The sequence below is a fragment of the Wolffia australiana genome, chromosome 12 (assembly GCF_029677425.1).
Source record: "Wolffia australiana isolate 7733 chromosome 12, ASM2967742v1".
Classification (NCBI taxonomy): Eukaryota; Viridiplantae; Streptophyta; class Magnoliopsida; order Alismatales; family Araceae; genus Wolffia; species Wolffia australiana.
Window position 1 is genome coordinate 12,374,963 of NC_135846.1, and position 70,212 is coordinate 12,445,174.

Here is a 70,212-nt window from a genome sequence, read left to right on the forward strand (position 1 = left end):
GTTTTCACTCTGACAGTTAAAAACTCCGCATTTCTTAATCGCTCGACAGTTAAAAACTCCGCATCAACCTTCGAGCGATTAAAATAAGAGGAGGCTATCGCTTGCTTCGAGCGATTAAGAAATGCGGAGTTTTTAACTGTCAGAGTGGAAACATTAATAATATTTTTAGAACGGTGTGTTGTAAAGGATATTCATTCATTAGAATAGGACTGAGAAAGGAGTTGATTGACTTGAAATTTCAGAGAAAGTGCATGACATTAAATCAAAATAGAAATAATTTTATAAGGGCTTATTCTAATATAAGGAAGTTTTCTACTAGTAATGATAATATCATCAATGAATTTTGGGATCAATTGTATAAGGATATAGTGGAAAATTTACCAGATTTTGTAGAAAAGAAATATTTAATACACAAGTTTATAGGAAATTGAATGAGTACAAGAATAAGAAAATAAATGATAAATGGAATGAGTCGGATTTAAGAAAATTACAAATGCAGATTGAAGATATAACTAGAAAATTCGATGAAAATACTATATTTACTGAAACTCCTAATTTAATCAAACGATTGATAGGAAAGAATATTATTAGCGCTAAATACTATTTGAAAAAATACATTACTAAAGAACTTTATGATAGCACTATTGTTCAATTTGGTGAATATACGATAGAAGCTGTTCTTATATATGCCCTAAGTGTGTCCTTTAACAGTATTCAAGAGAACTCGGTTGTGAGGGTATCTACATTTTTGGGACTAATAGATAGAATTGTTATGACACAGGCTAATATAATTAATAAGAATAAAATGAAAAATAGTCGAGTTGATAGTAGTAGCGAAGGTGATATCAGTCATAAAAAAGGTAAAGAATTTGAAATAGGTAGAAGATTGCTTGAGTTTATGATTGAAAGAAAATTGATATTTCTTGAATCCATTTCCGCGGATGATAATAAATCCGTAGTTAAAAAGAATGGACAGGCTTATATAGAAAAACATTTATTCGTTGTATGCAACTTTGATTTAAGTATTCTCCCGTTGAAACTCAATCTTCCAATGGTTTGCAAGCCCGTAGATTGGCAACATCCATCTGATGATGATGATTATATTGTATTTAAATTTCTTAATGAAGAAATAAAGAAGCCTTTTGTGTTATCAGACCTGAAAGGTGGTTATTTAAGCTGTCCTTCCTTAAATATACATTACAATCTTCTATCATCTCATAACCTAAATAATTTCAATATAGAATTAGATGATTCTAAGTATAAGGAAATGTGCTCCATATTGAATGGGCTTCAGAACCAAGGATTTCAGATAAATAAAAAGGTATTGGAGTTCATTAAGAAGAATCGTTCTACTTTAGAAAAAATAGGTCTTCTTATGCCTGGAATACTAGCCCGTGTGAATCTCAAAGAAGTCTTCGATCTTTTGAGGATATCTTTTTATCAGAATAAGGCTATAAAGGTAACTTATCGCCTTGATGCTCTTTTAAAAGAATTATCTATTAAGGTACAAAAAGCTAGGTATGAAGATTTTATAATCACGCTAGCTTCCGCATATGAGGATTTTGTCTTTTATCTGCCTGCATTTATGGACTTCCGTGGTAGAATTTACCGCTCAGGTATCTTGCATTTTCATGAACGTGATCTATCTAGAGCTTTAATAGTCTTTGCCAACAATCTTCAAGAAGTAGAAGGGTGAAAAGACTCGGTAAAGGACATAGTAACCTCTTCAGCTGCCTTTAAGTATAAGAAATTCTATCTTTATGATGATGCTCTTCAATGGTATAAGAAAATGCAGAGTTTAATCTATGCTTCTGATGAGAGTTTAATAAGCTTTGCTAAGGATGCTAGCGATCCATTTCAGTTCATAGCCAAAGTCCTATGTTACGATGTAGTTCAAGAATATAATAAAATACCAATAACGCAAGATGCCTCTGCTAGTGCCTATCAAATCATGAGTTACTTATTACTTAACGAAGAAATGGCTATGAGAACGAATCTTATTCCTCATCCTGATGGTAAAATACAAGACATATATACCTACTTGCTCCAGGATTTAAAAGAATTTATTAATCATCGAATAAATGATAAGGTAAAGATGGATATCATTGAATATAAGTTAGATAGAAAGCTCATTACGCTTATTTTTATGCCATTGATCTATGGAAAGACATTGATTAGTATAGAAAAAGATATTAGGAGTACATATGGGCAATTACTAAGTAGAAAAGATACATATAACCTCGCTAAACTTAGCGATGAATTCTGGAATCATAAATATCCAGACATAGTAAATTTAATGAAATTGATCAACATCGTTAGTTGGTTTTGTTCTGCAAAGGATAGAGCTATTTTCTATAGTATACCTTTTTTCACTACAAAACAGGATTATATGGCTTTCAAAAAAGAATGTATAAGTGTTTATGAATGGAGTACAAAAAAGAGACGAAAAGCTACTTTAAGTATACCAACCACGATACGGGATAAGCGAAAAACACTATCAGCAACATTCGCAAACTTCATTCATCAAAAGGATGCATACATAGCCATGAAAGTGGTACAATCATTATTGAATCAACAACTTGACATCTATACAGTACACGATAATTTTATCACAACTCCACCTTATGTAAAAGTAATACCTGATATATATATCAAGGTCTTTATTAATATGGGTCATCCACTTAAAATAATTAATCATTTTATTAATCAAAATCTCATTCTTCCAGAAAAAGGAAACAAAATAAGTAACGAGTCTATCCCATTAACATCTGATTATCTTGAAGATTTCTTTAATACCATTTCACCAGCTAAAGATAAAAAGAAATGGAATATAGTAGTATCACACTTTATTAAGTGTTACAAGAACTATGTTGATTATGTGTGCAGTTACCAAGTGATTGATTCTGATGAACATTATAATGCTGTGAAGTGGAATCAATTTAAGAAACTTATAGAAAACAGAATTAACAATTACAGCGTGCATTACGAAAATAAAAAGACGCTAGAGAGTTATAGATTTCTTTTTCTTGGATCTCGTTTTTCTTTGATTCATAAAATAAAAGATAGAAGGATATCCTTGTGGTCATGCCACCCCGGATGTAGTCTACTCTAATTAGTTTTTTAGTTGAAGATTTAGGCGAAGCGGGTTAACAAAAGTCACGATCGTTAGGTTGAAAAGCTAAATGCTGGTTCGAGTCCAGCTCGTGACAAGAACATGGCTATAGAGAAGGATAAACTCATCATACTGCAGTCTACTAGCCTTACATCACTTCCTTAATCACTCTTGAACTAAAGGAATGCGCTTCAAAAGAAGGTTTAGGTTAAAATTATGATTGGACTTCAAGGGATAGTATCTCCCTCAACGGGAGTCACTAACTCCACCAAAAGGAAGTCAGAGTCAATATGTGTCTTTTTCAATACTGTATTATAATAGGTGTGTTTGAGTGTGAAGTGTGAAGTGTGAAGTGTATTTTTTATTTAGATATAAATAAAAAATACCGACATTTATGGGTTCAGTTCAAAAATTTTTATTGATTAAATTATAGGAGATGAAAACCATGCAGCTTATACATTCTTCTACTCAATGATAGTGAGGGGAGAAATCAATAATAAAATGACTTAGAGTCCAATCATAAATCCATGTTTCCTTTTAGTTTAATATTAGCAGTTATATCCATTATTATTCATATGTGGCATTTAAATATGTGTGCAATGATAAGTAAATTATGATGAGACCACCCTAGGATGATACTTAGACCTTTATCCTAAATATTCATTTTCGCAAACTATTTAAGGAGGACATCAAAATATCTAGACAGGATATTATTATCAACTCTTGATAATATGATAAGAATGATTTAGAATGTAACCAGTTATATGGAGACACTACGGAGAGATAGTAAGTGTTCTTCAGAGAAAGAGTTCACTGAATTGATACATATGAATTCTTATATGGCTGTATTAGTGCTAATTATGAACCAATTTGGTTCATTCAAGGTTTTTATAAGTGGTCCTTATGCCTGAGAAACCAAGGACATCTGATGGATGAACTATTATAATTTGATTATAATTTTATCAAGTATTTAAGGACCAAATGACCTGTGAGAAAAAATACCCATGCAGTTTTCTCATCAGGCAACCCTCCTCCCTACTCATTGAGTTCTATCCCTTCTCATTGCAACTGAAATGGTCCGAAGACTACATGCACATGACTGAGAAGAAGACGAAGAATTCCAACCTTTCAAAGACTACATGCACATAAGCTAGAGGTCAGGCACTAATGTGGATTGAGGCGACTCATTCAAGGAAATAAATAATATTATATTTTTATCTCTGCGCAAAGTGATTAAATAATCCATTTTTTTTAAGTTTTAAGGTAAAAGATATTTGTATCTATTCCAATGAGTGAATTTTTCCTTGGATAGTAAATCATTTTCAAAGTCAACACCATCATTGTAGCATTCAATACTATTTAGATAGAGATGCGTTAAAGACTAAATAAGCATCTAACCTTCTCCACCAACATCTTTTTCATCCATCTCCACTATAATATTCCATTCCTAAAAGCCTGTCTAGTTTTGGCTTCAATAAATTGGCACAAAATTTCCTAGAAAATTCAGTAATGAATGTTAACATATAATGAGCTCTTTCATGAGAAGGAACACTGGAAAGTCTAAAAAAGTCAGAATGGATATAATTTTAAAAATGCCCTTTATTGTGAATCCAGCTCAAATGGCAATGTTTGCTTCCTAAACACATAATTCTCCAAAAATATAGCTTAGTATTGGATTGCCCACACAACAAGACTAAAAAATAGAACTCACCTACACCTTGTTGACCCTTATGGCTAAGTCTCATATGCAAATATCTTGGTCATAAGTTTAAATGATGGAGAGAATGATGATAATACAATCTCGCCAAAGACACAGCCCCCATCCATAACCTACAATTACTAATAAAATTAAGGCTCTAATCACCGTATTGTGTATACACCCTCGTCAAATGATAGTACAAGCTCACTAGAATTACGAGCTTGAATAATTTTAGCCTCATTTGTCTACTCTTATGTCTGGAGCTGATCTAATTTTGACACTTTATTATTTTTCTACAACTTATATTGCGCAGACTTAATGTGGCCCTTCTTGTAATAGCTTGACATCTTCTCACAATTCTTGGACTTCAATCTTCCCTGAGGTCTACTATTATTATTTGAAATATCTCCTACTCAAATAGTTAGACCCTCCGCTTGGGTTGACAGCCACCTACCATATGGTTCATAATCTCCAATAATGGTAATGAGTCATAAACCATTAAGAAAGTGAGATGCTTATGGCCATAAAATAAGGCACCTTATAATTCAGTGTAAGAAGCAGGAAAAAGCATCAATGATGGTATAAATCCTCCCAAATCTAAGCGTTTTGATATGTTTCCTCAATATCAGAAAGAGTTTATTTATACTTAAGAGATGAGATTTAAATTATATACCTCCAGTCATATAAAGGTCAAACATTTTATGTTTTACAATCATCCTTTGATTTATTTTTTTTCCAATCAAATTTCTTCCCATGTTTGCCATATCTTGTAACCGGAGGTTTATTCATGCAAACCTTATAAAGTTTGTCTTCAAATTTGTCAGTATTTCTTCAAGTAAAGCATATTCACAAGTTTCTGTGGCAAATCAAGAAGTGGTACACACTTCTTGACTTGCCACATTGAAAAATTGGTTTTCATATCCAAAAGTCCAATGTTTACTTTCAAAAAGATATGGACAATTAACCTTTGGCTCTAATACCAATCAGAACAAGCTTGCATGCAAGTGAACAAGAAAAACACCCAAATCGGTAATTTTTGATAGTGTCAATCAGTAAGGTTATTTAACAAACAAGTCAAGGGAGAAAAACCTTATTTGTGTCACAATATGATGATGTCACGGATAGGTGTGCTCGCAGACGTCATTAAAGAGTTGTAGAGATGGAAAGAGATATGCAACAAGGAAGGGGATGAGAACCATATGCTAAAAACCGAGGATTCCCCACCGATCTGCTGAGGTCTTACTATTATATGTCTTTACTGTGTGGAAGGAGGTGACCGTGGGCTCAAAGATAATGTCTACCTTTTGATTAAATAAGGGCTGTGCTCATAGACCGATACAGCCAAGAAAGTAGTAATGACTCAAACCTGAGATAATAGGCGGGAAACACCTAGTAGCTGAGTTAGAAACTGTTTTTTTCCATTTGTGAGCCCATCAGATAAGAATAATTAACAATCAAGTCCCTCATTTAATCAAAAGAAAACGTCGATGATAGAAACAATCACGCCAGATGACTTGAAATTTTTCTGTTGGATAATTAGGATATGCATGTTCGCACCATGCCTACAAACACTAAACCTTTACATATATAAAATCCCCCTAAGCGGCATATATGACATGGCTGTATCGATCTACGAGCACGACCCTTGGGTCGGTCAAATCCCCAGCACCGTATTTTTTGCCAATAGAAAAAAAAATCTAGTGGGCTTGGAAAAAGAAAATAAAATTTGGGCTGCTGACTGAAGATATTGGGCTAAATTAAGAACAATTTATTCATGCGGCCTTACAAGATATAGCCAGGGTTTATGCGTTCTTCTTCTTCTTCTTTTTCTTCTTCAGGAGACGGAGGAAGATGGTCAGCAAGAGGCGGAGATTAGCGAAGAAGCGTTTCAAGGAGGCGAATCCCCTTCTCTTCCCGAAGCCAGAAATTCAAACCCACGATCAGAGCTTCAAACAGGACGATGATGAGAAGAGGAAGAAGAAGGACCGCTTCAAAACCCAAGGGAGAGGTGTGGGAAGATCAAGGATTCCCCGCGAACGGGAACGATTCAGTTCTAGTAAGCACCCTTTGAGGGTTCCTGGCCAGAGGCCTGGCGAGAGTTGCTTTGTCTGCGGTGCTGGTGATCATATCGCCAAGATATGCCCTATGAAAACCGAGTGGGAGAAGAATAAGGTGATTTCTTGTTCTTCTGTTGCTGAAAAATCCCCTTTTCCTAAAAATTCTGCTATATTTTCATGTTTGCATTTTAGCTCCGCGTGTAGTTTCATTTCGCCGATGTGTTCTACTTCAAATGAAGAACAAACGATACTGATTGGGGACTTTCCTGTGATGAGCTCATTTAAAATCTTAATGGTTAATAGATTTTGCATAATGGTTTAGTTTTTTCTTGGAATTCAATTGGATTCTGCGGATGTTTACTGCATTGGTGTTGGGCATGAATAGAATTATAATAGAGAGTTTGATTGATGCTTTCTCTGTTTTTTCTCTGTATTTTGTTTCTCTTTTTTATCTCCAATGAAGAACGAACAGTTCTCAATGAAAATTTTGTCATTGTTATAAATAGAATTTACTGAATTTTGTCATTTATATAGCGGTCACTTGCATTAAATTAAAATACATTGTGCAGATATGCTTGCTCTGTCGTCGACGTGGGCACAGTCTTAAAAATTGCCCGGATAAGAACAATGAAAGTAAACAGAACTTGTGCTACAACTGTGGAGATACGGGTCACTCTCTCAGCAAGTGCCCTCAGCCCCTTCAAGATGGCAAGTAATATCTATCAATTTTTATTTTATAACATATTATTATATGGAATGAACTAAAATTCAAGTCTTTTCTAGCAACCCAAACTCTATTCTCTTCACTAATATTATTGTGAAATCAACAGGAGGTGCAAAATTTGCCACCTGCTTCGTGTGTAAGCAGCAGGGCCATCTAAGTAAGGATTGTCCCAAAAATGCGCATGGCATCTACCCTATGGTATATTGGCTCTTTGTTTCTGGTTCTCTGATTCTTATTTTTTACGTAGAAGATTTTCGGCCCACAATCATTAAGCATATGGTTCTAGAGAAATTCAAACTTCGGTGAAGCATGTCATTTGGGGCAGTTCTTCGGTTTCTTCCTAATTAAGCTTGTTATCTTGCCTGCATCACTGCTCAATGAGTTTGCGCTTTGTTTAGGGTCGCTTTTCTCCTCAATTTAGATTATGTTATCCTACTTTCAATGAGTTTTCTATTTGTTTAAGGTTGGCTATTGCAAGTTTCTGGTGGAATTAATGTACTAAGCCAATAATTGTATCTAATTGTCTATCTTATTTTCTTCTTTACCTCTATGTAAATTATATTTCCCTACTTTCTATGAGTTTCTATTTGTGTAGGGTTGGCTGCTGCAAGTTTGTGGTAAAATTAATGTACCTAGCCAATAATAAGTATCTCTACTTGTCTATTTCATTTTATTTTTTACCTCTATTAGGTTATGCTGTCCTACTTTCTATGAGTTTTTTATCTGTTAAAGAGTGTCTATTTCTAGTTTGTGGAAATATTAATGTACCTAGCCAATAAGTATCTATAATTTCCTATTTCATTTTATTTTTAACTCTATTAGTTTTCTATCTGGTTAAGATTGTCTACTTTTAATTTGCGGTAAAGATGGAAACGTAATAGACAATTAAGATTGCAAGTTTCTGGTGGAATTAATGTACTAAGCCAATAATTGTCCATCTTATTTTCTTCTTTACCTCTATTTAAATTATATTTCCCTACTTTCAATGAGTTTTCTATTTGCTTAAGGTTGGGTAGTGCAACTTTGTGATGGAGTTAACACAATAACTCAGGAATTCTCTCAAACTTTTGATTTCATTTTCCTTCCTACCTCTATTGAGATTCTCTTTCACTACTTTCAATGAATTTGCTCTTTGTGAGAGGTTGGTTATTGGAAGTTTGTGATGGAATTAATGCACTTTGCAAATAATTCTCTCTCATTTTTTATTTCATTTTCTTTTTTCACCTTTGTTTAGATTATTTTCTCCTATTTTCAATGAGATTGCGCTTTGTTTAGGGTGGCTGTTGCAAGATTTGTGGTGGAGTAACTCATCTCGCCAGGAACTGCCCCAAGAAAGGCAGCCAAGAATTCTCATTCTATCAATCAGAGGCCGACTGTAAGTTTTCTGTGCACCATACCCTATGAATTTCATAGAAAATTGATAATAGATTTTCGACATGTTTTATCTACCATATAATCTGATGGGTTTTTTTGTGATCCGATGGTTTTCAAATTCGGGTGTTTATTTTCGGCAGAAATTATAAACAATCGAATATTCAGAAAATCTCTATCAGAATTATAAATTCGGATGAAAAATCTATTTCTTGGGAATACGCTGGGTTCCATATACCTGTAATACTTGTTCAATTATGAAAATTCCTTAATATTTCAAAGGGATTCTCAGTAAATTTTCGTTCAAACTTTCTTATCTTTTTATGAGAAATTTTGTTTTCTGATCTCACCTGATTTGATAGATAATGCCGTTGGCGAATATCCGAAAACCTTCCAAGAGAAGCGCAATTTGATCCGCAGTGGGGACGATCTGGAGGACGACTTCGTCACGGATGAGGAGCCGTTGACGAGGAAGAAACCAAACCCTGAATCCGATCTGGGCTCCCCTAAAGTCAAATCCAAGGACAAAGATATCAAGAAGAAAAAAGGTCCAAAAGTGATTATTTTTCTTGGTTAATGACCTTAAAAGGAATCGGAGCTTTTCAGTATTTTGTCATTTTAATTCATATTTATATTTGTTAGGCCGACTGATGCTTCATTACAGTTTTTACAGTTGCCGAAACCCAAAAAAAGGAATGAGTCACATATCACCTGTAGTTTTGGTCATGATTATGAGATGATTTAATTTCGATTCATAACCATATATCAATACATCATTCCTACATTTGTCTATTCATCTACCATCCATTCATATTTCCATCCACCCACCATTCATATAAACTCCATCTACTACCCTTATATCCACCCATCTATCCCCCATCCGTCTATGAACGCCATCCATACATCCACATAACATCGATACATCCATCGTGTATAAAGTAAACAAATAAATTATATAGATTTATGAGATATGAACTCAAAAAATCAGACCATGTAAATGAACACAAAACTGGTTGTCAAATGTTTTAGGGCCGCAGACGGATATGGTTTCCGGGTATAACCTTCCTGCTTTGTAACATTTCGTTTTCTAATTGGATGAATTTGGTGAGAAGTAAAACCAACCTTCCACTGGAATATTTTAAATTAAAGAACTCATAATTTGGTCTTGTTTCAACTATTAAGATTACAAGGAGTCTGACACCATTATGGGCGAAAACAGTAGAAAGATGAAAGAAACAGACACTAAATGGCAGTTTGAATGTTCTACAGACGCAGCAAGAAGAAAAATGCTGAGCAAACTCCGAAGTTCAAGGGTTCGAAGAGAAGACGGTAATAGTTGGACAAAGAATGAAGAAGGCGAAAATGGGAATAAGCAAAGTGGAAAAGTACAATAAGAGAATTAAATTAAAAGAAAATCAAGAGATAAGAATCGTTGAAAGATATAAAAAACTAGAAGCAAACAATATAATGAAGGAGAGTAAAGAAAAAGAAAAATAGTTTAAACTGCCGCTGATATTCTAAAACAAAACGGGAGCGACAAGAGAGAAAGAGAACCATTCGTTACGACTTACGAGTATAATTACTTGCCATGAATTCTATTTATTAAAGAAGATAACATAAGAATAGTATGAAACATCAAATACACTAGAAAAGATACAAGGGAGGAGAATGAAGAAACAAAGAAAAAAGGGTTTCTTTGAGAATTAGATTTGGAATAAATGAATTTAAACGATAGACATAACGACAAGAGAGAAAGAGAGCAAAATCATAATATACATCATAACAATTAATTACGAGTCACTGTTCAACTCCGTTCGATTTTGATTTTTCAAATCGAATCAATCAAAAATCTGGACAACCGAAAACCTTGTTCCATCACATTTTGATCCATCGGAAACAAGTATTATAACGAATCGAACAAAATTCAATCGAACGAATCGATCCCTAATTTTAACGATGAGTATATTGTAACGTATAATAGAATATTACTTACCATGAACTGTGGTCCGATGGAAGGAATATCGTGAAGCCCACGGAAGCGCAGAAAGCAGCCGCCAAAGACTGCTGACCCGCGACGGGTCAGATCCGAATGCGGACCAGTCGTGGCCCGCCACGTGGCGGGGCGGCGGCCGGTCGGCTTGAGGGACCACGCAAGCCTTAAAGTGTGTCGAGGGTTACCAGCTCCGCGTCGGTTGGATTTGAAAAGCGGAGGCAAAAACAGACTCCATGAAGGGGACCGAGTAGCTCCATCTTTCTTCCTCGGAGCTTCAACAATGGCGCAGGTCTGTCTATGGCTCCTCCAGTTATTCCGCCAATCTCTAGTTCTTCTGATTCTTCTTCGTCTTTGATTGATTCTTAATGTTCTTCTGATTCTTCTTCGTCTTCGATTGATTCTTACTGTTCTTCTGATTCTTCTTCGTTTTTGATTGATTCTTAATGTTCTTCTGATTATCCTGATTCTTAATTCGCCTCTGACTCTTTTTTTTCTTCTGACCGTCCTCATTCTTCTTCGTTTCCTTCTTTCTTCTTCTGATTATCCAGATTCTTCTTCGTCTTCCTTTTTCCTATTCTTCGATTATCCAGATTCTTCTTCGTCTTCCTTTTTCCTCTTCTTCTGATTATCCAGATTCTTCTTCGTCTTCCTTTTTCCTCTTCTTCTGACTATCCAGATTCTTCGTCTCCTTCGTTTTTCTTCTCCTTCTCTTCGCCTTTCTTCTTCTCCTCCTTAGATTTTATTATTCTTCTTCTTCTTCTCCTTCATCTTCCTCTTTCCTCTTCATCTGATTATCCCGATTCTTCGTTTTTCTTCTTCTTCTCCTTCCTCTTCCTCTTTCCTCTTCTTCGTTTTTCTTCTTCTTCTTCTCCTTCATCTTCCTCTTTCCTCTTCTTCTGATTATCCCGATTCTTCGTTTTTCTTCTTCTTCTTCTCCTTCATCTTCCTCTTTCCTCTTCTTCTGATTATCCCGATTCTTCGTTTTTCTTCTTCTTCTTCTCCTTCATCTTCCTCTTTCCTCTTCGTGTGATTATCCCGATTCTTCGTCTCCTTCGTCTTTAATCTTCTTCTTCGTCGTCTTCTTTCGTCTGATCATCATGATTCTTTTTCTGATCATCCTGAATTTGCTTTATTCTTTCCGCAGAAGGTTGTAGTCGCCGTCACGGGAATGGTGGACGACAAGACAAAGCAGAAGGCCATGGAGCTCGTCGCCGACATCCAGGGTACGTCTTCCCTTGAACGGATATCCTCAGATAATGTCTCATCTCAACCGTTGATCTACTTTTCTACGGCAGGAGTGGATTCGATCGCCGCAGATCTGAAGAGCCACATCATGACCGTGGTGGGGGACATGGACGCGGTGGCCGTGGCCAAAAAACTGAAGAAGCTCGGCCGAGTTGACGTGCTCTCCGTCGGCCCTGCCAAGGAAGAGAAGAAAGAGGAGAAAAAAGAAGAGAAAAAAGAAGAAAAAAAAGAAGAGAAAAAGGAAGAAAAAAAGGAAGAGAAAAAGGAAGAAAAAAAGGAAGAGAAGAAGGAAGAGAAGAAGGAAGAGCACCACCACCACTGATCTCCCCTTCTCGCCGCCGGGAATTTTGTAATAATCTTCTTCTTTTGATACAAAATTTGAATGTTTCTTCCGTGCTTGCGTCTGATTCAGTCTCGGTTCGTCAAATCAATCGTTCAAACGTTCAAAGTTGGCGTTTTATGGAGAGATGTTTCATTTTGAAACAGAGAACATTTCCAAATGGATTGGTTTGGACGCCCAACCAGAGAAAAATGGAGCTTTCTTCAAAGCCAAGAGATTGGACTGGTAATCATAGGCCGTATCCTGCTAATCATACTTCATATTAGATCTTCAAAGAAAGGAAATGCTTTGAATAGATGAAGTTGGATGGTAAAAATAGGTTTTGAAAAGGTGTCGAGTTTCTGCTTGTAATTATTTATTTGCCCTGTATAAATATGTGGACAGAGAACACGAACTTGGGCATATAATTGCATATATCCCATCAAATAGCAATATTTGCAAATTAGATCCCTAAAAGCTACATTTTTTTAGAAACATTGTATTTGGGTGTGGGGACACGGTAGAAATACATCACAGAGTAAAGAGTTGGTTCTACATTTTTTTAAATCTGGCCCCACTTCCGAAACAGGAAATTGGAAATAAAAAATAATTAAGAGGTCAAATTGCATTAAATGATGGACGGTGAGAGAACATTTGAGTACTTTGCGGACTATGAATGACTTTTTAAAAAAATAACTCTGACGGACGAAAGAAGACGAGAAAATCAGGAAAAGATAAAATAATATACAAAGAAGCACCAAAAGAAAGAAAAAAAAAAGAGGTCACCTTCAAGACCCGATAGATGGCGGAGTCACTCGATTCTTCTTCAAGATGGTAGGTCTCCATAAAAAGCTCCAAAAGCCGCCTCCTTTTTCCGCAAAACAATCACCAAAAATGATATTTGATTATAAAACAGAATTTTATATCAAGTAAATAGAACCCACAATCCGTATATTATGGGATTAGTAATTCCGAAGAAAATGAGGACATGAACAAGGACCAGGTGAACTGGTCTTTCTTATTGATCAACCCAGGGCGACCGGTTTAAGACCGAGTTGACACAACTAAGTTGACTTGGCGAAGATGGGCTCACCAAGCCCATTAACCCCAGTAATTTTTTTCCTCTTTTCATGAAGCCCATTAACTAAAAATCGACCATGTGTTCTAAGGAGGTTCAAGCATTGACTTGGATCAGCCGATTCAAGAATAAGAGTAAATCCATTAAGGAGCTGATTCAAAGTTTGAATCTGATCCAATCACAATCGCGACAACCCCTACCTTAAACTTTAAATTAAACGATGATACATTATGGGCCTAAAGTAGGGGATGACTACATACTTGCACAACGAAGACATAGTGGACGGCAGCCCAGCTGCCTTTGAGGAGGTCCCCTGTTTCCTTCCAGTTGTTCCAAGGATCACCTCGTGAAGGCCAGATACGTTCCAGCAGATCGAGTATCTAGAATAAAACAGCACCCATTTTAATTAAACGCACTTAAATTAAAAATAAAATACTTACATGACAGTGATCCGATCCATTAGAACCAAATTTAAACTAATGAGAATCGGACTGCGATAAGAGCAGTCAAAGGACTGTGATTCCCAGAAGCAACCATTGTAATCATCAGATGACCCCCTGAGACCGATACGATCTCCCTCTGGAGAGATCGTTTTGGTTGCCGAGAGAGTAGAAGGGTGACGAGGATCTCTTCTTGAATTCAAGAACTTCTGATGATAGCAACGTTTCAAGAAAACATCAGACGACCAAAGAATTCGGAAAGATGGTAGTGTGGAACGAGGAGAGATTAGAGATGGTGAAGATGAGATTAGAGAGGGAGAGGGATTGGACAAGTCGGCGGAAGTTAAGCATCAGAGACTAATCTATAATCCCAGCTACCCATCAACCCAGTTTCTATCAATTGATAGAAACCTACTTATTTCTATCACTGTCATGTAGAATCTTGGGGAGAGAGAGAGAGGGTCACCAGGAAGGAATGTGTTGCCTGAGCTTCGCCCTGCGAGCAAGAGGTGGTCAGCTACGGCTTTCACTGAAAGAGTTGAGGGAAGACTACTCTAAGACAACTCTATACATAGTTCAGATTCACTTCTTAGTTGTCCTCCCAAAGCGAGGGCTGCTCTATTTCAAGAGAAAACAACCAATGTGAAAAATGGCCAAAATGACCTCACTAGACTAACAGGACCAATGGGGAAATAGGTTGGTATGGACCCCATGGCTGATGGGAAGATGCTTGAGAAGAAGGGAGAGAACGGGAGGGGGTAAAAGAGAGATCAATCCAGAGGTAAGCTGGCTGAAGATCTTCAATTCATTATCTGCCACCCTCCAAAGAGGAAGGCTGAAACTATTAGAAAGAAGCTGTCGTGAAGGTAAATCGCTAAAATACACCTCCCAAGTTGAAGTGACGAAGATAGCATTTTGCAGTTAGCAGCATATGAGGAAGGAGAGAAAAATTCCGGAGATAAAATAAAAAAATAGAGTGGGCAAGACAATAATTACCCGCATTTTAAAGTGGGCAAGTCGTTGATAGACGATTGAAACACCGTGGGTGGGATTGGAGCCTCAGAGAACATAACCTGCCATTTTTTAATAAAAAAATAATTAAGGTCTTCCAAGGAATTGAACCAAATTGCTTTTGATCATTTACCATGTTCACTCGGAATGGATCTGATAACTTGTCGGACAATGGATGGACGCGGTCAATGAGAACCCTCTTGAGAATTTCTTCAGATTGGCCTTCTTCAGATGAATTAAACATCCTACCGACAGTAATGGATGTCAGGTATACAGGTTGCATAATGTGGGACAACAAGGCTCCTGCGGTATTATCAGTAAGTTAGAAATTGATTAAAATTCAAAGAAAATTAATTTTTGAAGAACTCTATGTTCTATCCAAGGTATTGAACTCCAAGTCGGCAAAGACAAATTACAACTTTAATTAATGAGTGTCCACATCTATCAGATTTATAAACTAGTACCATGATGATTTCATTCCAAAAGGATTTCTTCTCGACTTCAAAAACATCCGAGGACAGACACATCTCAATATAAATCATTGTACGGGGGAACAATTGAAGAGATATGCCAATTATGTTGTGATTTCCAGTAATTTTTTGCAATTTAAGGAAAAATATTTTCATACTGCGGAAGATTAAACTTCATAGTCAGACACCAGAACCCACGTGAATAGTAAGATCAAATATACAATTTTCTTCAAAAAAAAAAGATCGTTTATACATTTCTGCGATAATAACACACCTAAGACCTTCAAAAATAAATATTAAAATTCGAAAGAAAAACATGTGAAGACATGCAATAGTATCTCCAGTGAAGGAACAAACCTTGAACGCCAACCACATTCCACCTTGTTATTTTGTCGGAGCAACTCATTGATAGGGTCGTCTCCCCCCTTCCAGGTTTCCTCTGAACTATCACAGGCCCACCTTGACATTCTTCCGCAGCAAAACCAACGGAGGATCCACCTACCTTGGGACGGGATTTCTGACAGTGAATCGACTATTCTCCGTCATTTTAAATACGATACTAATAAAAAACGAAAAAGGAAATAAGGAAAACTAAGGTCAGAGGATATCCTAACCAGAAGCAACAACCTGAAGAAAGCTAAATCCTTTGAAAACCTGTCTCCTTAATGAAACGTCTGATTTGGTTACCGCAATTCATTTTTTTGAAATAAATATATACCTTTAATTGTACTCCTTATAATTCAACGCGTCTAATTTTTTTTAACCTCACTTAATTTTTTAACATAATTATAAGACTTAGAGTTACTCATGACATTTTGCATTAGGTATTTAAGGAACATAAATATTTTAAACGCAAAACTATGAATTTAAGTTAAGAATTTATTACTTCGTTCACTGTTTGGTAACTGTAGCATGAAAAGTTTCTGAATTTTTGGGTATCATAAAAAAAGAGTATGTTTCAATAAAAGAAAAACAAAAAGAATATATATTTGGAATCTACAAGGAAAGTTCAGAAACTCGAGCATTGACCTCAGCGGAGGATCTTAATGGTGACGTCGTTTGTGTGGCTGAAAGGATTCCACCTGCAAAGCAAAGCCATGTAACCGGTTCAGTCATCAAGGCCAATCCTGAAATGGATGAAGTGAGCAAATAAGATGGGGGGTGAACGTAAGCTGACGACTGACATGGAAGTTGGCTGATGTATAGATGAAGCTTCCAACCAGATCTCATGATATACTTTTCCCGGCCTTCGGAATCGGCAACAGAGTCCAAACAGAAGAGCAAGTCTTGATCTTCACTCGTTTCCTTATGAGAGATATTTTCCCGTCCAAGTTCTGCATAAAAGAAACGTAGAAGAGCTCTACGCGCAATAATCTCAGCATGGGAATCGTTAACAACATCTCCATCTATGCCAAGACGTGAGCCACCGATACACTTAGTTCCTGTCCCAAGCGCAACCACCTGCAAATCTTAGCAAATAGAAACACTCAGTAACAATTTCATGTTCAGTAATTCAATCACTGCCACTAGATTGTCATTAATTCTATGCGGAATCTGGAAAATCAATGAGACTAAGGAGCCTAAACAGTTCTCATAAGAATAGATCCGAGATGCCGGATTCTCATTACTTGGATGTGAAAGCCAGAAAATAAACAGGATTAATGAGCCTAAAGACATCTTAGAGATCAGTGCACTAGGTCATCGTCCACATTGCAATCACACGCAGATCTCAGCACGCAGCCACGATCAGTGACAATTTCTGTCGCAATAATTCAATCACTACCGCCAGATTCTCATTATTTGGATGCAAAATCCAAAAAATAAACAGGATTAATGACAATTATTTGGATGCGAAATCATTATTTGGATCTCATTATTTGGATTTCACACGCAGATCTCATTATTTGGATGCCTAAACGGATCTTAGAGATTACTGCACTGGGTCACCCTATGCATTGCACCCACAGACAAATCTCAGCAAGCAGCAACGCTCAGTGACAATTATTATCGCAATAATTAAACAACTACCGCCCGATGATCATTATTCGGATGCGAAAGCCAAAATGAACTGGATTAATCAGCCTAAGCAGATTCAAACGCAGAGATCTATGCACTAGGTCACTGTCAGCATCATAATTACGCGCAGAAACATTCAGCGGCAAATTCCAGCTCAATATTTCAATCACCGTCGCCGGATTCTCATTATTTGGATGCGAAAGGATTAATGAGCATAAACAGATATTAGAGATCAATCCACTAGGACACCGTCTGCATTGCAACCACACGCAGATCTCCATAAGCAGCAGCACTTGGCAACAAACTCCGCCGCATTCTCATATTTAAAATAAAATAAACAAAATTAATGAGCATAAACAGATCTTAGAGATCAATCCACTAGGACACAGTCCGCATTGCAACCGCACGCAGATCTTCATAAGCAGCAACACTCAGCGACAAATTCCACCGGATTCTCATATTTAAAACGTGAAAACTGGAAAATAAACCGAATTAATGAGCATAAACAGATCTTAGAGAACAACGCACTAGGACACCGTCTGCATTGCCACCACAAACAGATCTCCATAAGCAGCAACACTTATCGAAAAATTCCACCGGATTTTCATATTTAAAATGCGAAAACCGGAAAATAAACAAAATTAAGGAGCCTTGTGAGAGATCAGATGAGAGATCGAGAGAGGGAGTACCGCCAGAAGGTGAGGAGAGAACAAAGGCGGCGAGAACCGTCGTCTCCCGTCCCTGCGGCTTCCCCTTCTTCGGCAGAGAGTAGTAGAGAGAGAGAGCCTTCTCCGCCACTCTCTCTCCCCACTGCGCACTCGCGGTTTTATACCCGCCGGCGCCGATCATCTTCCCGCCACTTCTCTCTCTCTCTCTCTCTCTCTCTGCTCTTCTTCCTCCAGCCCTCGTTCAAATTTCACTCTCCAACTCCTTTTAAATGGGCCAAACCCAGGTCCAGCTCGTTATCAAATATGGGCCAACTCTTATTGGGCCGTTTTACAAGTTTGGGACTGTCGGCAAAGAGATGACGTAAGCAATGACGGCGACTAGGCCGGACCACCGCCCAGTGACAGTTTGCCACGTCTACGTGGGACCCACCATAATAAATAATTTTAAAAGGGATAAGAACAGCCTGGCCAAGGAAGAGATACCAACGGTAAGGAATGTTTTCTTCTCATTAGATAATGTAAGCCATAAGATGGATAGAGATTGATCATAGATAGAGGGAAGGATACTGAGCACCCTGACTGATGTATTCATTTGGTAGGTTGATAGATGGATATATCTGTATGTTGATAGATAGATGGATAGATTGATTGATGCGTAGATGGATATGTGTAGTAGTAGATAGGCAGATAGGTGGATGGATGGACGGATGGAAAGATAGATGGATGGATGGATGGATACATAGATAAATATATAGATGGATGGATAGATAGACAGATATATGGATGGATGGATGGATAGAGTTGCAGATAGACAGATAGATGATGGATGGATAGACATATAGATAGGTGGATGGAAAGATAGACATATAGATAGATGGATGGATGGATAGATAGACATATAGATGGATGGATAGACATATAGATAGGTGGATGGAAAGATCGACATATCGATAGATGGATGGATGGATAGATAGATAGATAGACATATAGATGGATGGATGGATAGAAATATAGATGGATAGATGGATGGATGGGTAGACACATAGATAGGTGGATGGATAGGTAGACATATAGATAGATGAGTGGATGGATAGATAGATATATGGATGGATATATATATATATAAATATGTAAGGATAGATAGATGAATGGATGGATAGATAGATATATGGATGGATATATATATATATAAATATGTAAGGATAGATAGATGAATGGATGGATAGATAGATGGATGGATGATGGATAGATAGATATATGGATGGATATATATATAAATATGTAAGGATAGATAGATGAATGGATGGATAGATAGATGGATGGATGATGGATAGATAGATATATGGATGGATATATATATAAATATGTAAGGATAGATAGATGAATGGATGGATAGATAGATGGATGGATGGATAGATAGATAGATACATGAATCGATAAATAGATAGATGTATGGATAGATAGATGGATGGATGGATAGATAGACAATAGATAGATGGTAGATTGATATATAGAAAGACAGATAGATAGATGGTAGATGGAGAGCAGATAGCCAGACAGAAAGATAGATAGATGGTAGATAGAAAGACAGACAGACAGAAAGATAGATAGATGGTAGATAGAAAGACAGACAGACAGAAAGATAGATAGACGGTAGATAGAAAGACAGACATACAGAAAGATAGATAGACGGTAGATAGAAAGACAGACGGACAGATGGATAGATGGAGATAGAAAGACAGACAGACAGAAAAATAAGATAGATAGCTCGATATATAGCTAGATAGATAGATAGATAGACAGATAGACAGACAAATGGATAGAACTATGGCCATTGGCAAAAGCAAAATCTCTGGTTGCTTGTACACGGACAAAGTTTCTTCATGTGAATTGATAAAATTAGATAAAAAAATGGCGTTGCGCAAGGAAGAGGTCGCCGTCGCGCTGTCGTCGTCTCCAGCGAGGGAGACGACAACCGCGGGGAGAGCAGCTCACGTGGCCAGCGGAGCTGCCACCAACGTCCATTTCTCTCTCCTCTTCGCTCTTGTCTTCATCCCCAATATAATAATCTCTCTCTCTCTCTCTCTCTCTCTCTCTCTCTCTCTCTCTCTCTCTCTCTCTCTCTCTCTCTCTCTCTCTCTCTCTCTCTCTCTCTCTCTCTCTCTCTCTCTCTCTCTCTCTCTCTCTCTCTCTCCCTCTCACCCTCTCTCCCTCTCTCTCTCTCTCTCTCTCTCTCTCTCTCTCTCTCTCTCTCTCTCTCTCTCTCTCTCTCTCTCTCTGTCCCTCTCTCTCTCTCTCTGTCCTTCTCTCTCTCTCTCTGTCCCTCTCTCCCTCTTTCTCTATCTCTCTCTTTCTCTCTCTGTCTATCTCTCTCGGTAAATCTGTCTCTCTCTTTCTCTCTCTCTCGGTCTATCTCTGTCTATCTCTCTCTCTATATATATCTATCTGTCTCTCTCTCTCTTTCTGTCCCTCTATCTCTTTCTCCCGCTTTCTCTATCTCTCTCTTTCTCTCTCTCTCTGTCCATCTGTCTCGCTGTCTCTCTCTCTCAATCTCTCTCTGTATCTCTCTCGCTTTGCTCTCTCTCAATCTCTATCTGTCTCTCTCTCAATCTCACTCTCGCTCTCTCTCTCTCTTTCGCTCTCCCTCTCTCTCGCTCTCTCCCTCTCTTTCGCTCTCCCCTCTCTCGCTCTCTCTCACTCTCCCTCTTTCTTGCTCTCTCTCACTCTCTCTCTCTCTCCCTCTCACTCTTTCTCTCTCACTCTCTCTCGCTCATTCGCTCTCTCTCACTCTGTCTCTCTCTCTCTCTATCTTTCTCTCGCTTTCTCTCACTCTCCTACGTGCGGCAGCGTGAACTGTATTTTCTCTCTCCTGTACTCTCCCTCTCTCTCTATCTCCTACTTTCTCAGTCTACCTGTAAAACGATCTCCATCTCTATTACTCTCCTCCCCCTACTCATCGAACCTGCCCCGACCCACGAGGTTTTTTCCACTTGGGAGTCGGGTCCTACCAGATTCCCTCTCTCTCTCTCTCTCTACCCATCTACCCACAGTCTCTCTCTCTCTCTCTTCAGTCGATACATCTACCTAGATCTGTATCTCTCTCTCTCTAGCTATCTACCCGCAATCTCTCTATCTTCAGTCGATACATGTAGCCAGATCCGTATATCTCTCTCTATCTATCTACCCGGAGTCTCCCTATCTTAAATAATTACATGCACCCGGATCCGTATATATCTTTCTAGCCAGCAAACCACTATCTCTCTCTCTCTTCAATCGATATATCTATCCAGATCCGTATCTCGCTCTCTCAATCCATCAACCGACTATTTCTCTCTCTCTCTTCAGTGACATATCTACCTGTATCTCTCTCTCAACCCATCGACCCACTATATCTCTCCCTTCAGTCTACACATCTACCTGTATCTCTCTCTCAACTCATCAACCCACTATATCTCTCCCTTCGGTCTACACATCTACCTATATCTCTCTCTAGCCATCAACCGACTATTTCGCTTTATCTTCAGTGACATATCTACCTGTATCTCTCTCTCTCTTCAGTCGACACATCTACCTGCACCTCTCTCTCTCCAGCATCAACCCACTATCGCTCTCTCATCAGTCGACAAATCTACCTGTACCTCTCTCCAGCATCAACTCATTATCTCTCTCTCTTTAGTCGACACATCTACCTGTACCTCTCTCTCCAGCCATCAACCCACTATATATCTCTCTCTCTTCAGTCAACACAACTACCTGTACCCCTCTCTCTCCAGCCATAACCCGCTATCTCGCTCTTCAGGTGACACATCTACCTGTATCTCTCTCTCCAGCCATCAACCGACAATTTCTCTCTCTTCAGTGACATCTCTACCTGTACCTCTCTCTCTCCAGCCATCTACCCATTATCTTCCTCTATTCAGTGGACACACCTTTCTAGATATATCTCTCCCTCTATCTCTCCAGCCATCATCAACCCATTATCTCTCTCTCTTCAGACGACACATCTAACTGTACCTCTCTCTCCAGCCATCAACCCACCATCTCTCTCTCTTCAGTCGATACATCTTCCTAGAAACATCTCTCTCTGTTTATCTCTCCAGCCATCATCAACCCACTATCTCTCTCTCTTCAGACAACACATCTACCCCGGACGCGCATCTCTCTCTCTACATCTACAGCTTTCTTCCAGCCCGTATATTAGTCTCAAAACGTAAGGTGCGGGAAAAACAAAGACGCTGAAGAGCAGAGATGGGAGAGGAGAAAGAGAAAACGGAGGCGACGCCGGCGGCAGAGCCCGCCGTAGAGAAACAGGCCGAAGCGCCGGCGGAGAAGGCGGACGACTCTAAGGCTCTCGTCGTCGCCGAAGGTACTCTCTTTCTCTCTCTAGAAAAAAACACTTGTTTTGAGATGATTGATTGATCGATTTTGTTGGGATTTTTGAAAGCGCCGGCGCCAGATCCGACGGCGGAGAAGGGGTCGAGCTCCATCGATAGAGGTGAGAGAGGAGAGAGATTTGCTGGGTTTTTTTTGTTGAGTTTGAAGATGGTGAGATTTTTAAAACTTGGTTTTTGTTTCTGGTTCTTCAGATACTATTCTTGCCCGCGTTGAATCGGAGAAGAAGGAGTCTCTCCTCAAGGCTTGGGAGGAGAACGAGAAGGCCAAGGTCGAGAACAAGTAAGTCTCTCTCTCTCTCTCTCTCTCTCTCTCTCTCTCTCTCTCTCTCTCTCTCTCTCTCTCTCTCTCTGTGCGTAGTTATCTATCTAGCTCTGGGTATGAATCTCGCGGTTCAGAGAATTTTCTGGGGAATATGAATCTCACTCTCTACGTAGTTATCTATCTATCTATCTAGCTCTGGGTTGAATCTCGCGTCTCTGAGAATTACATAGGGAATATGAATCTCTCTCTCTAGCACTGAACGCTTTCTGGTGAACATGAATCTATCTCTGTACCTTAAAATATATCAATATGAATCTATCTCTCTAGCTGAAAAGATTTTATGGTGAATGTGAATCTCTCTCTAAAGCTGAAAAGATTTCTGGTGAATATGAATTTATCTCTCTAGCCGTGAGAATTATGGGGGGGGTTATAAATCTCTCTCCAGATCTGAGGATTTTCTAGGGATTTTGGAATAACTATCTCTGTTGCTGTAATTTTTACTGGTGAATTAGAATTTATCACACGAGCCCTGAGAAATCCGGGGTTATGTAACTCGATCTCTCTCTCTATCTCCATATTTGAGTGTTTTCTGAGGATTATGAATCTCTCTCAAGCTCTGAAGAATTACTGGGGAATATGAATCTATGAGTGTTTTTAGCCTAAAATCAGTTCGGGGGAATATGAATCTGTCCAGATCTAAAGATTTTCTGGGGAATATGCATCCATCTCTCTAACTCTGAGTATTGTCTGGGGAATATGACAGGGCGCATAAGAAACTGTCTGGAGTAAGCTCCTGGGAGAAGACAGAGAAGGCAAAAGTGGAGGCTGAACTGACCAAACTGGAGGTGAGTATCCTCCAATCTCCATCGATCAGTTTCTCTCTCTAAAACCAGTCAAATCTCTCTAAAAACAAAAACAACCAACAAGAACCCAGAACCTAAATTTCTCACCATATTCACCTGAATCAAGTCATGAATAGATAGAGATAGAGATAGAGATAGAGACATAGATAGAGAAAGAGATAGAGATAGAGATAGAGACAGAGATAGAGATAGAGATAGAAATAGAGACAGAGATAGAGATAGAGCTAGAGACAGAGATAGAGATAGAGATAGAGACAGAGATAGAGATAGAGATAGAAATAGAGACAGAGATAGAGATAGAGATAGAGCTAGAGACAGAGATAGAGATAGAGATAGATGGAGGTGAGTAGCCTCCAATCTCCATCGACCAGTTTCTCTCTAAAACCAATCAAATCTGCAAAATACCCATAAAACAAAACAACCAAGAAGAACCCAGATCCTAAATTTCTCACCATATTCACCTGAATCAAGTCATGAAGAGATAGAGATAGAGATAGAGATAGAAATAGAGATAGAGATAGATGGAGGTGAGTAGCCTCCAATCTCCATCGACCAGTTTCTCTCTAAAACCAATCAAATCTGCAAAATACCCATAAAACAAAACAACCAAGAAGAACCCAGATCCTAAATTTCTCACCATATTCACCTGAATCAAGTCATGAAGAGATAGAGATAGAGATAGAGCTAGAGACAGAGATAGAGATAGAAATAGAGATAGAGATAGATGGAGGTGAGTAGCCTCCAATCTCCATCGACCAGTGTCTCTCTAAAACCAATCAAATCTGCAAAATACCCATAAAACAAAACAACCAAGAAGAACCCAGATCCTAAATTTCTCACCATATTCACCTGAATCAAGTCATGAAGAGATAGAGATAGAGATAGAGCTAGATACAGAGATAGAGATAGAAATAGAGATAGAGATAGATGGAGGTGAGTAGCCTCCAATCTCCATCGACCAGTGTCTCTCTAAAACCAATCAAATCTGCAAAATACCCATAAAACAAAAACAACCAAGAAGAACCCAGATCCTAAATTTCTCACCATGTTCACCTAAATCAATTCATGAAGAGATAGAGATAGAGATAGAGAGAGAGAGATCAGCAGATATCTATCTATCTCTCTAATGAAGGTGGGTCATTGACTTGTGAAAAGGAATCGTTTGAGAAGAAGAAAGCCGAGTACGCAGAGAAGAAAAAGAACAAGGTGGCTGCCATCCACAAGGCTGCAGAAGAGAAGAAAGCTCTCATTGAGGCTCAGAAAGGCGAAGCCCTTCTCAAAGTCGACGAATTATCCGCCAAATACCGCATCAAGGGCTTCATCCCCAAGAAACTCCTCGGCTGTTTCTGAATCTCTCTCTCTCTCTCTCTCCTCTTTCTCTCTCTAAAAAGTCTCTCTGTTCATCCATCTGTAAATTGTCGGCAGCTCATCCGTGCTGCAAAAGCTATCTGTGTTGGACTTCGGATTGTAGATTGTGATGGGTTTGAATAAACCTTTAGTTTCCTTTCAAAACTAAAAAAAGGTAACCGATTCTTAAAAAAACAAAAACAATGGCCATGCCAACATTGCTAAATTCGTTAGCAGGATTGAAAAGGAAAGATAATAGATTTAAAAATTGTGGCCAAATCCTCATATTTGTTCTCAGCATTATTTGAGCAAGTCAGTAGATTTGAAAACGACGAACAGAAAGACAGACAGACGGGTGTGATTAAAGCAAAACTAAACAAAGAAACAAAGCATGAGCAAAGCTCAAAAAGTCGAAATTGAAATGAGCAGGAGGTGGGGAGCTGCTGTTGGTCCACGTCACCCTCTGATGCCAGCCCAGCCTGGATAAGAAACAAGAGAAATTTACCTCAGATTGTCATTATTCCTGCCTTGGGTAAGAGCAATCAAGAAGAGACTCCCCACAACCATCTGGATTTTTTTCTGAGAGAGAGATGCAAAAGAAATAGAAATGATAAATGATGCAAAAGAACGCATGGATACATGACAATACCATGGAAAACCATTGAGTTGATGCATGTAAAGATTTAAAGAACATGGGGACAGGCAGGAGAGAAACAGATGACTTAAAACGTGGAGATGAATTGATGGAAAAGAGAGATGGTGCATGGAAATGTAGAGAGAGATATACTCGGGAGCGTGTATGTACAAGGGCTGGCTGGCGAGGATATCATGCACGATCAAGCATCATCCATCCATTCCCACAAGAGCCGCAACCTAAACTTAATTACTGGCAGTAAATTGCCCGGTCGATCTGCGGCGGGATCGCCTTTATCTCGGTTCCAAGCTCTTGCTCGATCCTATGCCTAATTCACAGACAGAAAAAAATAAAAAACAGAAGAAAAAAAAAGGCAAAACAATCAAAATAGAGATTTAGAATAAGATGTAGGAAAATTACAGATTGAAGCGGTCTTCATAAGTGATTAGATTGACAGCCAGTCCAAGGTGCCCGAATCTCCCCGAACGACCCACCTGTAAATATGAGAAGATAATAATAAGTTTTTTTTCTCTTTGTGCGATTTTTTCAATTGTTTTCCAAATAAAAACAATGGGTTAAATATTGATAACGCGCAAGGCAGAGGCTCACTCGGTGCAAGTAAGTCTCGGCAGTCTTGGGAAAGTCGAAGTTAATCACGACGTTGACAGCCTGGATATCAATTCCTCGAGTGAACAGATCTACAAACAAAGAATAATAAACATTTTAAAAAATCATCAAACTGGGAAAAGAATGAAGAGACAAGTTCCAGTTCAACGAAGAAGAATCTACCAGTGCAAACAAGATTCCTGCATGCACCGTTGCGGAAATCATGAAAAACCCTGTTACGATGGTCCTGCAACATTTTTGCGTGGATGTAGAAGCATGAATAACCGAGTTCCGTGATCTTCTTGGCCAGCAATTCTACCCGGTTGACAGAGTTGCAGAAAATTATAGACTGGTTGATTTGAAGCTGAAATCATATAAAGCACGTCAATTAGAATTAAGCGTCAATTAATTAAATTCAACCAAGATGAGAGTAGCACGAACCTTGGAGAAGAGGGTATTTAGGCAGTGGACTTTCTGTCTCTCCTCAACAAACGCGTAGTACTGAGTAATACCTTTGAGCGTAAGCTCATCCATGAGATTGATTATGTAGGGCTTTGGCAAGTACCGATCCTTGAAATCTCTCACCGTCACTGGAAACGTGGCTGAAAATAGTAATATTTGCCGGCTGGGCGGCAGGAAACTAATGAGTTGCTCAATAGATGGCTGAAACTCTGGAGATAAAAGCTTGTCCGCCTGCAGACCGGGAAAAAAATACGTCATCAAATATGAAATGACTACGTAATTTCCAATGACATAAAAATGAAAAAGAATGGGAAGATTTATTTCTCTGCATTTGCAAAAACCAAGTGGTTCCAAATAGCAAAAGCTACGAATATAACAAGAAAAAGTGCATAAAAAAAGCAATTGATCGCCGTAGATCAATAAAAATAGAAAGCTGACTCTGCAACTTCTAATAAAATAAAAAAGAAAACCGTAGAAAAATTCAGGAGAATTAGACAACTAAACCAGGTCTTCCCACAATATCAGAAAATAATTGAAGAAAGAGGAAATAGAAACAGAAACAGGCTCCATAGTTCTAATAAAAGGACAATAATAGAAAAGGAAAAAAAACGTAAAAGAATGAGAAATTTTATTTACCAGAAATTAAGAAAATCAAGAAGATTTAAAGAAAAAACAGGAAACAAAACGTGTACAGGAGAACATTTGATTGCCGAAGACCAACAAAGAGAACAGCCATCGCAGCTTCTAGTAAAATCAAAATTAAGTTTTTTAAAAAAAGCAAAAGAGAAAGCTCAATCGTCTTTCCATGATATTTGAGGGAAAACAAGAAATAAAGCACAAAGAAAAAACAAATGATAACCGCAGACTGATAATAAGGGACACTGACTCCGTAATTTCCAACCAAATAGAAAAGATGAAAGTTCAAATAAAACCGAAAAAAAATAAGATAAACTTCATGAACTAACAAAAATCTAGTGTTTTCAAAGGAGAAAAATATATTAAAGGAAATTTCCCTTTCAAAAAAATAATTACTCGGTAAAATACCTCATCCATAATTAACATTGAACACTGATTAAGGACGCATACACCCTTCTTAGTGAGATCCAAAATTCTCCCCGGCGTTCCGACCAATAGATGTACTGGTTGGTACAGCCGCATTATGTCATCCTTCAAGCTGGTGCCACCTGTGGTTGCCATGACCTGAATCTTCAGGTACTTTCCGAGTTCTTTACAAACCTGCGACGTCTGAAGAGCCAGCTCTCTCGTTGGAACCAGAATAACAACTGCAAGGGAATATTCAGAGTTACAAAATGAACCATTAAAGACTTCAATAATTAATTGAAATGACATAAAACAATCTCCCACTAAACTGCAATATAGATGACTTCAGAAGAGAGACATTCTAAAAGAGCACATACCGGAGAGACCACAATTAAATGAAAATGAAAATAACAAGAAAATAATATTCTGTGAGAATTGAAAGTAACCTTGAATGGCATTGATGTCAGGATCAATCTTCTCCAAAGCGGGAATGCAAAAGGCTGCCGTCTTTCCGGTGCCATTTTTGGCTCTAGCGAGAATATCGCTACCAGTTAAAGCAACTGGAATGCTTTCTTCCTGAATTGGAGATGGTTTTTCAAATCCTTTCTCATATATTCCCATCAGCAATTCCCTCTTTAAAAAGTAGTCTTCGAATTCATTCCCTTTGGTCGCAGTGACATCCTGGGGTTAAGAAAGGAAGCTTATTAGCAACAAAACATTGATGCTTACAGAACATCGTCATCCCCAAACAATGATTAAACTAAATTATTGGATCGAAAATGGATGACGACATAGAAATAAATTAAAGGTAAGCTTGATTCCTATCACAATGGTGAAGTACGCTTGAAATGAGGAATTTAATCACACTTATTTTTCATTCGCAGGTTAACATTTAATTACCATGAGGACCGGAAAACGGATCTAGAAATTGCGAGAGTACCGGAGTATATGAAAAATTTAAAGAATCGTAATCTAATTTAAACACAAATTCAGTCGACATAAATGTTTTTATAAATAATGACGATCTATGAAAGAAACGGATGCAGAAGCAGCTAGATAGATATTTTTTTCGTCTACTAGTTATTCTCATTCTGACAAATCTATGAAAGGATGGAATAGAATATGGATTAAACCATAAACATCTCAACTAAGAAACAGAATGACTAGAACAGATTCTATCAAACTTTAGACGGGCCAAAATAAGACGAATCGGAACGATATAGAGGTGCTCAATTGATACCGTTAAAACTAAATAAAGTTGGAGCAGGAAATTCCTAAGGAAATACTTCATAAGTACCTCTGTCCTGTAGCGAGTGTCTGGTGGAGGTATCTTTAATTTTGCTTTCCAATCTTGCGAACTGGTACACGATGAAAGCAATGCATTAATGCGCTTTAAAATCAATAGCAGACAGGAGGAGCAAAGAAGCAACGGCAAAGTACCGTTGGCTAAATTACCGAACATGAATATCAATCTCATAAAACTGGCAAATTGTGTACGCATTTCAAAGCCGTTGAATAATTGATGATGATTGAACACAATTTTTAGAGGCATTGTGCGGGCAATCGCTAAGAATTGCTATGATCAGAAAATGCTTTTGTTTTTGAGAAAAATATGTAAAGCTCTCGCTTCTCGAAAACAAACTAATAGGGACAAAATTACAGAGATATAATTGCGACAAAGAAGAACAATCAGCACATAGAATTCCATGAGGACTGAATTTAAACTGCAGGAATATTCCGTCACTGGATAAAAGACGCACGGTTCTAAGATCATAAACTTAAAAATATCAATGGTGGAATTTCAACGTCCCAGAAAACCAAAGAGTTTATAATCGTTAATTTAATAAAAACATGTCAGCGCTAGTTTTAAGAGAGAAAGTTATTTAGTTCAATTGAGAAATTTATAAAAATTTTGGAACAACCGAAAAATGAAACAGGGTAGATAAAGGCCGATATCAGGAATAAATAATAATAAGAAGAATCAGATACCACACACCGAATGCATCATGCAATGTTTACGCAGAACTCTCATCAATATACAATATGTTAATTAATTTTGATCTTAGTCAAAAAATTTGCCGAACATGAGTTGAATATACATGACTTGGAAAGCAGCGGTAAAGCCCCTAAAGCCCAATTGAATATTACTAACTTCGACTGCATGGAGAAACTAATAATCATGTTCCATGAAAAAATCTCAATTTCCACCGAAGTGGACTCTCCAGGGAGAAATCTACAATATGAACGCGAATATTGAAAACCCATCCAGGATGAAAAAAAGATAAGATGGATAATTGAGAAGGACAGGGAGCTAAATCCGACCCGGAAATCAAATCTAAAATTAATGACTTTCAAAAGACTGGCAAAGAAGACCATAAACTATAGAGCTCAGTTGTCTGAAAATCAAGAGCCTAAAATAATGTATACTCTCCCATTTCTCAGGAAATGAGATGCTTCCCTCCCAGCTTCGTATAATACTCGACTACGGCAACATTAACAACAAGAGGGCCAAGAAACACCAAAGAAATCCTAAAAATACAAAGGCAAGCTCCAATAAATTAATTAGAAGGCCATACCTAGGATCAACAGCGGCATCTGTCTGCACGAACCTTTCCTGGTTACTTAAACCAGAATCATTTCCCATGGGATTCCTCCTAAGCCACTGTTGCTGATGTTGTTGTTGCAGTTGATGTTGTTGTTGTTGCTGCTGCTGCTGCAGTTGTTGTTGTTGCTGCAACGAGGTCTGATTATCCAACCTCTGCTGCTGGTAATACTGACCCTGCTGATTCTGAGGAGCACCTCGTTGAACGTACTGCTGTTGTTGTTGATATGGCGGATTAGGGTTTCTGGGTTGAAAATTGGGGTTTGTTCCAGCATAGCCCCGACCGTTCCCCATGCCGGGAGGATACCTTCCTCGAGAGTTCATTGTAACTCCACAGCACAATGTGATATCAGAAAAAGAAAAAAAAAATGAAAATCCCAGTCAACCCTCAAACAGCCGGAACAAATAATATCCGGTCAGGAAGAGAGCGACCACGGAGAGAAGATGAACTTTAAAAAAGAAAAGTACAAGATTCTAAGATCCAGAGAACTAGGGTTCGATCGAATTACAATGGTACAAAGACGCGGGCTTTCGGGTACCCAAATCGATGCAACGTCGGGGACGGCAGACGGGAAATCTGACCCAGATCGAACAACTAAAAGTTCCGCCTGATTTCTGTGAGGCGATCGTAGGAGTCGTCGGATCGGAGAACGAGGAAGGAAGTATCAAAAGAGAAGAGAGATCTAGTCATCGCCCCTTGCAAAAATCGAAAAAATCGAAGCTTCTACCGATGATTTCCCCTCCAGCGCCTGCTCTAATCTCCGCTTAGGGCTTCGTCCAGCGAGAAGAAGAGGGAAGAAGTTCTTCACAGGTGCAAGTGCCTGAAATGTCTTTTTCCCTCGTCCAGTAGACAGACAAAGCCGCTTCCTGACATCTGAACCGTCCAAATTAGGTCCACCGATCGGACGGCCAGGATCTGTTTGGGATCTGGGCCGTTTGTCCTATGATCCTTCCGGTGTTCCCACTGCGGATCACCGTTCAAATTAATTCTAGATATTTGGATTGGAGGAACACCATGGTTCTTGTCAAAATTTATCAATTTCAGCTCCATGATGTGTACTGGATGGTTTAAAATCCATCAAACTTCATTTTCATACAATTAACTATGTTACACTTCAATTGCAGCTCCATGGTGTATACTGGATGGTTTAAAATCCATCAAAGTTGATTTTCATACAATTAACTATGTTAACTAAGGGAACATTGATGGTATCGGCGTTTTCCGTTATTCGAAAATCAAAATCTTTACTTATAACATTCTTGATAATGCTACTAAAGTGGATTTTGGATAACCCTCGAAGGATAACAATACGGGTAAGAGGATGACGATAATAATAACATCAAGAATATATCTTTTTTAAATCTGGGAGGTTATTCATGAAAATTGTGAATATTTAAAAGTTTTAGTATAAATATTAAAAAAGGTAAAATATCTTTTTAGAAATTAGACAACATAATTGAAGTCCATTAACCACGAGTGTATCAATAAGTTCAAGGATAAGTAAAATGTTCCATGTCATTATGGTGAGGAAAACAGGTTTTATTATGTGAAATAACTCAAATTTCAAATTATTTACTACCTTCGACTATTGAGGTTGCGGAGGTGCTAGCATCAACTATGAGGTTTTGAGGAGCACGAGCATTTGTTGTAGTTCTATGAAAGAGTCCCCGGATCCAAGGTGCATGTCAGTTTCATACGACCTGGTAGAGTGGCACAAGATCTACCTCTTGGCTCATACAAAAACAGTAATATCTCCACACAAATGAAGGAAAATGTAACTAAATTTTGATCAATTATACAAAAGTTAAAATTATTCATGAAAATATTTATAAGCCCCTATATATCATGACGCGACTTTGCAATTTATGTTTTCATTTTGTGGATGGTACGATCATAAAACTTTATGTTCTCCCTTGAAGCCAGCCCCTCAAGACCACTAGCAGCTCAATTTTCTTCACTTTTATACATGGATGGTTGCACATCCAAAAATCATCTTTACATGACGGGAACAACAATCTTTTTGCTTGTCACCAAAAAACAGAAACCCCATGTAATCGATGTCAATGATGGGTACACAAGGTTGACAATATGAATCCACTAGGGGTGGTTTCCCAATCTACCAAGTGCATAACTGAAAGATAGGCATCTAGTCATCACTGAATGAGAATGATGATGCACCAGAAGTAAGATTGCTGCATCGAGCTAGGAGGTCAATGTATAGATATTGATGATAGGATTTTGCCTTGCATAGTCCACATGCCTATGGATTCTCAACTAGGGTCAAAACAACACATGATATAATTTTTCATCTAAGCCACTTCATATTCTTTAGGGCATAACACCCATTATAAAATGGGTTCAACACTATTGATGCCATGAGTATGTACATATTCTATACATCAAGATTATGGTTATTTTGATTTAATTGACAATCAAAAATTGTTTCATTTTGTCAAGGAATACAAATTGTTATGTGTTCGCTTAATTGGCTACTGTATGAACTAAGAAGGGGGCAGGGTGAATTAGGTCCTTTAAATTTCATTCGCTTTACTCTAGTTAATAGTTTTATCTATCCAGGGAATGTGGCAAAGGATGGGGAGGACTCAGTTAATTCTTGTATACAACTTAAGCTAGTCATCAATGATGTATGGCTGTAGCCAACCCAAGTTGATGATGAGCCTTAACCAAGTTCGAGTGGATTCCCCCCAAGAAAAACACTTGGTAAAAGTCTGTAACAAGGATACCCATAAAATAAAATGCTGGTGAATCTCTGTTGTCCTCAACCCTAAAGTCTTGCATGGAGTGTAGATACTCTTCCTTCTTTGACTCGGACCCCAAAAACTTATCTTCGTCAACCAAAAAGTCGCCATTTAGTTAACCCCAAAAGTCTTGTAGGATACAATTAAATTTTATATATTTAATTAATTCGAATACTCGCAGACATCTATATAATGTCAACCAAATATATTTTCAAGTTTATTCAGTAAGAAATATTCATTGAAGTTATTGCAGTGAAAAATACCATAAATATTCAGTGAAGAAAAATGAGAGAGTTGAATATACCTTTCCTTTACTTGTCTCCTGATTATTTTCTTCCCTTCTAGTTACCTCTATACGCTCTTTTATTTTGATGTATAATGAATCTTCTCAGGTTCCAGCTCGCCACAAGTCAAAGACTAGTGAAAATCAAGAGTCTTCATTTGAAACCTCATCAAACTGCTTCTTGATGTTTCCTCATTTAAAATACTTGTAACATTTAAAATACAGCACAAACAGATATGGATAAGCCATCCACAAAATCATAATATACTAAATAATAAGTAGAAATTAATTTCATGACAATTGTTTTATTGAATTTTTCTAAATCATCCCCCAAGTTGGATAGTTTTTTTAATGTGATTTTGAAATGTTCTGCTTTGTAACCCTGTAACTTCTTAAATACCAAATCAAATGAAGTGATTCTATATAATATGTTTTTTCTTTTAGCAAAATTCTCCAGAGAATGATCTTTAGCAAAATCTTAAGTTATAGTATGGTCCTCCTTGTAACTTCTTCAATACTTCATTACATGGGAAATTTTTTGAAAGCCTATGTATATTTTTTGGATGTTAGATATAGAATTTAAGGGAAAATTCTAAAACAGTTTTTAAAAATTTCCAAATGATAATATTCAGACCAAGGTCATTGATAGCATGGATTCAAGGGCACAATATTTTTTCCTTGTAACATCTTGAAACCTGCACCAAAAAACATGATTTCAATTCCTATGGATATGGAGTTATGTCAGCAACAAACTTAATTTTGACAGATATCTTGAGAACAGCTTGAAAATTTATGCATAAGGCCAGACTCTTGAGCTTGCTCCTTGTAGTGTAACTTTCACCAAGAGAGAGAAAGAAGGTGATTTGAATTAGGGCAAAAGAAGCCTATATGGCCTTCAAAAGTGAAAGAGATAAGTACGTAAGTTTTAAAAATCAAATAGTCAAACACATTTAATACGAGAAGGAAGAATAAATAAGAAAAAATGTCTCAAATTTAAATTAACATAATTACGAATTCGACATTCACTTCGTGAATAATCACATTTCCTTCATGAATTTTACTTCAAAACAAATTCTAAAACAATTCATGTAGATATCTAAAGTTTTCTTATTAAGAGTATTAAAAATTATAGAAGTTTATTCATCTATATTTAAGCTCTACAAAACAATTCAGGCATAAATATTGACTTACCACAAATCATGCTTGCAAATTAACATTTCTCAAGGGTTTATGAAGTCATGTAATGAAATGAACATGCATTTTTATGTTAAATTCCCTTTTTATGCAATTATTCATTCATTATGTAAAATGTCCTATTTTTATGAGTTTTTTTTTTGCATTACCATAAAATATTATGATGCTCAGTGAAATAGTAGAAAAAAAGAAGAAGAATACAATATATAGAATAAAGAAAGATGTATAGAAAATGAAAATAAAGAAAAGAGTAATAATAAAAAAAGGGGTTCCTTATGAGCCACCAAGGTTTCAACCATGGCCGCACCGCAGGCACCACCTGCAGCCACAGCCAAGACCACAATCGCAAGCGGCACACGCAAGTACAGCCAATGCCGGCCCTCAAAGTATTTACAAAGTAATAACAGCCAGCACCCAAGGTAAGTCTGTAATGTTCATTTTAATTCATATTGTTATCGGGCTTCAGAATTTATATACCGTTTGTAATTTCTGAATAAGTTGATATGGGATTAGTAGCACACTGCTTTTCAGATATGATCAGGCCGGGCCAGATCAGGCTTGATAAGCCTTCACTGGGCCTGTGGGCCCACATACATACAAGTCATGTGTAATAACTCTCGTAGGCTTCGCACGACTCGAGCCCAAGCCCACACTGTCATGGGCTTTACTTAAAATTGACGATATAATATTGTCCGTTGATCTTCGGTCTGAAGATCAAACAATCAAGATCAACTTTTAATTTTATTTTCTTTTATTTTCTTTTCAGGTGACAGCTCAGCAGGGAGATTTGTCATGGCCAAATCAATGCGGACACATAGACAATCGTGGCTGACATGGTGAAGCTGACGATGCAGGGTTCACTAGAGCTAATGAGGGTCCACGGTTATGATTTAATCGTAGTTGTTGATCCCTCTTATAGACAATACGAAGATCGAGAAGATCCTTGACTGTCTTCTCCCTCCCACTGCCTTTCCCGTCGCTGGAGACTTTTTTATGGCGACGAGAAGGCAGATTTCAGCCGATTCGTCGCCAAAGACGACGGTGGAATAGTCCCATACACATCAGGAAGGTCATTGTACCATTCTTGACCTATAAAACTACATTAGATTGTGGAAAAAGATATCTTTCACCGCTGACTTTGAATTGCCTATTCGAAATAAAAAAATGACTAAGGGGAAGATCCTCCCTCTTCATCTTGGTTCTCCTTGTTCTCTCAGTCATCGGCGGTGACAGAGATGTGGCACGAAGGGAGATTAGGAAGAGAGAAGGGTGGAAGAGGGAGAAGAACTCGTGAGCTAAACGAGGAAGACGACGACGCCATTGAGCGAGGAGATCTGAATCCCCCCCGATCATCCACTCGACGACATAGTTTGGTAAGTCACAAATTTGATTCACCTAAGTATTATCTCGATAAAAAAATTAATTAGATTTGACCAAAATTTTATAAAAATCATTTTTAGTCATCTGAGCATTTTGTCAAACATGTGATATGTGTGGCTTCGACACTAACTTTTAATAAGTCTTTTTAAATACTTTTAGACCAGTTAAAAATATATAAAAACACTTAGAAAGTTATACTTATTATTCTACATACCTCCTAGATAAAAATATATTAAAAATTGATTAGTTCCCTTTAAAAATACACTATCAATCCGTTTTCTTCTTCTAGGCATTTTGTCAAACAGCTTGTGTGCAAGATTTGAATCTTAAAATTACTCTACCAGAAAACTTATAAATAATATATAAAAAACTCCTAAAATCATTAATATACCTATACTACCTCAATATAAAATTTGAAGTCTAAATAAAATATATAGGGGGAATTCTCTTTACAAAAACCTAGTTAAACTCAATAATATTCATCATTCATTTAATTACCTATTAGTATTATCCTATTAGATCCTTCCTCCCTATTCTCCCAGCTCATTAGTTAATTATACCTCTAAGAGAAATCTCTGTGGATACAACCTTAATCAACATTGTACAACTCTGAGCAAGTTTACAAATTTAAAAAAAATATGACTGAAGCAAAAATAATAACAACGACAAATTTAAAACCCCATTTTTGCTCCGTCAAATATCTAAACTAGACAGATAAGTCAAATTTGAACATTCACCAACCTCAAGGTTCGGCATTTTACAAAAAAATAAAATAAAATAAAATAACTTTCGGCGTTTTACTAAAATGCAGTTATCCAGAATATTCATAATGGACCTATATAAGAAATATGGAAATATTGATGACCAAATCTCTTGACAGAGATTCAAATCTTTAATTCTTTTGGCTCCTGAAATGATTCATCATGATTAACACGTGTATAACCTCTAGGCATTCCATGCAATCATTAGCATGCCAACTATGATCATATTCTATCAATAAATGTTGCCATTGCACCAAGAGGGAGTTGGATTATCATGTTACGATTTAGTGATTGAAAAACACATATCAATGAAAAAAAGGGGTGATCAATTAATAATTGTTATATAAACCAAAGTAAACGCATAATACATGTATTTTTTCACCAATGCCTTTCTCTTTTGGAAAGTGTCTTCAAGTGGTTCACTTGCTGACCTCTAGAAATATCCATGCAATCAAGGGCATGTTGAATCTCCTCTTCTCCTTTTTCTTCTCCAAGTCTTCTTGAAGATATAGTTGATCTTCCCACCATCAATACCTTCTAGTGGGGAGAGTGGAGAGTGAGAGAAAGAAGAGGGGGGGGAGAGGGGGGGGGGTACTCAGGTATGGTTGGTATGGGCACCTAAGGTGGGTGCACCCTATTAATACTTGAAAACTTTTAATAAAAGTCCATGTGAATAAAGTATATATACCATTGTACACTAATCTTACGTGTGTGACCCCCTATGCCCATGTATCAATCTAATAAGTAACATTTATGGCCCAATAAAAGTTATCGATTAACTCTATCAACATATAAATTAACTACAAATGATCAATTTATCACAATCAATAGGTTAAATATCTATTTTGTGGGGTGCCAAGATACACATCATGCTCCAGTAGATACAAAATAGTTTTTGAACTCTTTTTTGTATTCTATATCATCATTGATCGTCAGGTATACATAATCCTTCCACTACGCTAGACCCTTTAATGACGTAGGGTATGATTTGTCATCAAACCCCAATATGTCATTCAGTTAGTATGATGTGTAATATGGACCATTGGAGAATGCATTCTCCAATATCTCCACTATCTTGCCAGAGATTTGATACATCTTCTTCGCAAAGTTTGCATCCTTTTATACCAAGGGTGCATGATCCCATTTTGACCACTCAATCACCTTCGCGTATTTTTTGATATGTTCGAGCAAAGACAAATTTGAATCCCATGATTAGAGAGTAGTATATCTTGGTCAAAATATAACCATCCATGTACAAGATATCCTTGGTATCTTAGGTCAACGGAGCACTTATAGAACTGGGACATGAATCAACCTAATTGACATTTATGTATAATACCATTAAGGGAGTCATACTAACCACTTTAATTAAATATTTTGCTAAAGAATACCGAACATCTGTTCTCGGTGTATCCAAACTTATGGCAACATAATCATCCATGCTTATTATATAAGTAGGATCAGATAGTGTTATTCTTTCCATATAGTTCAATATCAATCTTGAGTATCCATATAATATTAATATTTAGAATACATGTTTGCATACTAGTGAGCATTGTAATAATTCACTAACTCATTGCACACATTAGTGGACTTTGTTATAAACATCGCATGATAATATTAATGAATGAATATTAATTTTGGTGAAGTTAAACCAATCACGAATTATGATTACACTGATGACGACATAAATATACATCAATGAGGAGAATACCGAAGGGGAGATACAAGAGCATCCAAAGAAACACTTTCATGTCTATATTTCTTTTAGGAACTGATATTATTTTATGCTTTGGGATTTGTTTTTGGAAAGGCCATGTAACTTAAGTAGATCACATAACACATGATAAACCTAAAATGTGTGGCCCTCTAGGCCAATGTATTGGTTTAATTAATGACTCCATAAGTCCAATATCTCATAATTGAATAAATTAAGTACTTAACTATATCCAATTTATATATTAATTAATCTAAATTTGACTTAACCCAATCACTAGGTTTATTTGCCAAAAATGTGATTTGCCAAGGGACACAATGTGCTAGAAAGTATAAATGAGTTCATTACCTTTTTCATGGAATATTTTTGTCAAAAATTAACATGTACACATGATCCCTCAAATGAATGAAACTCCTAGAATGACTTGGGGTATGGTAAACTATCAAACCCATTATGCGTCATTATAGTAAGCATTGATGCATTTAAGAAGTCACATAAAAAATCTGTTATAGGCATTTCAAGGCCTTGCTCAAGGACTTTATTCCATCATCTTACTTGAGTTCTCTCATTTTATTCCATCATCTTACTTGACCACATAATCACTTTACAGACTTGTCGCCATATCCAAGTTAAGTATGTTTGGAATCTCAAGATTAGGAACTATCATATGTTTTTGGAGTCCCAAGTTCATGGAAAACTTACACAATCATGGTATTAATCAACTTGTTTAATATTTAGGAGTAAAACCATCAATGGATGCATACAGGTACATTTAATGGAAATTTCCCCTAAAGCACTAATTATCGATTTTTTGTGTCTTCACACAAATGGTTAGGCAATCAACCATATTCATAACACAAAACTGGAGTATAAGTGGCGATTATTTTTGGATATTTTGATATCCTTCTTGAATATATCATGAATAGGAATGTTTAAAATGTGTTTAAAGATGAATAACCATTTAGTATGATTTAATCATAGTTCACTTGTCATTGCATATATCCTTCGATGTCATTAAAAACATGTTGCTTATATAGTAATGAATATATTTATATTTATGAATTCTAAATTTGACATGTATTGTGTAATTTGCTTGTCATCCATGCATTATTCAATCAGTTGTTTTATTCAAGCATCCAACAATATGTAAATAAAATTCAACCTTAATTAATCTATTATAAATGAAGGGCAATAAATGAGTTGATTCAAAAGGAAGTATGAATTTATTAATATTCAATATTAGGCGACAAATATTCATTTTTAGCATATACTTTATAGTAGTATATTATGGAAGTTTGTGATATCAAATAAGGTAAGATACTAATACAAAAATGACATAATACGATTAAATAGCATAATATGATTTTACCTCATTAGCAATTTGGCAGTAGTTAGTGTTGTAGGCGTGGGCGGGAAAGTTGTAGCTAGGGAAGGACACGATCAGTTCTTGGTCTGTTTTTACCGAAAGCATAAACCTAGACCTGAAGTTCGGTCCGGTTTCGGTCCGGACCGGTCTTCCATCTGTCATGTTGACTAGTCACTGTTAAAGTGAATGTTAAGGTGACTTGGTTGTCTCACTGCATCCAACTAGACTTCATCTAAGTGTAGCCTCATTTGGCTAGGAATTGTTGGATAATGAGAGAGCGGGAGAGAGAAAGAGAGGAATATAAGTAGAGAGTGAAAAAATGTGAGAATGAGAGGGGAAGAGAGTGAGACTAAGATAGTGCAATCAGAGAGAATGCCAGGGGAGAGAGTGAGAGGGCAGGTAAGAAGGAGAGTACAAGAGGGAGAGAGGAAAAGAGTGAGGGAGCGAGAGGTGAAAGTGAGAGAAAGAAAGGGAGAGGGCGCAGATGCAAGGGAGAGAGTTCAATAGGGAGAGAGTATGCAAGGGAGAGAGGGAGAGGGAGCATACGCGAGGGAGAGATTTCAATAGGGAGAGAGTATGCAAGGGAGAGAGGGAGAGGGAGCAGGTGAGGGAGAGTTCAATAGGGAGAGAGTGCACAAGGGAGAGAGGGAGAGGGAGCAGGCGAGGGAGAGAGTTCAATAGGGAGAGGGTGCAGACGAAAGAGAGGAAGAGGGTGCAGACGAAAGGGAGAGAGGGAGAGAGTGTGTGAGAGAGAATGAGAGACAGAAAGCAAAAGAGAGAGGCCGAGAGGAAGAGAGGGGTAGAGCGAGAGGGGAAGAGAGGGTGATAGAGAGAAGGAGAGTGGGGGCGAGTGAGGAAGAGAAGGTGACGGAGAGGGCCAGAGAGGGAGGGAGAGAGGAAAAGAGAACAAGAAGAGAGAGGGAGAGGGAGAGTGGGAGAGAGTGAGAGAGATAGAGGGGAAGGAAATGTGAGAGCAAAAGAGAGGGTGAGAAGGAGGGAGAGCAAAAGAGAGGGAGAGTGAGAATGGAACAGAGGGAGAGAGAAAGAGAGAGCAAGAGGGGGAAGATATAGATAACAAAAAAGAGAGTGGGGATGAGAACAAGCAGGAGAGATGTGAGAGAGAGAGGTAGAGAGAACGGGCAGAAGAAAGGGAGAGAGGATGATAGAGAGAGAGGGAGAGAGAACGAGATAGAAAGAGGAAGAGAGTGAGAGGGAGAGAGAACAAGAAGAAAAGAGGTAGAGAGTGAGAGTTGCCAAAGAGAGAGAGGGAGAGATGGGGAGAATGAGAGAGGGAGAGAGGGTGAGAGAGATAAAAGGGAGGGAGAATGATTGAAAGAAAGAGGGAGAGAGAATGAGCGAAAGAGAGGGGAAGAAAAGAGGGGAAAGAGGAAGGGAGTGAGAGAGAGGGAGAGGTAGCAGGTGAGTGGGGGGGGGGGGGGATGGCTTCGGTCCAGTTAGATGTGTGAACTGGACCCTGACCAAGAGGTTCAGTCAGCCCTAAAAAGGCTGACCGAAGGTCAGGTTCTTTCTGGTTTGACCAAAATTTGGTCCGGTCGTATCCTTCCTTAATTGTAGCCTTTGTCTACCAAGTTGTTAAGCAAGCTATAATCACAAACTACTTGGTTCTTGTCGGTGTAAATTACATTCAGTGGTGCTTGGCATGCATATAACGAATGTCAGTGCATTGTGTGGCCACACATATTTTTGGAGCTGGTGAGGTTAGGTAGGTTAAAAGGAGGTTTATTTTTTGATTTTCTAGGTCAAGAACTGAGATATCTAATGGGGTCTTTAAGAGAGAAAAAGTGGATTGGGGAAGAGAGAAATAGTATGAAAAATGGACGGGGATGACGGATAAGGATCAATTTTAAGTTTCTAATGTGTTGATGTTTGTGTCTTGAGACCTCATAATCTCTTTTACCTTGTACCCTAAAATTTTTGGCAGGTACATGACTTGCCTTTATCATCAAGTAAAAACTACGAAGGAGTATCTTCCTAATTTCATTCCAAGTTTTATTTTATTTCTATAATTTTGTAGATTTTTCTTTCAGGGCTAATGAGAACATTCTAATTTTGGGAACTTTTGGGTTCTATAGGTATAGATCTGGATAAACAAATCAAAATGATCCGCAACAAAAGACTTAAACACAATCGTAACGACATCGATAAAACATGAAATGAGGAACACGTGCATAGATCGCATCCGTGATTTCTTGGATCACAGAACAAGATGAGTCGAGCTGCTCAAATGTGTAGCATTTAGATGTATCCACGCGCTCCTCGACGCATTGAATTTCCTCCACCCTAACAAATTCTGTTCATGCTCCGTCGTCGTTGTTACGGCGTCCCGATCTCATTGGGCGTGGAGAGGAGGTGTGGGGAGAAGGGAGAATAAGGGAAAATGTGCTCAACAATTCTGGAATGGGTGAATTTCATTCAAGGCCTTCCCCAATTTATGCTAAGTAGGTATTTTTCATAAAACCCCTAAAACTTAAGTATATCTTCCGACGTCCAAAATACCATTTGGGTGTGACCCTCTAGGCCCATGTATGAGTTTAGTTAATAACTCGATCTGACCAATAACCTTTATTGGCGTTCTAAATTAATAAACTATATCATCATATAGATTAATTAATATCATATCGATTTAACCCAATCGACAGGTTGAGTCTCCAACATGTGGGGTGCCAAGCTACACCTCGTGCTCTAGAAAATATAAAGGAGTGTGTATCGACTCACTCATGGAACCTTTACATCATCGGTTACTTTATACCTATGGTCCCTTATCCAATTGACACTCCTAAGATGACTTAGGGTATAGTCAATTGTCAAACCCTAATCAATAATCCGAGTTAGCATTGATGCATTCGAAAATCATCAGATAACTTTCTCCGATATTTCATTGATTTGGCCAAGGACTTTATCACATTGTCTTCCTTGAGCTGTCACCTCTTATACCGAGGGTGGACAATCCCATATTGACCACTTAATCATCTTCGTGAACTTCTTGATGCACCCGAACTAAGAACGTTTAGAATCCCACATTTAGAGACTCATTGACCATGGTCAAAGTACAACTGTCCGTCCATAAGACATCTTTTGTGTCTAAGGTCTAAGGACCACTTACACGACTGTGACGTGAATCAAACTGATTGAAAATTTGGTATAATACCATTCAGGGATTCAGGGATTCGTACAGAACAATTCAATCAACTATTTTCACTAAAGAGCACCCACTATCTATACTTAGTGTCTCCACACTAATGGATGTGGGACCAACCATACCCATCATACGAGTGAGGCTAGAGAGTGTTGTTCTATCTGGCTATGTCGATATTATTCTCGAGTATCCTTCGAGTGGGAATACTTAGAATATATGCTTAAAGACTAGTGATCTCCATATTACGATCTCATCATAATTTAGTAAGTAAGATCATGTATTCATGGACTTCATTATAAGCATCACATGTGCACTATAAGGAATATGTTCTATCAATGAAAACGAAACGATATATGGAACGTGTGACTGGCTTGTCGACCACATATATTTCCATCAAGAATATCACTAGATATTCAAGGGATGTTATATGAATCACAAATCTCTCAATATTCATATAGATACATGTATGCTTTTTGTTCACTTCGCCATAAATGAAGGTAAGAATGATTTAGATGGGATGATAACGCATAAACCATTGGGTTTTTTTGGTTGGAAATTTACACTTTTTATGCATTAAAGTAAACACAAATGAGTGTTGTTAACCTCTAAATGATTTAACCATTTTTTAGGGTGATTTTTTTATTTTTGTGTATTTATTCATATTTTTGAGGAATTTTCCAACATCATATTATTAAAGAACTCAATTTTATGTCTCAAATATAATTTTTGAATTTTTGAATTTCATCGTTCCCTATGGAGATGATCTGTACTTGTCACTAGCTAAAATTAATAATTACATGCTTATATTTTTATTGAATAATCTCAAAAGTAGCAATGCCAAATTAAAACCCTAATTTTTCAGTTTTATTAAGGAGGGGGACAGAGTGAGAGGGAGGGGAAAGAGAGATAGGAGGATGGAGAAAGAGAGTGATAGGGAAAGAGAAAGAGATTGAGAGGAGAGTGAAATAGAGAGAAGTGGGTAAAGTGAAAGAGACATAGGTGGGGAGAGGGAGAGAGGGGGATGGAAAGAGAGGGAGATTAAAAATGGGATAGTGAAAGAGAGACAGAGGCAGTTAGATGGAGAAAGAGATTGAGAGAGAGTTAGAGGGGGAGAGATGAGAGGTAAAAAGTGAGAGATTGAGGGAGAGAGGGAGGAAGAGACAGTAAAAGAGGGAGAGAGAGACTTTGAGGTGTATAGAGCGAGAGGTAAAAGGAGACAAATTGAGGGAGGGAGAGAGAAGGAGACAATACAATGAGGGAGAGAGAGAATTAGAGGGTGATAGAGCGAGTATAAAGAAAGATATAGATGGAGGAAGGGAGAAAGTGACAATACAAAGAGGGAGAGAGAGGCTTAAAGGGGGAGAGAGCAAGACGTAAAAAGAGATAGATTGGAGGTAGAGAGAAAGAGACAAAACAAAGAGGGAGATTATATATATATATATAAATAAAAGAGAGAGAGATTGAGGGATAGAGAGAGAGAGGAGGAGGAGAACGAGATAGGCGGAGAGAGAGGGAGAGAATGAATCAGTGAGATGGAGGGAGGGAGGGAGAGAGAAACACAGAATGTATTTATTGGACCATTTTGTTTGAACTACACATTTATTATGATGTTTACATAATTTAAAAGCCCGATAACTTTTAAATTCAAAAGATGATTTAACATTCTGAAGTTTAAAGGGGTGAAACATTTTTGAGTTTAATTCTTCTCTCAAGTTTGTTGTTTTATATTTGTAGGACTGAATTTAAACTTAAATAAATACGAAAAAAGAGACAAAAATAAGAAGAAAAAATGGTTTTAGCTGTAGCATCAATTCATGACCTAGTTAGGCGCAACCGAGCTCAAGCCAGCCACATGAAGTCATTACTTTCAACATCAGCAAACGACGCATGAATATGAGAAATATTTTAACAATTCCTTCAATATAAACATTTGATTCCCCAAGATTCTACTTTCATAATATAATATCATGAGCTGAATATTCATTCATATAATTTTCATGGGAATATGAATCATTATCATTCATAAAGTCCCTTAGATCAATTTTGATTCCTCATCCCACAACTTCTGGTGAGGGAATAGGGGGACATTAATGTTTTGATTGTAGATCCTTGTTAATTTATTCTCCAAAAAGACCTTTTCCCTTTTCTGTTCCTTGTCCATTTATGTTATCATCATGATTTTTTTCAAAATGACTGGATAATTCATTTCCAAGTACTGATCTAGGTTCTGAGTAGCAGATCGCACAGGAAATGATTTAAATGCATAGTTTTGAGTATATCTTGAGTGGAGACTTGACCATTCATTCTGTTGCTGGCACTTCTATATTCCTTGATATATCTTCTTCCTCTTTAGATCTTCATCATCCATCCTCATTCCCTCAAGGTGGGTCATATTTTGTTCATGCCTCCTTTTCACTATTTTATCATCCTCCTGGAATTACCTTATTAACTCTAGCAGAGCGTTAAACAATTGATCATTGGAAGGATCATAACAATGGGAAAGATCTTGAGGATTACAAGAAGGATAAGTCACGTATGGTCCATCTTTATGCTCTATATCATAATGACACACATAAGGATATTCATGCTTTGGAATAAACGTGAAAAAATTAGGTTTTAAAGAATGACTTATATTTTCCAAAGATTTCTGCATATGATGACTGAAAATAAAATACTTTTCTATTGTTATTGCAACCATATTCAGAAAATGATGAATACTCATGGGTGTTTGTAAAAGGTATAAAGTCATAATGCGAGAATGGATGTTAGAGGATGAATGATAATCTTCAGAAATTTAATTTCTATAATTTTTATGGAATTTAACTTCCTCTTATAGATAAAACAACGATCATGATAATTATTTTCATGCCATGAATGTTGACTCTCATTTTTCCCATAATAAATAGAAAACATTCCTGCATATGCATGTATATTTATTTGTTTTTGAAAATGTACGAGATAAAATAAATTAAAAAGCATTAAGCGACCAGGCAAATAATCCACCTAGTTGGTGCTTCCTCGTCCTTTTTTTATTGAAATTCTTCAGTTTCCTTAAATGAAAATGAGATAAGGAGAAACTTCTGAACCTAAAAAATCAGAATGCAAAATTATCCTTGATTTCCCTATAAAGAGACCATTTAATACATCCAAATTCAGGGATTTTTGTCGTTGTTATAATGCAGACTTAAAATAATATTTATACTAAGAAATAATATTCATACTTATACTTAATGTTCAATAATCAGTATACGGTAAGTATTGGTCTGATCCACAGGGAGGCAGAAATTCCATTTGGAAATTTCGAACTTGGTAATGACAGAAATATTAGTTTAGGATTTTATACAATTTATATTCAAGCAGGTCAATTCAATAGTTATAGCACCAATAGGTGGGGGTATAAATAAGGAGCGGTCCTAAAAACTCCTTTTGGATCATTAGATATCGCCCCGAGGACTTGGATGATTCAAGATGATGATTGACTCATCGATCCATCAAGTTGGGCCGCGGATGACCTAACATTAAATGTGAACCACAACGCCATTAGATGCGAAGACCCACATGACTGTTCTTCTCTTGGGTAAATGGCTCAGATCTCGTCATCAAAAGGGACTTCTTATAATTCAAATAATGCAATAAAATAATGCACACACCATGTGTCTGCTCTCCTAATAAAATAATGCAAATAATAATAGATTAACTGGTGCCATTTAAATCGCCTTTTTCTTCAAATTCCCACTGCGCCACGTTTCCAGCAATTAAAAACAATTAATTATCAAACTTTAATATTCCAAAATTAACGGGGTGATACGCAAGGGTACACCGGATGCGATGATATCGACCGTCCGATCGCTGACCCTTAATCGGACGTTTCAGATGTCTCGAAACCGCCAAGGTGGATGATCAGTTTAAATACTTTCTTCCTTGTCTGATCAAAATCCGATCTTACGAGTTCTTCGATCTGAGATAGATTTCTCGTCATCAAAATCCATTGGTTGAATCGATTTGTGTAACCGAAAGCCCGTGTCTTTGTACCATTGTAAGTCGATCGAACCCTAGTTCTCTTGTTTTATTATCATTTTTGACGTTTCTTTGGATTTCAGATGGGATATATCGGTAATCATGGGATTGCAGCACTGCACAAGTATAAGTATAGCGGCGTAGACAAGTCTGTGCTTGCCAAATATTTCTTTCAGCCATTCTGGAGCTATTGCGTTAATCTGTTTCCTCTATGGATGCCGTACGTTTACCTACCCGATAGGGTATAATTGCTTTTGCTTTCTTCTGTTTCTCGGTGGTTTTTTCATTTGTTTAAACTATCACGAAAGAGTACGATTGAGCTTTAGAAGGAAAAAATGAAAGGCATTAATTTAATTTAATGAATGGATTCGATCTGAAATTAACCGTGTGACGGAGTTTGTGAGTGGAAAAACCAACCTTTCATCTCTGTTTAGCACCAAGTCAGTTCAAGTGGGGAAATTGTGCCAGATATGTAACAAATTTTTTTCCGTTAATAAAATTTCTGGACAAAGATTAGTTTCTAGAAGCTTTTATTTATTACATTTTGACACTTTTTACTTCTTTTGTTTGCATGATTTGGCTGTGCTTCTCCAGACCTAATCTGGTGAGTCTTATTTTTCTTCATTAGAAATCTTTTATACATTACTTCACAGTTTTTCTTCTTTCAACAAGTTTTCATTACTCTGTTTTGATCGTATTCTTCAGATCACACTCACTGGGTTTGTGTTCCTTATGACGTCTGCTTTGCTTGGTTATGTAAGTGCACATAACTTTACTCGCTCTCTCTTTTCATTTTATTTTATGTCTTTCAAAAATACGAGGAAGTTTATTTCTAATTTAGTTAATTTCATGACGTTTATAAGATATGGGCATCTTCCTAATCAATTTGAGCGTTATGAATATCATTTTTATTAAATCTTTATGAATATCAAAGCATCATTGAGCTGTATGCGGCTAGAAACTCCTTTCCGCTATTGGAAAAGTTGAAAGAAAATCCCTATCTTTGATCTGCTGAGCTGTGATCCTTGGCTCCTGGCAGATACTTTATCTGCTCTAACTCTTTTTCGGCTAACTTGCAGATTTATTCTCCAAAACTGGATACTGCACCCCCCAGATGGGTGCACTTAGCTCATAGTTTGCTACTCTTCCTCTACCAGGTTGGTCATGGGTTTTTTTTGGTCTTTCTGGGGGCATCAAATCATCATGCCAGAGAAAAATAAGTTATGCGTCATATGATTTTGAAACCGTCGATTTTCTTCCTGAATTTTTAAATTTTCTTAGGAGTTAAGTATTATGATTGTACAAAAATACTTGAAAATGGAGAGACCTCTTCTAATTTTTTATTAGGCTTCGGCTAATTGTTGCTGTACAGACTTTTGATGCGGTTGATGGAAAACAAGCGAGACGTACTAGCTCATCCAGTCCATTGGGAGAACTCTTCGATCATGGTTGTGGCCCATCTTATCAGACCTTACCTAAATTTGTATTTTTTGCTATAAAAAAATTGTACTTATAGCACGTGCCAAAGAAATTTGCTAATTTTTGTTTTGCACTTGCAGGATGTGATGCACTTGCTTGTTTTGTAAGCTGCCTAAACTTTTTGGTCTAAAGTCTCGAAATATGACATTTTCTCACGTTATTATTGTCTCCAATCTTTGTCTCACAGTTGGAAAGCTTAGCTTTTGGGAGTACTGCCATATGCGGGAGGGCCACGTTTTGGTTTTGGATGCTTTCAGCCGTTCCATTTTATTTCGCGACGTGGGAGCAGTGAGTTACTTTTGATTTGCATTCATTTTGTCTGACTAGGGTTCGTAGAATTGAGTGTCTTATTAATGTCTTTGAAATGGGCTAGTCTAAATACCTGCTAGAGCAAAGTAAAATAGGGAAGTGTAAAAAAGGAAAGCTCTGAAGGTCTGATATGGACCAAACATAGCGATCCCTAATGACAGAAATTTGGCTTTACCACTGGATCTGGCCACCACCTGTTGTTTCGTACTCATCCAGTTGACCAAGCTCCCAACCACCAAGGCACAATATCTTGACGTTGACCGGCAATCTATGACAGAGCCAACTTAGTTGGGGTCTGTATAATATGTTCACCGCCTTGAAATTGGCCTTGCAGAAGTGGATGCCCTGACTACGAGTCTTGTTGGGGACCAAACATAGCGATGAACTGGCTCAGCTATTTGGCAGAGGATGTGAAGAAGAGGATGCAGTACACTGCTTTTAGATGTACTTCAAAAAGATGTGCATGAACTGGCTCAGCTATTTGGCAGCAAAAGCAATGTCAGGTTGGTTGCGAGTTAAAGGTATTAACTTCCCTCAAACGTCGCAATTTACCAGAGGACCGCCAGCTCCAATACTCAACTTTGCATTTGGATCAATAGGTTTTCGTGCTAGTTGACCAATTTTCTGCTACAAGTGCAAGGTTTATTTATGATGGGAGACAAATAGACCATTCCGAGAATATGCCACCTCCATCCCCAAGAATATTGTTTTGCACCCTGGGGATTTGATGCCGAATTCAATATCTAGGGATGTGCTGAGTCGCTTGGCATCCACTGGGTTATTCCTAGTTATGATAATATCATCCACATAGACAATCAGAACTGTCAATCCGGACGAGTCATGCTTGAAGAGGGTATGATCACCATTACTTTTCTTATATCCTTGTTGCTTCATAGCCAGGTAAATCTGCCAAAACACATGTGAGATGACTGCTTGAGGCCATAGAGGACCTATTTTAAACTCGTAGACCATACCCAGTTTGTCTTAATCAACAGTTTTATATATAAAAAACAAACCAATATCCATAACTATTCCTTTGAGAGTAAGTGAGCAACCAATATCTACAGCTTATCTCCTAGGTGACATTAATAGAGTCTTCATGGACAGTTCATGCAACACGTCTTTAAGAACCACCAGTCCAGTTATACAATACAGCCAACATTGAGACGTTCTTCCCAGAACTTAGAACCGTCAGACTGCCATCACATTTGACACAAATGATGAATTTGTGATTATATGGAGTCCTGTGATCGACAAAAAATTAACAGTCGATGCTTCAGAGTGAACTTCCTTTCCAAATCTGCATTTTCTATAAGCCAGTAGTGATCAACCTCCACCACAGTGCTTCGAAATGACATGTATACTCCATGATACCTGTCACCCTGAGTCAGCTTCTGGGTCTTATCAATAAGAGCATGCATACTCCATGATAGACCTGTCACCCTGAGACGTGTAGGACATTTATGTACTTAACGTTCATAATTATTTATCACAACGGGAGGGTCACTGATTTTGTGTCATCTCTCCTATCTTTCTTCAAAGAGAAATATTGCTCAACTATCTTTATTTTACGTAATGGAGGAATTTCTTCATAAAAAAAACATCATGGAGGATTTATGATGGAATGTCCAATTTAAAATTTGGGCATGAAAGCCTTCCATTTTTCTTGACTACCTTATGCATACCACAGTTGTATGGAAGATTGTGAGTGATGATCAATTGGATGCTCCTTTTGCACGATCAAGCTACATCACAACTATTGTTGGGCAAGAACCTTCAGTACGTGGAAGTTCTTGAGGGCTGTTCTGTATCTTTCTCCCTATCTCCTCTTCCTCAATTACTCCCCATCTTTAGATTTCTTCATCTCCGTGAGAAATTATTCTTCTTTATAGGATTTTGTGCGGTTGCTAATCCCTGGATTTTCTGCGGTTGCTAATCCCTGGATTTTATGCTGTCCAGCTTTTTTACCCATACCCTTATTCTTCCCGAGATAAATGGGCCCACGGAAGGCCTCATGCTGATCTACGTATCCCATTTTCTTACTTTCTTTGTTGGTAAGTAGCTCAAATTCCTCTGATCTACGAAGGATCCACTGTTGCCCTGATTTTGATTGACTTAATTATCGTACTGCCAGGTGCCGAGTGGTGGGCGCAGGACTTCAGGAGATCTGTTCCGTTTCTAAATTGGATACCGGGAAATTATGGTTTGACTCTTTTCTAAGTGATAGAATTCATTATGAACGCAGTGACTTTAACCCCTTGCTTGTTCTTTTTGATTATGAAACCTATACATCGTATTAGGTTGAGATTTTGAGTTCAGAATCCAATTAATTACTATGGGGTCAGTGTAAAAAGTTCCTATGACATAGAGATAGAATATTTTTGTTCATATTTTTGCATTGGTTGGCGGAAATTATGCATCTTTAATATTGATCTCTGTCACATGTTAACATATTATTTCAAAAAGAGCTTCAGACATCATTTCATTTTTCAAGGTCAAGGCAAATATTTGTTAAACAATTAATTGCTTCCACAAGGAAATTGTTAAGATCCTTATGAATACCGTTGGATCTATATATTGAGGTAACTCTGGAAAATAGAATAAGTGTGATGAACTGACACGCCTGTACTTGATCGAAGAATGATAGCCGGAAATCTCAATAGATCAAATGCGAGTCTTGCGTTTGATCTCAGAAATCACTTTGTAGAACAATCGTCGAGAGTTTGAAGAATTTCATGAAAACCAGAAGTACACACGAAATAAGGGAAATAGAAGGCTCCCTGGATCGGAAGACGTGCTGTCCAGATCGGGCAGCACCGCGCGAGGAGAATCTCCTGACGACTTGCCGAAGACGGCTAACACTTCTTGACACTTTCAGCTCCTTTTTCCCCTATATTTATAGTCTTCCGCTCCCAGCATTTTTCCCCCGCTTTTTATTCAAATTGTCCCCACGTGGACTCATCCCGCACGTGTGGTGAGATGGGAATTCCCCATTCTTCTCTTCTTGGTTTGATATACTCGTGGTAGAGACTTATCAGAAATAAAGGAGCTAATTGATGGAGCGTACCCATTCTGGGTCCATTTAGCATGTTCACCTTTGACCAATGAAATATGTTCTTGGTTGTTTATACGAAATCCATTGTCTGTCTTCACTAAGTGGTTATTGTCTTCATTTATGGTTCAGAAATCCCATTTTATGGAGTCGTGATCGTTCTCATGTTGCTTTTCGCCGTCTTCCCGACAGTTGGAGCTAAGTATGTTAAACTTTATTCTGTTCGCATTTTAGCATTGTAGCCGCTCTACAAAATTTTTTACTGAGCTCAGAAATGTAGTACCATAACTTTCTACCTCTTCTGAAAACCATGTTTTTCATCGATTCCTTTAATGATGTGCTTCAACAATGACTATTTGATGATGTTTCAAAGAATCCTTTAATTCTTGATTATTTCGTGAACTAGTTATCATTTTTTATTTCGTGTATATATCATGAGATGCTTTTGAAGCATTCATTTCTATGAGCTTTAATCATACGTTTGAAATACTTGTTTGATGATGTATCAGAGAATCCCTATTTCTTCTTTCAACAAAAAAACGACTCCCTATTTCTCAAGTATTTCGTAATGTAGCCATTGTTAATTACTTCTGCCCCCGGTCACCTGGTGTAATCGAGCTTTATAGTAAAAAAAGAGGAGTCACGAAATCTCCTCTGACCTTAACCTTGATTATCTCATGTTCTTTACCAGCATCAGTAACGTCCGCAAAGTTGTTGAAGCAAGAAAAGGAAGCATGCTACTAGCATTAGCAATGGTACGGGTTTCAATTATTTCAGTTCTGTCATATGGGAGGCTAGGATATGAGTCTTTGAGGAAACCATCTTTATTCCGTACGAGCGCTACTAATCACTTTTTGCGTATGGTCTTTCTCCAAAAATATAGACCAGATCTAAGTGTTGCCTTAGTAAAAATTTAAGAAAAATATGTAAGAAGCAAAGATAAATGACTATCTCCTACTTCCCAAAGTTGCCGGCTTCAATGGGGCCTGTTAGAAGTTGGCCTTTCCCAAGGTTCCTTTCCCGATATAAGGGTAGGCAACTGGAAGAATCCTGATTGGGATCGCGTCAGATGTAACTCGATTGTTTGTGGAATGGACATCGTTGAAAGAGGACAAGGGAACTGGACCCCTTCAATATTACTTCTTCGCTGCTCTTCTAAAGGGAGCATGCAGTAAGGGGATTCATTTGGAATGCCCCTGGTAGCTGAAATGCCCCTAGTTGCCAAGGAGGGCTGCTAATCGTATCAAGAACCTTTTAGTTTAATTGAACACGGGTCTCTTTTTTGTCAGCTGTTCCCGTTTGGTGTGCTCGTGGGGGGAGTCCTAGTCTGGTAATCTTGTCTTCTAATCTTCTTATCAGCGTCTGTTCTTCTCTGCCATTGATGACACGATTCCCTTTCTTTTACTGTTCTGCAATTCTAGGTCGTTCCTGTCTCCTGATGATATAATGAAGAACAACCCGCACCTGCTTCTCATAGGAACCGGGTTGGCCTTTGGTTTTCTAGTGGTGGGTGAAATGTGATCTTGAATGCTTGTGCTAGTTATCGTTTTTGTGTACTTCTCTTTGCTATCTGTTGTAGATATATTTCTGATTCCTCAGCTGCTCTCTTGTTCAGGGGAGGATGATCTTGGCTCATCTCTGCGATGAACCCAAGGGCTTGAAAACAGGGATGTGCGTGGTAATGGCCTTGAACCATATATTGAATAATTTTTAACTAATTTCAGCTTCTCGAGTTTCTTTTCACCCTCCCCTTTAAGTTAGTCTCTATCGTGATCAAGGTTAAGAGATCGATTGGATCCATCCGTCAATCAATCTTATCCACATTTGATCCGACCGCTGGATCAATCAACTTTTTTGATCAGGGGTCTATCTGACCCTCAATCAATGGGGTTGATCATCAATCGGTTGAACATTGATCGGTTGAATCAATCCAGGTCGTTTGATTCAATCTAGATCCGGCTGATCCAATCCCATTGCCGAACCCTACCTCCCCGCTCAAAATTTGGTAGTCTTCTCTCTTTCTATAAGGTTCATTCAGTGTTGTTAAAGTGGTTGACTCTTCTTTAATCTACCTGTGTACAGTCATTGCTTTATCTTCCCCTGGGGATTGCTAACGCACTTACGGCCACACTAAATGGGGGGTAAGCTTATTGTTCCTCGAATCGTAATCATCCTTTTCTAGATCGTTATTCCGTGGTAAAAACATCAAAACCTAATTCAACTCCTTTTTGTGGCAGGGAACCACTTTTCAGTGAGACTGTGGTTCTTATAGGCTACTGTGCTTTCACAGGTTGACTTTCTATGCAAGACCTCATACGGATTGATTTTCCACTGCCTTGCTGCTCCGTTGAGTTTCTTTTCTTGTTTTTCTGTTAAACCAGTCAGTCTTTACCTGCATTTCGCCACGTCTGTAATCAGCGACATCACTACGGCCTTGGGCATTTCCTGTTTCAGGTTCCTCATTTTCAAAATAAATAATGTTGTTTTAAAAACTAAAAAAAACAATATCACAATTGCCTCTTTGTCTCGCAGGATTACTCGGAAAGAAGCTTAGACGAAGGACACTGGTTTCCGGCAGAAATCGGATTCTTGGCCGTGTTGCATTCTTCATATGGAGGACAACTCGACGTTGCTCGGCTAACAAAAAAGATAAAATCGCACTTTTTCTTTTGGAAATGTTTTAGATGTCTAAATTATCCAAAGATTATTCAATCTATATTTTTCTAGCATATATATGCGTGGTGAGTTGGGGCCCTGAGTTGAAGCCAATCGATGGCCGCGTAATCAGTCCAACTGGCATCTTAAGACAGTGACATGTCTAGAGCTCTAGCCATATAAAACAAGCTAGATAAACCTGGTGATCCGGGGCCAGTCATAAAGCCTTTGAATTCATGAGTTGTGGAGACCACTTACCAGCAGGTGAAGTAGCAACGGTTACTCAACCGAAGTAATTTTCTTTCCTTTGTGGAGATGCTTGGACGTCGCACCCTGTAATGTCGATGTCTGCCGACGAAGCATCCTGGATTTTTTCTTTTTAAAATACCTCTGCTATAGCTTAACTGTTGGACTCATGCTCTGTTTCTTTTTCCTCCATATTTCCTATATGAACTTAAAGATGATGTGAAGTCTGCTTCGGTGAATTGTGAGTTGAATCTTCTTCTTGATTCACCCTAGTGTTCTATCCCGCTCGTCTTTGTGTTTTAACTGCTGGTAATGGATATAGGACTTCTGATGGCCAGTTTGAGATATTGACTTATAGAGCTACCTGATTTTACCATATTGTTGATAGGGAAAAGAGCTGTCTGTTAGAGTCCTGATGAGATAACTGATTCTTGAAATTTTAGGGTTATAAATACCCCCGTGTAAGGTCATTAGAGGGACTTTGATGAATGATTACCCTGAGGTTTCTTGGCACGAGTAGTTGTATCCGGCTTTCGTGAGGGCAAGAACTCCCGATTCGGAGGTTCTTGAGAGTTTGTTCTCCTCTCCTATTCTCCTCTCTATCCCTCGTCCCGTTTCTTGATTTTGTTAGATCTCCATGGGGATTGTAGCACTGTCACCATCCTTAAAATTTCTGGATTTAAGATTTGAATCAACCGCGTGAATTTTCTGTCACCTTATTCTCTTTACGTTTACATCATTAGGAAAATTTTCCCTATTGTAGTGCATCAATGAGCCATTCACCTGTTAATATCCATAATAATTCACCTGTTAGTTGGTCAAGTTCTGTCCCTTGGTATCCTTGTTCTTCTCGTAGAAGTCCATATCTTCTTAGTTTTTATGGAGGTATCTTTTTGAACGTTTTTCTCTGATTATTTCCTCCATTCTCATCAGTTTGCAGGTTTTTCCTGGGGTTTCTATGCTAACTAAACAATATCACCATGTTGATATTGCTGTGCGACAGTATTGCCACTGGTCTGACTTTCTTGATTCCCTGGTCCCTGATTCAGCCATGATCTGAATTTAGAAATTGAAAGAAATGTTATAGATGCAAAATCTTGAATGTTAATAGACCTTCAGAATGTGTTATTTAATATGCAGAATGTGTTAGTTTTTATGGAAGTATAGGCATCCTTGAGCATGTTGCAATCTGCTAATCTGAAATCAGCAAAGGTTTCTTGGAAGGCTGCCTGAGCAAAAAGGTTTGTAGAATTAATGAGGTCCCTATGGTGCCCCATACAGACTTTTTACAGATGTAAAATATCTCCTGCAAATCAATGAAACTCATCAGCAGTTCCTTTACATGAAATATTAGGAATTCATAGTTTCTTTCTTAATATCAACATGTAGAATTTTCCAGCCAGAATCGACATAATCACACACTTGATCCTTTATCTGAGATAGCACTTTTCATATCTAACATAATCACACACTTGATCCCAAAAGCATTCTTAGTCGCTTGTAATAACCCTGAAAATTTGAAACTTGGAATAACTTAATGGTCATTTTGAAATGGTTTATTTCAAATAAACTTGTAATCTCAACTTTGTAACAAATTATTTTTTCATGTCATACATCAATAAATTAACAGTGCTAGAATAAATTAAGGGTGAGAGATGAGTTTTTTAGTTAGACAGAGAATGTAAGAATCAATGTGAGTAGGTTTAAGAGAGGAAGGGGTGACTATTGTTAACATGTGCACTAAAAATGTAAGAAAAAAATCTTTGGGAGAGTTCTTGAAGGGATACAAAAACATGCAGTTGAATTTCAAACAATGTAGATAAACTAGTGGAAAATTGAAAGTGGACGAAATCATCTCAATTATTCTACTAAAAGAAACGCAAATCAATTGTTCTGAGTTGAGAAAAAACTGAGGGGCAATAAAAAGACCCATGGTTATAAAATATATACTTTTTTTGGGGCAAAAAATGAGGTACTGGGTACGGCCAACCCAAGGGTTGTGCCCATAGACCAATCCAGCCATGCCTTGGACGCCACCCAGGGAGGTCTTATATATTTAGTGAAGTATTTATAAGCATTGGGATTACAAGTTTATTTGAAATAAACCTACGCCCGTAGGGTCCGAGTGAAGGTGTGGAGCAAGCGTAAATGTCCCAATTACACCTGGACCCTACTCGCCCATGTCCATGATGCAAAAAAGAAAAATATACAAAGGTGATACCGGTGAAGCTCCAGGGAAAGGCTGCGGGCGCCCATAGCATGCTCGTGTCCCACATAGGTGGCGATGTATGGAGTATAAACAATCCTCACGCCATCATTAGATATCATCGTAGGGGTGCCCATAGGCTACAACAGTTGGGCAAGAGGTCGCACACTCCCACCTTTAGTGCTCTATGCAATACACCAAGCGTGGGGGTTAATATTTGATAGGATGCGACGCGTGGGGAGAGCGGGCAAGCCAAGGCTCTCAACGCGATGGTTGGCGCGAGCAACCGGAGGAAGGTCCTGCCAAGTGATGTATAGGGAAGGGACATGAGAGCTTACCACATAGTTGGCAAGGGCATCCGCTTTCTGGTTCCCCTCCCGCAACTAATGGTGAATGCTGGCCAAGTGTGGGTGACATCGCATGATGTGTTGCTAGACTCTCTGGAGATGCCATGGGAGCACGAGCCTGCACGGAACATGTTGCCCATCAATTGTGAGTCCGATTCTAGGATGACATTGTGAAGGTTTCACTCCTTGTAGAGGAGCAAGCTATCACGTATCGCCATAGCTTTGGCTGGCGAATTAGTCTTTACTCCACATAAAGATGAGAAAGCATATATATATTTTATTGGCAAAATCACAGTGTCGGTTACGTCCAACCCTGCGGTTGTGCCCGTAGACCGATCCATCCGTGCCCTGGATGCCACCCAGGGGTGTTTATTGTTAAAATGTAGTGTTTTTCATCATTTTTAGGCGTGGAGCGAGCGTACATGTCCCAATTACACATGAACCCTACTCGCCCACGCCCATGTTGCAGGAAGGGAAAGGTACATTGGTGTTACTTAGTGAAGGTCGAGAGATGGTCACTCGTGCCAGCAGGAGTTGGGAGAGCCTCATCGCGACACAAAAGCGGAGTGCGTAGTCTGCCCTGCCGTTCACAGATGTCATTGTGGAGGTGCGCGACCTAAGGAACTCTCAGGCGAGAGAAAGCAAAAATATAAAATATGTACATTTTAGAAGCTGTATGTTCCAAAAAGAAAGATAACCAAAATTGAGGGAAATGGTCGTTTTTAAAGAAACCCATTTCGCTAAAAGAAATTAGTCAATTTGACAAAACGATACAGAGAGGCTCATCACATCATGTGGACCTTATAGAAGATTCAAATCATAAAAAATTACACAAAGCAGTTCCAATTGGCCAACAATATGGTTATGACTCAATTTATAAATCCATGACAAGAGGCATAGTGCCATCACAAAATTGGAAAATATAAGGGAAAGAAAGAGAGGAGCCATTTCAATGTATTCTATTCATGGAAACATTACACTTAACAATTATTTACACATAATTTTTGGTTAATAACATTATATTTTTATGTAGTTATAAATAATAAGGCCTCCAAGCCACTTACACAAAGATAGGAAATTATTTATATAACAAATGTGATAAAAATGTAAGTCTAAAGATACATCAAGTGATGAATTCTTATGAGATCATAATATCGTAAACTGGTGGCGACGACGTCAACGCATCGACACCGGACGCGCCACCACCGTCATCCGATGTCGACATTGCTGTTGAAGACACGCCGCCACCGTTACCCGACCAAGTCAACGCGCCAACATCAAGCACGTCTCCACCTAAACACGCCCTTTCACGCATCATGACACGTCACCAACGACACATCAAGAACTGCCCCTTGACGTGACATAAAACCACGTGGCCCGTCTTTATTTTTATTTTATTAACTGTATTTTTCTCTTTCCTCCAAGGCCTATATGTATAGGCCAATGTTCCAAGAAACAGTTAGGCAAGTCATAATTCATGAATTGAGTTCTTTACTCTTCTTGGAGGACTTTCCCTAGCCTCCTCCTCCCTTACCCTGATTGTCGCTGTCGCCGCTGCCACCACTCCTCATCGTCATTCCCTTCGTCGCCCTCCTCGCCTGCGCAAGTCGCCCCTCCACTCGCATATGCCATCCTCGAAGCCCCGCAGATGGCCTGGCTAAGGTCGCCAGCGCGGGCCGTTGTCCCCGACGGCTCGCACCTTGGCTGCCCGCGTAGGCAGCCAACCGGCCACCCACGCCAGGGCTACGCCTGCGCAGGCAGCCAGCCAACCGCCCGCGTCAGGGCTGCTGGCGCCCGCGCACGCGAGTGCCCACCGGCGCCAGTGCATGCCAGCGCCCGTCGACACCAGCGCCCGCGCACGCAAGTGCTTGCCAGCGCCCGCCGGCGCTCGCGCACGCCACCGCCTGCTCACGCCAGCGCCCGCCGACGCCGCGCACGCCAGCACTCGCTGGCGCCCGTGCATACCCAACAGCCTTATTTGTCATCAGTCTGCATTCGCCGCTCGTCCACCATGTTCATCGCCAGGGCCGCTCAACGCCCATAACTCCCAGTTATTTGTCCAGTGGGCCATACAACACCTGGATCACCGAGCCTCGTCACAAACAGAATTTCCCGCATCTTCATCACACACTTCGATGTCGAGGTACTCCTGAACTCTTTGGTGTCGTGTGTTCTTCCACCGCCGCCATCGGATATGTTTTTGGATTTCTTGGAATTTCAACAACTTAGTGGATTAGGTCTTCTCGTGAGTTTTCTCGCGAACGTGAATTCGAAGGTATTGGATTTGGTGCTTCGGCATTGTCGTGGTGGTTGAAGACATTACTCCCACCCTCGACGAGGAAAGGGGCTGCACCACCATTATTTCATCGGATTTGAGTTTTTCGAAATCGATCATGTGGGTTTGTGGTCTGTTTTATCCCTCCTATCCTCAACCAATTCCTCCACCCCGTATCCATTGTCATCCATCCCGTCTCATTTAGTCATCAACATCCATCCCTCTAGTTGTCCTGCATCATAAACACTAATGTTTAAGCACAAATCCTAGCATTCATATACATAGAATATTTGAGAAAGACAACAAAATATTTGAATATAGGCAAACCATTTAGTCCCACTCATTTGATTATTATTAATCGATAATGGGTACTCTTTAGGGAATGAGTTCACAAAAATAATATAGTCCCTCGAGAGTATTATATCTTACTATCAATTAGGGTGATTAATGTCACGGTTATGTAAGTGGCGATGGAAATATATGTTGCCGAGAAGTCAATCACACATTCCACATCTTGGTCATTGTTCACTAATACAATGTATTCATAGTAGTCCATTGTGATGCTTATAACAAAGTTCATGAATACATGATACGACTTTGTAAATGATGATGATATCATAATTCAAAGATCACTAGTATTTAAACATGCATTACAAATGCTCATATTCAAAGGAAACATGAGAAGTACATTAGAAATATCTGGATAGAATAACATTACATACTCTCAATTAGGGTTCACTATTTTGGACTGTGGACTAGTTAGACGAGACCAGGATGGTCAGTCCTCCATTCTAGGGTGGACCAGATTGTCCATTTGGAACTGGTCTGAGATTCAAACAGAAGCGTGAACGGATTTAGTCAACCTCCTCTTTTCTAGTTCGTGCTCGACACAACCTGATGGAAATATATGCGGCCGACAAGCCAATCACACGTTCCACATCTCATTCCATATTCATTAATAGAACATATTCATTATAGTGCACGTGTGATGCGTATAATGAAGTCCATGAATACATGATCAGACTTAGTGAATTATGATGAGATCGTAATGCGGAGATCACTAGTCTTTAAGCATGTGTTCTAAACATTCCTATTCGAAGGATACGTGAGAAGGACATCAAAATATCCGGATAGAACAACACTATCTAGCCTCACTCATATGATGAGTATGGACGGTCCCGTAGCCATTAGTGTGGCAACACTAAGGATAGATAGTGGGTGCTCTTTAGTGGAAAGAGTTCACTGAATTGATCTGTACAAATCCCTGAATGGTATTATACCGAACTGTCAATCAGGTTGATTCACGTCACGGTTCTGTAAGTGGTCCTTAGACCTGAGACACCAAAGACGTCTTGTAGACGGACGGTTGTACTTTGGATATGGCCAACAAGTCTCTAATCATGGGATTCTAAACTGTCTTAGTTTGGGTGCATCAAGAAGTTCACGAAGGCGATTGAGTGGTCAAGATGGGATCCTCCACCCTTGGTATAATAGGTGACAGCTCAAGGAAGATGATGCAATGAAGTCCTTGGCCAAGGCAGTGAAATATCGGAGAAGAGTTCTCCGATGATTTCCGAATGCATCAATACTAACTCAGATGACCGATTAGGGTTTGACAGTTGACCATACCCTAAGTCGTCCAAGGAGCGTCTAGACGATGAGGGATTATACATACACAGTAACTGATGATGAACAGGTTCCATGAGTGAGTCGATACACACTCCTTTGTATCGTCTAGGACACGAGGTGTAGCTTGGCACCCCACGTGTTGGAGTCTCGACCTATCGATTGGGTTAAATCGATCTGATGTTAATTAATCTATATGATGATATAGTTAATTAATTTGGAAGGCCAATAAAGGTTATTGGGCCGTTGGAGTCGTTAACTAGACTGATACATGGGCCTAGAGGGTCACACGCAAATGGTCTTTTGGACGTTGGAAGATATACTTAAGTTTTGGGGGTTTTTATGAAAAATACCCACTTAGTATAAATAGGGGAAGGCCCTGAACAAAATTCACCCAGGCCAGAATTGGTCAGGGGCCTTTCCCCTTCTTCTCCACTCTCCCCACACCCCCTCTCCATCCCTGACGTGATCGGGACGATGTAACAACGCCGACGGAGAAAGAATGGGGCTTGTCAACGAGAAGGAGGAGATCCGACGCGCCGAGGACCGCGTGGATACGTCTAGAGGCTGCACACTTGAGCAGCTCGACTCGTCTCGCTCCGGGATCGAAGAAATCACGAATGAGATTCGTGCAAAGGTACATTGTTTCAATGTTTTTGTTGATGTTGTTCGATTCGCAAAAAGGACTTCCGCTGCGCATCGTTTTGTTCTGTTCATCCAGATCTAGGCCTCTATAGAACCCAACACAACCCCCTCCCCTGCCGCACCATCCCCCCACAAAAAAATCTCATCCCCTTTCTCCCCCCACCCTCTCTTCCTTTCTTCTTTTGTTTTTCTTTCTTCATTTTCTTCTTCATTTTCTCTTGCTCCTCTTCCTATTTTATTCATTTGTTTTCTTCTTCTACTTTGGTTCTTCCTTTTTTCTTCTATGCTTATTATTTTATTAATATTTTCATCTTACTTTCTTATCCTTCTCCTTTTCTTTTCTTCTTCTTATTATTATTCTTCTTCTTTGTTGTTAATTATTTTGATCTTCCTTTCTTCTTATTTTCATATTTGTGTCTTCTTCTTCTTTTTCATCTTCCTTTTTTCTTGGTTTTTTATTCGTCTCTTTTTTTAAATTTTTTTTCTTCTTCTCCTATTCTTCCGGTCCTACTCTTCTATTCTTGTTCATATTCTTTTATTCATCTTTCTTCTTCTTTATTTATTATTTATTTTGTCTTATTTTCTCTTCTTTTTCATCCCATTTTTTACTCTTATTCTTTGACATTGACCAGCCAATACTATTGGAGGGGAACTCATTAGGAGCAGACCGGGAAAAGACGAGCAGACCGAAACCAGAGAGAATTTTAGATAAGGTTTACATCCTTGGTAACCAATGAGATCGCACAAGACCGATCTTATTATAAGTATGACTAATATGATAGTCATTGTTATGATAGAATCTAAACAATCTTCACGAAGATGATTGCGTGATACATATGAGATCATCTTCCCTCACTATAAGAGGGAAAAAATGATGGACAGAAACATGACCAAGCCCTTTGCCAAGACCATGGAAATATACAAGAAGAGTTCTCTAATGATATCAAAACGAATCAGTATTAACTGTTAAACTAAAAAATTGGGGTAAAAGTTATGCTGTTGAGAATTTGAGTTTAATCAATAAAATTTATAAACCTTTACTCGTAAATAATTTAATTAGCTTGTGATGAGTAAAGGTCATCTCCACAGGGAAACAAATGTTAGGGAAGGAGATTCTCTTGATTCGGTGAAGTCGAGGATATAAGGAGAATTACGTAGAGCGTATAAGTTAGTGAATGGGGAGAGATAGTGGTTACGATAGAGTTAGGAGTCTAATTAGGGCTTTAGAAATTAGGGTTTATGATGGATGAGGCTGGAGAGTTGAAATGGGGTCATGACAACGGCATGATCGGTGGTGGATACATTGAAGAGGGTGGTGATGTTGAGATAGGATGATTAATAAAGTAAAGAGGTAGTACTGTATGTTGGCTTGGGTTGGAATGATAGAGGTAGGTGATGAAATCGTCACGGTGTAAGAGAGGATGTGAGATGGATGAAAGTGGGTGATACTGGACAATGACAGAGTGGATGAAGGATGGTAATGGATGAAGATGATGGGTGAAGGTGATCAATGAAGAAGATGATGAAACTAACTAAATGTGTTGGAGACGATTCAATCTAAGGACAAAGGTTAACCTTAGATCCCTATATTCTGCCTGGATCAAGGCGTCTTCCAGCTACAGATACACCTCCCCATTTTCTATTGAGCCTTTCCAAGCACTCACGACACCAAGGAACACTTGATGGACCTTCTAAACTTCACTTTCTTTCAATCTGCCTCTCTAGGAGTAAGTGAGCTTAAAGAAATTTTTTAAAAATATCGAGGGCTCAATTTATAGATCCAACTATATAGATGGATAGAGGATAAAAAATGAAGCTTCCCTTAAAATGTCAGCTTGATTTGAGTCTTGGATCGTCGGATATTGAGCCTAGAAGTTGGATAATTCCTAGCCATTGATTTAATTCAAATATTTCTCTCTCCTCATCCTCATCAGTCCAATCACTCATTATACAATAACTATAATTTTAAAACAATTATTCCACTACCATTTGGATATCTTCATTTATTTGAATACTATAAATCAATTTTACTATTCTACTTAGTTACTATTTCTAATATCAATAAAATATTACTCATATTAATATAAATATTTTATTTTCTTACAAATATCAAGCTTCTCCCTTTCCTTCTCTCTTAAATTTCTTATTATTACTTTATTATATATCATCCTAATTTCTCCCTTACTCTAACTACTTGTCTCCATTTAGTTCCTATTTTCCACCTTTTCACTCTCTTCCTATAGAATGTTTACTTTTGTTATGATACTATTGAATTGATTCCTCATTATTATTATTACCTTATTTCCCTTAACCCTAACTCAATGTTAGATCAATATTTAAAGGCCAGTCCCTTTGGAGACCATCTCATTCCTACTTTACATCTTTGAGTGTGTTTCTATAATCACAAATTTTATTTGTTTACGAGAATTAAAATTATAACAACACTAAAATTAATTCCATAATATTATTGCAGCTGCTGCGATTGGCCTTAGCTTGCAGCTGAGGTGGATATTGTTATTGCAGCTGGTTTCATATTTTAAATAAACCATTAAATCCTCACAGCCCGACCTAAAAGGTTAGGCATTGGCATGGAAAACAAAATATTTTCCAGAAAATTAAGAAGTTATTGAAAATGATCAATGCTCACATACTAAAACTAAATCAACACCATATAGTAATCATGTACGACCGAAAACCTGCATGAAAACTCTAAAAGAGGATTTCAATCAATCAACTATTCATGTGGAGATCCATTGATTCATCTTCCCTCGGCTATCTAACGATAAACCCTCCTTTAATGGCTTGACTTTTAAGCAGCTTCAACATTAAAATTTTAATGAGCTAATCATGTATCAAACTTTTTATGAACATTAAATACCGTAACCTGTAAGTCAACTCTTTTTCATGAGCGTTTGGTTCTAATATGGCCACTGCATTATCACAGTTTGACCTGTTATCACAGACCTCACTCTGTTTGACCTTTTTCACTATTTTGGTGCTCTGTAGACTTTCTTTTTCTTCTTTCCTTCATATTGACCAAGTGGGTCTTAATCTGCATCTTAACACATCAGCAATCCGCGAGATCGGGGACAATATTTAAAAATATTAAAAATGCAATTTTTGATCTGTGACATCAAAATTAAACAGAAATAAACTTTAGACTACAAACACTACAATCAGCCCTCCTTGACCATCCCATATGCCCTGTCTCATGGAATTCTTCATCCGGTGGACGAGAACGCTCCACGTCACTCATCTTAACAAAAATAATAATCCTTTATTTTCCTTGTGCGTATATTCTAACTCTCTGCTAGTCTTCTGGAAGATTATATTAATTTATAGTTTTCTAGAAGCACACGTGGCTTTTTGTGAGGACGACGCGTGTCATATATATATAATAAAAGTGTGAAATCGAGGCCATTCGTTCAACGGTTGACTCGATGAGCTTCTTCACCAAGTTTTCGATTTCTTCCTCGTCTTCGCTCTTAATTTATAGCCGGAGGAGGAATTTGAGGGCATCGTGCAGTGGATTGTTCTTGCGTCGATTGCAGGATTCGAAGTCGGTGGTTGTGGGTTCGAGTTTGTGTCGTGATTCGTCTGCTCTTCGACGTTCGTCTCCTCCCCTGCGCGTGGGGTTTTCTCGGAGATTCAGTACGGTGATGGCTTCTGCGTCCGCCAAGAACGTTCAGTCGGTTCACGATTTCGTCGTTAAGGTATTTGGAGGACAAAGCTGAAGAGGATTTCTCGGGATAATTTTTGTTTTTTTTTTGGTGGATGAATTTTGGATTGTCGTGTTGGCTGTTTATACGTTGATGATCATGATGTTCCCCGTTTCGCATCGGAAAATTAGAGATGATGTCTTGGGATAATTTTAGTTTTTTTTTTTCGGTCGATGAATTTTGGATTGTCGTGTTGGCTGTTTATATGTTGATGATCAGGATATCCCCCGTTTCGCATCGGAAAATTAGAGATGATGTCTTGGGATAATTTTAGTTTTTTTTTTTTGGTCGATGAATTTTGGATTGTCGTATTGGATGTTTATATGTTGATGATCAGGATATCCCCCGCTTCGCATGGGAAAATTAGAGATGATGTCTTGGGATAATTTTAGTTTTTTTTTTTTTGGTCGATGAATTTTGGATTGTCGTGTTGGCTGTTTATATGTTGATGATCAGGATATCCCCCGTTTCGCATCGGAAAATTAGAGATGATGTCTTGGGATAATTTTAGGTTTTTTTTTTGGTCGATGAATTTTGGATTGTCGTATTGGATGTTTATATGTTGATGATCAGGACATCCCCCGCTTCGCATCGGAAAATTAGAGATGATGTCTTGGGATAATTTTAGTTTTTTTTTTTTTGGTCGATGAATTTTGGATTGTCGTATTGGATGTTTATATGTTGATGATCAGGATATCCGGCGTATCGCATGGGAAAACTAGAGAAGGTGTCTAACGATAGTTATTGTCTTTTTTTTTGCTGATGAATTTTGGATTTTCGTGTTGCCTTTTTATATGTTGATGGTCTGGATATCCCGCGTTTCGGATGGCAAAACTGGAGTTGATGTCTTACGATAGTTTATTGTCTTTTTTTTGTCGATGAATTTTTGGATTGTCGTGTTGCCTCTTTGTATGTTGATGGTGTGGATATCCCTCATTTTTTATGGGAAAACTAGAGATGATGTCTTAGGATAATTATGGTTTTTTTGAGTCGATGATTATTTTATTGTCGTGTTGCCTGTTATTATGTTGATGATCAGGATATCGTCCGTTTCGGATGGGAAAATTAGAGATGATTTCTTACGATAGTTATTGTCTTTTTTTATCAATGAATTTTGGATTGTCGTATTGCCTGTTTGTATGTTGATGGTCAGGAGAACCCTCGAGATGAGAAAACTAACGGTGATGTCATTGGGTAATTATGGTTTTTTTTGAGTTGATGATTATTTTATTGTCGTGTTGCCTGTTTATTTGTTGATGATTAGGATATCGTCCGTTTCAGACGGGAAAATTAGAGATGATTTCTTACGATAGTTATTTTTTATCAATGAATTTTGGATTGTCGTATTGTCTGTTTGTATGTTGATGGTCAGGAGAACCTTCGTTTGGGATGAGAAAACTAGAGATGATGTCATAGGATAATTATGGTTTTTTTTGGTCGATAAATTTTATATTGTAGTGTATAGGAAAACCCAGGCAGCCATATTTTCTTCGATTTTATCAAATACTGTGAATCTGTTCCTCCAAAAAATAATGTGAAAACTGATTGCTTGTCAAAATCCTCTACTTGTTACACAGGACGCCAGGGGCAATGATGTCGATCTTAGTGTTTACAAAGGAAAGACACTTCTGATCGTCAACGTCGCATCTCAATGGTATTCATCTTTGGATCAGAGAATTCAAATCAAATCATCATTGCAAAATTTTATTTATTTCATCGCATAACCCTTCTGGATCTCACTGCAAATGATACTGCAGTGGGTTGACAAACTCTAACTACACTGAGCTGAGCCAGATCTACGACAAGTACAAAAACAAAGGTGCTCTCTCTCTCTCTCTATATATATATATATAGATACATGTTTTGCCATTTCAACCAATATCCATACTAAGAGATGAATCTTTTGTGTACTATTGAAGGGAAGCCACAATCTTCTATTCATTCTACGCTGCTCTCCAAATTGGAGGGTTAAAACTTTTTAGATGAAACTACACTAGAATGTAGATAACCAAATGTTCACTGATGAATATACTCCAAAACGGAGGGCCAAAATACCCCTCTTACCGTGACTAGAAAGTGCAAGTTCATCCTAAATGAAAAAATTTTACTACGTAACACACCTCTCCTCACTTTATAATAATTGATTTTATGTCCTTTTTCTTCAGGCCTTGAGATCCTGGCCTTCCCTTGCAACCAGTTTGGAGGTCAAGAACCAGGGTCCAACGACCAAATCGTGGAGTTCGCTTGCACTCGTTTCAAGGCTGAGTACCCCATTTTTGACAAGGTTAGTGATAAATAATCCCCCTTAAAAGTCATATTGCGATACCCAACGCAATTTAATGAGTGCCATGCTTGCCTCTCTGCCCGTTGACTTGATATTGGGTACTCAATTTTTTGCGTTGACTTTAGGTGGATGTAAACGGAGAGAAGGCTGCCCCCATCTACAAGTTTTTGAAGTCCAGCAAAGGGGGACTGTTTGGAGACGGCATCAAGTGGAACTTTGCAAAGTTCTTGGTCGATAAAGATGGGAAAGTAGTCGATCGCTACGCCCCGACAACCTCCCCTCTTAGCATCGAGGTAATGGATTTTCTCTCTTTCTCAATCTCTCTGTCTCTGTCAATTTAACTTAAAAGTTCTCTCTGCTTGTATTTGCAGAAAGATATTAAGAAGTTATTGGGAGAGGCCTAAAGATTCAGATGATACACTCAAATATAGTGGTAAAGAACTCTCTCTATCTCTATCTCTCCCTCACAATTTCTCTCTAACTCTCAGTATCTCTTTTTTTTGCATTTTTTGGCAGAAGGGTATTAAGAAGATATTGGGAGAGGCCTGAAATTTCAGATCACGTGCCCAGGTATTATATACGGAAATAACGAGGCTGGTCCTCTTGCTTGCCTCTGTAATTGGAACCTTTATAAACAAACTTATTTTTCCTCACTTTGACCTTCTCTAAGATATTTTTTAAGTTATATTCTCTTTGCGCTACAAGTCGTCGAAAAGCAAGCGATATTCAGATGTGTACTCAACATTGATATTTTGTAGAAACCTGGGCAACCACTAATTCCAAATTGATTGATATTTTGGCCCTCGAAAGGTTGATCAAATCTGGGATTTGAGTCTAAAAATTATGTTAGATGGATTGAAATCTCGGCTGAAGCCACAGTTAAAACTTAATTAATTTAAACTGGAGCTTGTATGACAAGGTTGTTTTCGTGTTTTGGGGGTCATCTAGGATTTATCATTATGAGGTTTTGAAAGAATGACCAAAAGATTCTCCCCCAGTCTCTCATCATATGTAAAGCTCCTCTCGGGTAATCCGATTAATCCAAGTTGTGTAAACATAGCTTTGTAATCCGATTGTGCTGCTCATCTTCCACCCTTTCTTCTCCTTTCTGCTCATTTATAATTATCCTTCTCCAACTTAACTGAATTCAAAATTGAGTGGAACACCAATTTAGTTTCAACTTAACTCAAAGGAGTCTATTTATGCTTATATTCATTATATGAGAGCACTCCCAAAAATAAAAAAAATAAGATGAGGAAAAGACCTGAATAAATTTCAACTTGGAAAAAGTCATGGAGATCAATAAGGAAAGGAAAATCGAAGGATGATGAGATGTCATTTTTAGAAACAGCACGCTATCAAGATGTAAAATAGTAACCCAAAAAAATGACAATATTTTTAGCATTAGGTTAAAAAAGAAGCGAGAAGGGGAGGCAATGAACTTGAAGGAAATTTGGAGAACGGCAAGTCATTGATGTTGAAATTTTTTCCTAAAGTTTTTGTTTTTTAATGAGGTAAATTTTGATGCATTATCTTTTATCAAAGCAACTGACCTAGATGATGAAATACATAGGCTAAAATAAGAGAAGTCAAAGCATTGGTAAATTATAAATGACCTTAAGAGATGCAATGAAGATGAAAAAATATTCTATATGCTAATAGGTATAAGAAATTCTAGATATGTTGTTTGGTTATGAAATCCCATCTGTTAGAATGCGTGTAGGATTATATTCATTGCAAGGAAAAAAATTAAAATTGAAGAGAAGAAAACGATGCAAGCTCAAGTAGAGCGAAGGGAAGAGATTTCAAACCACGTGGAGGCAACTTGAGTTACACTAGTTGGTGCCATATGGAAGGAAACATATGTACATAAGTATAGTTTTCTACATAAGTTCTGTTACCATATATTTACACCATATATGTCATCTGTTAATGCATTAAGGGTTTACTAATTACACATTATCATTTTATTTATAAACATTTAAATAAAATTATGCATAAAGATATAGTTACACGCCTTCATATTATAACTAAAAAATGTAATAAGAAAAAAATATAATGAAATAGAGTAGAGAAAGTATTTTTGTAATTTTATGTGTCTTTTTCCTATTTTTTTATTTATTGTAAAATATTCTTTGATTTAGAAGTTAAAGTCTATCATGGATAAAAATGAGGTAAAGTGGGGTGAAAGGATTATCCCTATTCATAGTGGCCAACCTGTGTGCAAACTTTGGGGGACACTGTTGGGAAGGACCCTAATGTTGGCTAAGGACATCTCAAACAATATAATGATTCAAAATTGGGGATTCTTGACAAAACT

The 70,212-nt window shown here is 38.1% G+C and overlaps 7 protein-coding genes across 11 annotated transcripts; 5 read left to right on the forward strand and 2 right to left on the reverse strand.

Moving 5' to 3' along the window:
* The first annotated feature begins 6,616 nt into the window (after positions 1-6,616).
* Positions 6,617-9,610, forward strand: LOC144710008 (VASCULAR-RELATED NAC-DOMAIN 6). The gene is made up of 5 exons (XM_078583656.1): positions 6,617-6,983; positions 7,438-7,576; positions 7,699-7,790; positions 8,868-8,967; positions 9,326-9,610. Exons 1-5 carry the CDS (start codon positions 6,663-6,665, stop codon positions 9,538-9,540), a joined length of 867 nt encoding a protein of 288 aa, XP_078439782.1. The 5' UTR covers positions 6,617-6,662; the 3' UTR covers positions 9,541-9,610.
* A 1,481-nt stretch (positions 9,611-11,091) lies between these two features.
* LOC144710009 (Copper transport protein family) lies at positions 11,092-12,593 on the forward strand. Its single transcript, XM_078583657.1, has 3 exons — positions 11,092-11,245; positions 12,101-12,179; positions 12,252-12,593. Exons 1-3 carry the CDS (start codon positions 11,237-11,239, stop codon positions 12,521-12,523), a joined length of 360 nt encoding a protein of 119 aa, XP_078439783.1. The 5' UTR covers positions 11,092-11,236; the 3' UTR covers positions 12,524-12,593.
* LOC144710006 (denosine deaminases acting on tRNA) lies at positions 12,560-18,432 on the reverse strand. Of its 3 annotated transcripts, none has more exons than XM_078583655.1 (9): positions 18,225-18,432; positions 16,704-16,988; positions 16,549-16,601; positions 15,877-16,021; positions 15,183-15,352; positions 15,035-15,111; positions 13,859-13,978; positions 13,307-13,388; positions 12,560-12,784 (listed from the first exon to the last, which is right to left on the reverse strand). In XM_078583655.1, the coding sequence occupies exons 1-9, from the start codon at positions 18,382-18,384 to the stop codon at positions 12,674-12,676; spliced, it is 1,203 nt and encodes a 400-aa protein (XP_078439781.1). In that variant the 5' UTR covers positions 18,385-18,432; the 3' UTR covers positions 12,560-12,673. The 3 variants fall into 3 exon arrangements, with proteins under 3 accessions (XP_078439781.1, XP_078439780.1, XP_078439779.1); XM_078583654.1 differs by having other exon boundaries at positions 15,877-16,036; XM_078583653.1 differs by having other exon boundaries at positions 15,877-16,051.
* A 3,977-nt stretch (positions 18,433-22,409) lies between these two features.
* LOC144710483 (remorin-like) lies at positions 22,410-25,243 on the forward strand. Its single transcript, XM_078584278.1, has 5 exons — positions 22,410-22,569; positions 22,648-22,698; positions 22,790-22,877; positions 23,623-23,704; positions 24,878-25,243. Exons 1-5 carry the CDS (start codon positions 22,452-22,454, stop codon positions 25,070-25,072), a joined length of 534 nt encoding a protein of 177 aa, XP_078440404.1. The 5' UTR covers positions 22,410-22,451; the 3' UTR covers positions 25,073-25,243.
* A 65-nt stretch (positions 25,244-25,308) lies between these two features.
* Positions 25,309-31,234, reverse strand: LOC144710482 (DEAD-box ATP-dependent RNA helicase 6-like). Of its 2 annotated transcripts, none has more exons than XM_078584277.1 (10): positions 30,389-31,234; positions 29,110-29,170; positions 28,259-28,493; positions 27,816-28,054; positions 26,751-27,002; positions 26,493-26,673; positions 26,313-26,401; positions 26,124-26,197; positions 25,875-26,031; positions 25,309-25,548 (listed from the first exon to the last, which is right to left on the reverse strand). In XM_078584277.1, exons 1-9 carry the CDS (start codon positions 30,736-30,738, stop codon positions 25,953-25,955), a joined length of 1,560 nt encoding a protein of 519 aa, XP_078440403.1. In that variant the 5' UTR covers positions 30,739-31,234; the 3' UTR covers positions 25,309-25,548; positions 25,875-25,952. The 2 variants fall into 2 exon arrangements, with proteins under 2 accessions (XP_078440403.1, XP_078440401.1); XM_078584275.1 differs by having other exon boundaries at positions 25,857-26,031.
* A 15,718-nt stretch (positions 31,235-46,952) lies between these two features.
* LOC144710190 (choline/ethanolaminephosphotransferase 1-like) lies at positions 46,953-54,618 on the forward strand. The gene is made up of 19 exons (XM_078583884.1): positions 46,953-47,068; positions 47,133-47,269; positions 47,644-47,653; positions 47,755-47,805; positions 48,129-48,206; positions 48,422-48,497; positions 48,609-48,631; positions 48,716-48,816; positions 50,797-50,891; positions 50,972-51,040; positions 52,022-52,091; positions 52,581-52,644; positions 53,179-53,219; positions 53,311-53,395; positions 53,505-53,567; positions 53,972-54,030; positions 54,127-54,179; positions 54,271-54,343; positions 54,422-54,618. Exons 2-19 carry the CDS (start codon positions 47,133-47,135, stop codon positions 54,441-54,443), a joined length of 1,170 nt encoding a protein of 389 aa, XP_078440010.1. The 5' UTR covers positions 46,953-47,068; the 3' UTR covers positions 54,444-54,618.
* Positions 54,619-65,322: 10,704 nt separating this feature from the next.
* On the forward strand, positions 65,323-68,577 carry GPX6 (glutathione peroxidase 6). Of its 2 annotated transcripts, none has more exons than XM_078583876.1 (7): positions 65,323-65,602; positions 67,186-67,262; positions 67,366-67,427; positions 67,774-67,892; positions 68,018-68,185; positions 68,264-68,325; positions 68,409-68,577. In XM_078583876.1, the coding sequence occupies exons 1-6, from the start codon at positions 65,330-65,332 to the stop codon at positions 68,294-68,296; spliced, it is 732 nt and encodes a 243-aa protein (XP_078440002.1). In that variant the 5' UTR covers positions 65,323-65,329; the 3' UTR covers positions 68,297-68,325; positions 68,409-68,577. The 2 variants fall into 2 exon arrangements, with proteins under 2 accessions (XP_078440002.1, XP_078440003.1); XM_078583877.1 differs by having other exon boundaries at positions 68,412-68,577.
* Positions 68,578-70,212: the final 1,635 nt, after the last annotated feature.

Excerpts from the sequence above, each read along its gene's own strand:
- LOC144710008 (XM_078583656.1), top strand. The coding sequence starts at position 6,663 with ATGGTCAGCAAGAGGCGGAGATTAGCGAAGAAGCGTTTCAAGGAGGCG. Across the intron at positions 7,577-7,698 it reads CCCTCAGCCCCTTCAAGATG|GAGGTGCAAAATTTGCCACC; the intron begins GCAAGTAATATC and ends TGAAATCAACAG. Across the intron at positions 8,968-9,325 it reads CTATCAATCAGAGGCCGACT|ATAATGCCGTTGGCGAATAT; the intron begins GTAAGTTTTCTG and ends CTGATTTGATAG.
- LOC144710009 (XM_078583657.1), top strand. Across the intron at positions 12,180-12,251 it reads GCTCGTCGCCGACATCCAGG|GAGTGGATTCGATCGCCGCA; the intron begins GTACGTCTTCCC and ends TTTCTACGGCAG.
- LOC144710190 (XM_078583884.1), top strand. The coding sequence starts at position 47,133 with ATGGGATATATCGGTAATCATGGGATTGCAGCACTGCACAAGTATAAG. Across the intron at positions 50,892-50,971 it reads TTTTCTTACTTTCTTTGTTG|GTGCCGAGTGGTGGGCGCAG; the intron begins GTAAGTAGCTCA and ends TCGTACTGCCAG. Across the intron at positions 54,031-54,126 it reads ACGGCCACACTAAATGGGGG|GGAACCACTTTTCAGTGAGA; the intron begins GTAAGCTTATTG and ends TTTTTGTGGCAG.
- LOC144710482 (XM_078584277.1), bottom strand. The coding sequence starts at position 30,738 with ATGAACTCTCGAGGAAGGTATCCTCCCGGCATGGGGAACGGTCGGGGC. Across the intron at positions 29,171-30,388 it reads GATGCCGCTGTTGATCCTAG|TTCGCAAGATTGGAAAGCAA; the intron begins GTATGGCCTTCT and ends ATCGTGTACCAG. Across the intron at positions 26,032-26,123 it reads TATGAAGACCGCTTCAATCT|GCATAGGATCGAGCAAGAGC; the intron begins GTAATTTTCCTA and ends TCTGTGAATTAG.
- LOC144710483 (XM_078584278.1), top strand. The coding sequence starts at position 22,452 with ATGGGAGAGGAGAAAGAGAAAACGGAGGCGACGCCGGCGGCAGAGCCC. Across the intron at positions 22,878-23,622 it reads AAGGCCAAGGTCGAGAACAA|GGCGCATAAGAAACTGTCTG; the intron begins GTAAGTCTCTCT and ends GGAATATGACAG. Across the intron at positions 23,705-24,877 it reads CTGAACTGACCAAACTGGAG|GAATCGTTTGAGAAGAAGAA; the intron begins GTGAGTATCCTC and ends ACTTGTGAAAAG.
- LOC144710006 (XM_078583653.1), bottom strand. The coding sequence starts at position 18,384 with ATGATCGGCGCCGGCGGGTATAAAACCGCGAGTGCGCAGTGGGGAGAG. Across the intron at positions 16,602-16,703 it reads ATACATCAGCCAACTTCCAT|GTGGAATCCTTTCAGCCACA; the intron begins GTCAGTCGTCAG and ends TTTGCTTTGCAG. Across the intron at positions 15,353-15,876 it reads GAATGTGGTTGGCGTTCAAG|GAGCCTTGTTGTCCCACATT; the intron begins GTTTGTTCCTTC and ends ATAATACCGCAG.
- GPX6 (XM_078583876.1), top strand. The coding sequence starts at position 65,330 with ATGAGCTTCTTCACCAAGTTTTCGATTTCTTCCTCGTCTTCGCTCTTA. Across the intron at positions 67,428-67,773 it reads CGACAAGTACAAAAACAAAG|GCCTTGAGATCCTGGCCTTC; the intron begins GTGCTCTCTCTC and ends CTTTTTCTTCAG. Across the intron at positions 68,186-68,263 it reads CCTCCCCTCTTAGCATCGAG|AAAGATATTAAGAAGTTATT; the intron begins GTAATGGATTTT and ends TTGTATTTGCAG.